The sequence below is a fragment of the Electrophorus electricus genome, chromosome 17 (genome assembly GCF_041902795.1).
Source record: "Electrophorus electricus isolate QZ-2024a chromosome 17, ASM4190279v1, whole genome shotgun sequence".
In the NCBI taxonomy this organism is placed as follows: Eukaryota; Metazoa; Chordata; class Actinopteri; order Gymnotiformes; family Gymnotidae; genus Electrophorus; species Electrophorus electricus.
Window position 1 is genome coordinate 20,350,971 of NC_137513.1, and position 68,366 is coordinate 20,419,336.

General features: G+C 41.9%; 8 protein-coding genes across 24 annotated transcripts in view; 3 read left to right on the forward strand and 5 right to left on the reverse strand.

Annotated features, from left to right (window-relative positions):
- Positions 1-1,137: 1,137 nt before the first annotated feature.
- On the reverse strand, positions 1,138-3,411 carry arl4aa (ADP-ribosylation factor-like 4aa). Its single transcript, XM_027025637.3, has 2 exons — positions 3,281-3,411; positions 1,138-2,790 (listed from the first exon to the last, which is right to left on the reverse strand). The coding sequence occupies exon 2, from the start codon at positions 2,701-2,703 to the stop codon at positions 2,104-2,106; it is 600 nt and encodes a 199-aa protein (XP_026881438.3). The 5' UTR covers positions 2,704-2,790; positions 3,281-3,411; the 3' UTR covers positions 1,138-2,103.
- Positions 3,412-3,767: 356 nt separating this feature from the next.
- On the reverse strand, positions 3,768-6,023 carry c17h7orf78 (chromosome 17 C7orf78 homolog). 2 transcript variants are annotated; one of them, XM_081700343.1, is made up of 5 exons: positions 5,848-6,023; positions 4,850-5,305; positions 4,670-4,754; positions 4,300-4,442; positions 3,768-4,129 (listed from the first exon to the last, which is right to left on the reverse strand). In XM_081700343.1, exons 2-5 carry the CDS (start codon positions 5,285-5,287, stop codon positions 4,043-4,045), a joined length of 753 nt encoding a protein of 250 aa, XP_081556469.1. In that variant the 5' UTR covers positions 5,288-5,305; positions 5,848-6,023; the 3' UTR covers positions 3,768-4,042. The 2 variants fall into 2 exon arrangements, with proteins under 2 accessions (XP_081556469.1, XP_081556468.1); XM_081700342.1 differs by having other exon boundaries at positions 4,850-5,356; positions 5,848-6,022.
- A 3,525-nt stretch (positions 6,024-9,548) lies between these two features.
- On the forward strand, positions 9,549-27,184 carry vwde (von Willebrand factor D and EGF domains). 3 transcript variants are annotated; one of them, XM_081700408.1, is made up of 32 exons: positions 9,549-10,190; positions 12,462-12,655; positions 13,343-13,574; positions 13,683-13,808; positions 14,423-14,664; positions 15,403-15,492; positions 15,639-15,768; positions 16,241-16,461; positions 16,608-16,681; positions 16,809-17,085; positions 17,422-17,618; positions 17,953-18,737; positions 19,191-19,327; positions 19,775-19,921; positions 20,012-20,116; positions 20,879-20,993; positions 21,293-21,543; positions 21,885-22,104; positions 22,245-22,376; positions 22,745-22,834; positions 23,126-23,269; positions 23,433-23,789; positions 23,944-24,039; positions 24,161-24,256; positions 24,347-24,442; positions 24,604-24,699; positions 24,835-24,930; positions 25,168-25,263; positions 25,441-25,536; positions 25,793-25,888; positions 26,270-26,367; positions 26,490-27,184. In XM_081700408.1, exons 1-32 carry the CDS (start codon positions 10,118-10,120, stop codon positions 26,499-26,501), a joined length of 5,217 nt encoding a protein of 1,738 aa, XP_081556534.1. In that variant the 5' UTR covers positions 9,549-10,117; the 3' UTR covers positions 26,502-27,184. The 3 variants fall into 3 exon arrangements, with proteins under 3 accessions (XP_081556534.1, XP_081556535.1, XP_026881427.3); XM_081700409.1 differs by lacking the exon at positions 23,944-24,039; XM_027025626.3 differs by lacking the exon at positions 9,549-10,190 and having other exon boundaries at positions 12,470-12,600.
- Positions 27,185-27,212: 28 nt separating this feature from the next.
- seraf (Schwann cell-specific EGF-like repeat autocrine factor) lies at positions 27,213-29,779 on the reverse strand. 2 transcript variants are annotated; one of them, XM_027025627.3, is made up of 5 exons: positions 29,502-29,775; positions 29,074-29,169; positions 28,310-28,414; positions 27,955-28,050; positions 27,213-27,581 (listed from the first exon to the last, which is right to left on the reverse strand). In XM_027025627.3, exons 1-5 carry the CDS (start codon positions 29,725-29,727, stop codon positions 27,469-27,471), a joined length of 636 nt encoding a protein of 211 aa, XP_026881428.2. In that variant the 5' UTR covers positions 29,728-29,775; the 3' UTR covers positions 27,213-27,468. The 2 variants fall into 2 exon arrangements, with proteins under 2 accessions (XP_026881428.2, XP_081556537.1); XM_081700411.1 differs by lacking the exon at positions 28,310-28,414 and having other exon boundaries at positions 29,502-29,779.
- A 1,328-nt stretch (positions 29,780-31,107) lies between these two features.
- On the reverse strand, positions 31,108-37,260 carry tmem106ba (transmembrane protein 106Ba). 2 transcript variants are annotated; one of them, XM_027025647.3, is made up of 8 exons: positions 36,720-37,260; positions 35,606-35,797; positions 35,366-35,429; positions 34,765-34,924; positions 34,418-34,558; positions 33,082-33,128; positions 32,585-32,638; positions 31,108-32,373 (listed from the first exon to the last, which is right to left on the reverse strand). In XM_027025647.3, the coding sequence occupies exons 2-8, from the start codon at positions 35,793-35,795 to the stop codon at positions 32,253-32,255; spliced, it is 777 nt and encodes a 258-aa protein (XP_026881448.1). In that variant the 5' UTR covers positions 35,796-35,797; positions 36,720-37,260; the 3' UTR covers positions 31,108-32,252. The 2 variants fall into 2 exon arrangements, with proteins under 2 accessions (XP_026881448.1, XP_081556584.1); XM_081700458.1 differs by lacking the exon at positions 36,720-37,260 and adding an exon at positions 36,460-36,678.
- A 1,492-nt stretch (positions 37,261-38,752) lies between these two features.
- lsr (lipolysis stimulated lipoprotein receptor) lies at positions 38,753-47,588 on the forward strand. 5 transcript variants are annotated; one of them, XM_081700500.1, is made up of 11 exons: positions 38,753-38,973; positions 41,746-42,072; positions 42,538-42,657; positions 43,066-43,122; positions 43,913-44,059; positions 44,431-44,634; positions 44,881-44,937; positions 45,141-45,254; positions 45,623-45,896; positions 46,091-46,556; positions 46,840-47,588. In XM_081700500.1, exons 1-11 carry the CDS (start codon positions 38,934-38,936, stop codon positions 46,873-46,875), a joined length of 1,842 nt encoding a protein of 613 aa, XP_081556626.1. In that variant the 5' UTR covers positions 38,753-38,933; the 3' UTR covers positions 46,876-47,588. The 5 variants fall into 5 exon arrangements, with proteins under 5 accessions (XP_081556626.1, XP_026881440.1, XP_081556628.1 ...); XM_027025639.3 differs by having other exon boundaries at positions 38,754-38,973; positions 45,141-45,269; XM_081700502.1 differs by lacking the exon at positions 43,066-43,122 and having other exon boundaries at positions 38,754-38,973.
- A 2,905-nt stretch (positions 47,589-50,493) lies between these two features.
- On the forward strand, positions 50,494-66,460 carry mag (myelin associated glycoprotein). Of its 8 annotated transcripts, none has more exons than XM_027025654.3 (13): positions 50,505-50,588; positions 57,205-57,306; positions 58,416-58,586; positions 59,116-59,189; positions 59,316-59,684; positions 59,916-60,212; positions 60,782-61,039; positions 61,217-61,477; positions 62,188-62,496; positions 62,640-62,739; positions 63,297-63,399; positions 64,069-64,122; positions 64,461-66,460. In XM_027025654.3, the coding sequence occupies exons 4-13, from the start codon at positions 59,144-59,146 to the stop codon at positions 64,617-64,619; spliced, it is 1,956 nt and encodes a 651-aa protein (XP_026881455.1). In that variant the 5' UTR covers positions 50,505-50,588; positions 57,205-57,306; positions 58,416-58,586; positions 59,116-59,143; the 3' UTR covers positions 64,620-66,460. The 8 variants fall into 8 exon arrangements, with proteins under 8 accessions (XP_026881458.1, XP_026881455.1, XP_026881461.1 ...); XM_027025660.3 differs by lacking the exon at positions 50,505-50,588 and adding an exon at positions 53,379-53,533 and having other exon boundaries at positions 59,071-59,189; XM_027025653.3 differs by lacking the exon at positions 50,505-50,588 and adding an exon at positions 53,380-53,533.
- LOC113587132 (uncharacterized) overlaps positions 66,264-68,366 on the reverse strand; it is a 14,584-nt gene continuing 12,481 nt past the window's right edge. The window contains exon 5 of the mRNA XM_081699708.1: positions 66,264-67,147. Within this exon, the coding sequence (XP_081555834.1) occupies positions 67,113-67,147 (35 nt within the window). The 3' untranslated portion in view covers positions 66,264-67,112. The remainder of the gene's footprint in view (positions 67,148-68,366) is intronic.

The following is a 68,366-nucleotide window of genomic DNA, read 5'->3' on the forward strand; positions in this document are numbered from 1 at the left end:
GGTTTGTGTGATATTTAACAAAGATTTATGGGACCAGTTACCATTGAACGTCAAACTGTCCAATCAATGTTTCTCGTGCGCTGCAACACAGCATCTTGTTCAGGTATTACTGTGTTAGAAGCAAAGCATGAATCTGAGGAGGAAATCATATCTAAAATGACAAGACACCATGGGAGAAGGTAATGTATGGGTTTGAAAACTCTCCCTTTAACAAAAACTGATTCCCAGCTGTGTATGAGGTCTGCTCTGTAGCCTGTCTTTTGAGAAGAGAGGGGACCTAATTAAGCACTGTGAGAAAATGTAAATTTTATACCACCCACATGGTAATGCTCAAGATGATACTGAGGTCTTATGACATTAAAACTAACAAACACAAATTAAATTCCAAGCAGCTTGAATGCAGCACAGAAACACGGAAGCTTCATCCTCTACTATTGCACAGGGCAGTTCTCATAGCTCAAGTTTCACAGGCTGCCAGAGCACGGATTCACATGGAAATGTACTTCTGCCCCACACAAAGGAACATGAATGTGCCAAAAAAAAAAAAAAAGCATGCACAATGAAGTGAGGGCACAATGTGAGCACAGTGCTCTCTATTCAGATGAAAATCTACACAATGGCAAGGAAAAGTCCCTCGGCCCTAGCATAAAGGAATGCAGCTCTGTAGTCCATTTACCTGTCAGTGCTTCGAAAGAGCACTGTCTACATGCATTTGTTTATACTGCAGATATATTCAATTAAAGAAAAGCATGCCAAATTCACATTACAATTCAAATTCTAGATCCCATACTTTCAAATACATAAACATGTAAATGGAATTATGCACAGGACGAGGTGTCAAATATACTGTGTCAAATCATTAAGCCTCACACAGGGTCAAGCCCACTCACCTTATGCATAATACACCTCTAACCACTACCTTGCAAGCTATTCACAAGTGTCATTATGTAGACACCATCTTTCTTGCATTTGGCCATCCCGAAACGTGCTCAAGTCAGGTCAGTGGAACAGAAGGAGGAGACCTTGACACTGTGGATTTACGAGCTACAGCTGGAATAAAGGGAGACGTGCTCCACAAACACCTCTCACTACACTCAGCACTTTTTTTCCGCCCTCCAGAAAAAAAACACCACAGAATGAGATTTCTATTTACATGTTAGCAGATGTACTCAGACAAAACAAAAGAAGAAGTCAACATTCTACAACACACCCTACTGTATTAATTACTGGATTAATACACCCTACAGAGCATAGGTCAATATGAACAATATGGTAAAACACTGTTATTGTATTTTGAACATGGAGCCAAAGTTGAAAACAGGTTTTACAGAAGTAATTAGGCTTATACCTGTTACAACATAAACCAGTGTGCAAGTCTTAGAATATATATTAAATTTTAAATTGACAGACTTTTTTTTCTCTTAGAGCATATTACAAACTCAAGCTTAAATGGAAAAAAAAAACAAAAAAAACCCAACACTTTTACATTAAAATGAAACCCAACAACATTTTAGTATAGATAATGACATCTAAAGTGCATGTAAAGAACGATTTACAAAAAGGCTGAAAATGAGATCATAAAAAGGCAGACAGAAAAGCAGGGTGAATGGGGAAAAATGTAGAAGCATTTTTGCCATGAAAAGTCAAAAATCTTTCAAACTAAATGTGAAATGAAATAGGTTGCACTGTGTGGTAAACATGTTACAGGGCAAAAATCAAGTAAACAAGCACACTGGAACCCCCATTGTTTTGGGGTTAAACAGTAGCTGATCTGTAATAATCTGCACTTTCACAACCTTCACATTACATTTCATCCAGCAGGTTTAAGACTGATCTTTTTTTAAGGATATATATGTGCATGTTGGCATGCACCTTTCACACCTTAACATATCAAGTAAAGAAGCACTCAATTTGCAATCTTCAGAGCCATTTTTAGACTGTTTCTTTCCAGTATTCCTTCATAAATGTATGGTCTCCTCCTACGGACAAAGCTGATTAAAGCCATAGGCTTAAAGATGACAAAATAGCCTGTCAAACTGATAAAACTCAGTCAAATGACAAGAAGGGGGTGGTGATGACTACTTCATAACACCACAATTTCATTCATTTCTTTTTCTGCTGTCTTAGCATCTTTCTCCGTTTGAGGATCATGTCATAGAGCTTTTCAAGCCCTTCTGTTAGACCATCACCGATTATAGCACAGGTTGGTTGCAGATGCCATGGAGTTGTTGGTCCTAGCTCACCAAGTGCCAGCATACTCATCATTTCTGACAGGGAGAGGGAGTTTCTCAAGTCCTGCTTGTTAGCTAAAATAAGCACAGGCACACCTTGGTTCTCTGAGGATCGTATCGTTTTGTGAAGTTCTGTTTTCGCCTCCTCCAACCTCTCCACATCCACAGAGTCGACCACAAACACAATACCGTCCGTGCAGCGAGTGTACGACTTCCAGAGTGGACGCAGTCTCTCCTGACCGCCAACATCCCAGAAGTGAAACACCACCTTCCCAGAGCTCCCAAGTAAGAGCTCTACTCTCTCTGAATTGAATCCTTTAGTGGGAACTGTGTTCACAAATTCGTTGAGCTGTAGTCTATACAGTACTGTGGTTTTCCCTGCAGAGTCCAGACCCAAAATCGCGATGTGGAGACATTTGCAGAACGGAAGATTGGAAAATAAACTGGATTGATCTGATAATCCGTTTCCCATTTTCTTTTAACGTGGTAAATTATCAGAATAAAAAGTGTCGAAAATAAAGATCCATCGTTGTACTTTTGATGTGGACTCCGAATTACTCTTAAGAAAGAGAAAATTTTTTTTAAATGAATTTTAAGCTGTCAACATAATTAACACATTAAGAGAACATGTTAACCTGTAGAAATAGGTAGCTAACGTTACCTTACGCCATCTATCGCTCTATGGAACAACAGGTGTTAAACAGAAAGCACAACACAACAGTTTTGGACTGTTGCAACACGATAGTATTTTTTTTTATCTAGCAGCAGATTAGCTGGCTAGCAAAATGTTAAAGCTATTAGCCAACAACCTGTGAAGTAAGGCTACACTGATTTAGCTAAGCTAAACTAAGCTAAGCTAGTTGAATTTCCTCAGTTCTACCTTTTCACACCTTGGTCACCTAACATAGGACTGCCAACAAGCGTAAACTACAGAGCGAGCACAGCCAAACGAAACTGTTGTCTTCCTTTCACTTTCCACTAAAATCCTTTTAAACCTAATAGTCTGTTAAACGAAATGCGACCGACAGAAAGCTCAACATTTCACTCACCACACGCAGATTCGTTAGCTAGGTTAGCTAATGAACCGTTGCTCAGAACTTTGACTTCATTCCAACGACCAACTTCCACATCACACTGCTGACTGAACCAAGCCCACTGTTACGCAAGTCAAGCGTTTATTTACCTTTAAAATGATTGGTCACTGAGGACCACGCCTTGGGATTTGTGACGCAACAATGATTGGTGACTGAGAACCACGCCTGAAGAGCCGTGACTCACCGTGGGGGTCCGGTGACTTGCAACAATCTAGAGAAAGTCTAAAGATGTGAACTTTCATACATGCATTCATTCTTTCATTCACCTAGTTATAAATTATGCGTTAACATTTTTTAAAACTCTTACAGATGTTGTGCTTACATAGTTACATTTTTTTTGTATATTCTTCAATCAAATATTGTTTTTATGTCCTACTTTACTTGGTGTGGTATCTTAGAAAATAGAGATAATTAAAATATCATAGTCACGTTCAGGGACAATTGACAAAAGACGTAGCCCGCTTTCACCAGGTGTAGGTAATTTTTTTATTTATAAAACGTAAATTACGTAAATGTCCACAAGCGCTTTGTACTTTATAACACTTGCCCACCCCATTCCAATAATAGCCCAATCAGATTCACATTCCCCATCTTGGAAAAGTTTTATTTTTCTGATAAAGCCTTCAGGACCAGTGAATACAATGTAGGCAACAGAATAAAAGTAAATGTTAAAACTGTTTTCTTTGCTTTAACCCAGTTTTCCCTCATGATTCGAAACTATTGTTCTTTTATGCATGTGCTGGAGAGCTTCTCCTCTACACGGTCCATCAAAGCACTGTACACTCCTCTTCTACGCTGATGCCTCTGGAAAAATATATTATTAGAGCATTTTAGCCAAATCATACTTCTTAAATGATTAGAGAAGTTAGGCCTCATGGTCAGAAAACTAGTAAAGAAGCTTATATATAAGCTATATAAGCAACATATAACCACTAATAATTGTACTATGGCCAGTGGATTCAAACCACACTCACTGTATAAGAAGCTGACTTGGGTGGCCAAGGAGACCTCGGCAGCATGAGGCTAGCATCCCATTTGGGTTCTGCTGGTTTAAAGGTATTCAGTTTCCTCAGTGTCTCTCTCTGGAAAAGGTTTGGCTCAGACTGGATGCCTGTAACTGTTTAAACATCTTTATAAAATAGCTGTGAAGCACAATTACCTGGGGGCTATTTCCAACCCATATATGGACCAAAAGTGGTACAAACCTTTCAGTTTAGATTTTACCTTTATACGTGTCTATTTTAGAATAAATAAAGCACAATACTATTATCCTCAATGTATTGGTGGCCTTTAATCATCATATGTTGACTCTGCTAACATAGGCTAAAAGGATATAAAGCTTACTTGCTCCTAATAACTGAGTCTTGAAGTTCACATTTCCAGGATCTTTTTCTATGGAGAACACCATATCTGGCAGTTTTTCATCAACCTAGAGTTCAGTGCAAATAAGTGAAGGGTCAATTCTCATAAAGAAAAGTGCCATCTAGTGTTTAAAAAAGAAAAACAACTTCACTGTAAACTTACAGGTCTGAAATTGTGAGGCTTTGGATCTTTATAAGGAATGCTGGGATGTTTTCCTGACTTCACAAACAGTAGCTTTAATTCTAATGAACCAGGGGATCTGTATGATGCCATTAATGGTGGTTCAGTCCTCTTCTGTTCTGGTTTCGATGATATGATTTGATACATTTTATCAGTCCTTTGAGACATTTCTGCCCAGTCATCTGTGAGTTTAGCCAGGTTCAAGTTTTTTTTTTTAATCCGTGGTAAGTTTAGGGACCGGTACAGTTTTGGACTGAAGTCAGGTGGTTTGATTTTCCAGAAGTCGGTGTAGCTTGAAGATTTATTTGGTAGTATGGGTTTATGCCCACGAGATAAGATAAAATTTTGATGAGCAGAGAAGAGAAGTTTGGTGTTGAAGTAGAATGATGTTCCTGAATTCAATATATCTGCAGAACCCATTGCTGCATTTATGCTGTGCTGAATTTAAATTGCAAATGTGAGGTAGTATAAGAAATTGTAATCCTTTGACTGAAACATAGACATGGTGTTAGTAGTAGAGCTGGTGTTAGTAAACGGCACATAATTACATATGAGCTCAGAACATTTTTCTAAAAACTATAGTTCAGTAATGCTTAGTGAATGCTCACTATTAAAGTCATGGGAACAAGCTAAAAACAAATAATATATAATGTAATTCTGAACTCTATGACTAAGTACTGATGATGTTTACACTATAATCACTGTATAATACTAAAATTATCAAGTGATATCAATTTCATATAGTAGTAATGATATTTATTCAATATACAACTTCCTAGTCAAAAGACACTCTGTAAATCTAAATAATATAAAAACTGACAGGTGCAACAAAAATTAAAAATTACTCTTTCAGAGAAAAGTTATAGAATGATAGGCTCAGGTTCAGGTTTTGAACAAAGCTGGCCACAAGTGCACTTTAAAAGCCAAATGGCAAAACACTAGTCACACATAAGGTATATTCAAAAGCAAAGTTTACCTACCCTTGTCTGTCAGTCATGTATGAGCTAGGCGTTAGGGAGCTTACGTTGCTGTGTTTGAGGTATTTATTTTAAGGTGGCACAGCTTGTGGGTGGAGTACAATAAAAAGAGGTTGCTAGGAAGTTTGGGTTTGGAGACCTTAACCAGAGAATAAGACTTTTAGGAATATGAAGAAAAGCCCTAGCAACCCTCCAACCATGCACAAAGGCACGCTTAACTGCTAGGGCGTGAAACCTTTTTTAAAAATCACTATGGACACTTCTAATACGTTACACTCAGCTCAAAAACACAAACAAATTTCACGTTAAAACCAGTAGAGGGCAGCAAATGATTGAATTACTGTAAGACGTTTTTGAGTTTTTGTTGTCTTGTTTTCACTCTTCTCTGTTCGAAATTGTTTAATGTTTTGTTGGTCCTTTATAAACATATCTTTAAATATTGCGCATATATTTATTGTGTGCAGGTGAGTCAGATACAGGCATTCTAACAGACATATCTTCTCTGGTTTTATTCTAGATTTGGTGGAATATATGCTGAATTAAAAGCATGCTTTTGTAGGTGTTTAAAAGCATGGGTTTGTAGGTGTCTTTTTGCTTACGGCTTACATGTCCAATTGGAATATGAGGTATAAAATAAATGAGGAAAAAGAGTTTGGAACAGCGTATAATCAGGTTATCAGATTATCAGATGACCTGGGGGAGGAGGGTATGATTGCATGAAGGTGATTTAATGATCTCATCATTCCTTTGTATGTGCTGTGAGCAATGTATCAGACACTGTCACTCAATTTCACCATGAAATTGTGTCAAATTAAAATGCTATAGCCAGGCTTACAACCCCTAGACTCCTGTTCACATGCACACAAAAATTGATTACAGTCAGTAATTAACATATAGTACACTAAACTACTATTTAGTGTACTATATGTTAATATTATAGGTCCATGGATAAAATTGACATGTACATTGAGAAACACAGCCAGAAGACAAGAAGTCCCTTTCCAGTTCAAAAGGCCAAGGATCACACCTGGGTTTTATTGGGGTTAAGCTTTACATGGGGGAGGAGAAGCCTTGCACAAGCACTATTCTACTGGCCACATCAGACACAAAGTTGTTAAGACAATCAGCTTGTTTAGAGCTTCAGAAAGAGCCAAGTGAAGGTAAACTGAAGCTTTATCTGGAGGAACACTTTCCTTGGAGACATCCCCTCCACCCCCATGATCTTCCTAATACTTTAGTTTTTGTTAGAGTAGGAAGAGCCGCTTTCAATAGCTGAGGTAAACGTGTAACACTTTTATGTCTTTGTGTTGGTGTCTGGACACTAAATGATGGCACACAGTTTCCTGCATACCCTCTCACTAAAGGGAAACATTTCACTAACAGACATAAAAGAAGTTTACTTACTATAATGGCTTGTCTTATTCAACACCTGGATTTTCACTGTAATAATCAAACCTTGGAAAGTGTACTTTTGTTGTTAGGATAAGCCAGATAACCGGACAGATATTTTATTACTATTTCTTATGTTGTGAAAATATTTATCTAAAGGGATACATCTAAGGTATTTTACCAAAAAATGAAAATGTGTGGATATATTTAATGTTGTAGAGACCGATGATATTTAAAACTTCAGCTGATAATGAGCTGAAAAAGTATTTAAAAAGTTAGTAGGTACAGGATCAATGGGTCAATGTACAAGTCAGAATCAGTATACACAAATGCACACTTTGAAGAAAGGTACGCCATATGTGGGTTGCAGAAATGTGTCTGCCAGGTTTGCACAGGCTGCTGTTGTCTGTTTTCAAAACGTATCGTGAGGTAGGCTGCTCATCTAAGTTTGTGTTGACTCTCCGTTAGTGCAATTGTCATGATAGTTTTGCATTATGTTAACTGCATATTCATTCTGTTGCCTAGGAGACCAACAAAAGCTGTGTGGTTTTGCATTCAGTTATGCCTTGAATTCAAGAAGAAAGTGACTGGGAATCACAGTCTTTTGGAAAATACAGTTTATGAATTGTCTCTAGTGTCATACTACTTCGGCAATAGCGTTTTATATATTTGAAACAGTAATTATACAACAGTATGAAGGTGTTTACAATGATTCAGGCATGCCATTCAGAAAAAAAGGTTTCTTGGCAACAAGAGCAGATCAGTACAGGCAAGGCATTGTCTAACCCTGCTTGCACACACACACACAAACACAAGCTAGGTCATCTCCTAGGTGATAGTGAATGAACATTCTATGCTATGACTATTCCCTACATCCTCTCCTTGTGGATATCTGGGTGTGGCAGGTGACTTTCCCTTTGCCTGTGAAGTGGCTTATCAAAATATCAGTAATTAAGAAGTGAACTGGGAAGAGATCAGTCAATGTATTACTGTCCAGTGCTCAGTTTATAATCTCTATTTTCCCTTGCGGTAAATTATCCCTGCCTGTTTAATATGTTTGTGTGTACTCCAGTTTAATCAATTAAAAAAATACTAAGGCTGTGCTAGTTAAGAGAAGGTTTGCTGGTCCTCATGAAAATCAATGCAGCTTTTAACTAAAAACCTAACCGAGCTTAAAGATGTGTGTGTCTGTGTGTGTGTGTGTGAGAGAGAGACAGAGAGAGAGAGAGGTGTTGCTCTGTTTGCTCTGAGTTTCCACTATAGGTTTACATATTGATCCCCCATCTTTGTCATGGCTCCACCTACTGATCAGCAGCTACACCTGCCACGGTGATGGACTTATTGGGACTTGTTCAAATACTCATCCATCTGCAGCCTAGTCTTTGCAAAGTCTTGCAGTTGCATCTGTGATCCTTCTATGCATTTCTGAGCATAGTCTCATTTTATTCTTGTATTCTACTGCATCCAGTTTTGAACCTGATTATGGGGTTCTTTTCTGCTTCTTTGCCTGTGTTACCTGTTTTGATGTTTCTTGGATTGCCCCAGAAAAGATGTTCAGATCATGCACCCTGCTGCCTACGACACAGGTTCCATGCAGGCTGGGTATGAGGCATTAGAATTGGACCTCTGAACACCTAATTATGTCAGATCAGTGAACGTTTATTTTAATAATATGGTTCTTTAATCTTTAAACCTTGGGCAAGTGTCTTTAAAATAATGTTAAGTATGTTGTAGCCCTTTCATTGGTTTCATATGTTTTTTTGCAGTGTTCATACTCCCCATGGTTCCAGAGCAGATGGCTATTCACATCTTTGAAAGGGACTGGGGCAGCCTTGATAAAAACAGTTTAACAGATGTATTATTCTGGTTATCTGACTCCTTCAAATGGTCTCATAGGCAACTTTAGCAGACTAAAGCTTGAGCTGGTAACTGGTGTTGATATGTGTTGTCAAACAACCAAGTGATCAATTAGGAAAATGTCTTATTAAGCTTGAAAGAATGACTGTCTTTAGAGGGTTTTAAATTTTTTTATTTTATTTTTTTTGCCACAAGGAAAATGTACAACTCATAAGGAAAGTATCCAAATAAACTCTAAATCGTTGTTTATCATTTTTTACATATTTCTCATTTCTCATGTGTGCTTCTGCAACCAAAATTTCACAATGCAATCTTCAATATTTCCTGTGGGCATAAAATAAAAATAGCTGAGAAAATAATTTTTGCTATGCCAAAGTTCTTTTATTTAGCAGAGTCATATTCTACAAAAACACACGGTTTTCTTTTCAGATCGTTACCTAAAATGTCCCTAGCTCGTTTCAAGAAAATATCCGTGATAGATTACTTGCCTGTCGTGTCACTAGATTACTATACAATGACTAATTTGTATAGTATCTTAATAAATCCTATAAATAGCATGGCTTCTAGTGTAATTAGATAGTGATTTTTTTTTCTACCTTTAAATGGATGAGTAGCCATAGGGTTTCTTTAGTCAGTGGTGTGTGTGTGTGTTAATGTCTATCGACTTTAGCGAAATATCGATAGGCCCATTCGGCATTGTCAATTTTTTTTATTAAATAGTTATATTACGAAGATTTATACTGTACTGGTTGAATGTGATACAGCTATTAACAACTCAGCAACGGTGATTTGAGGGCGCCTGCAGCTCGGATGCTCAAGAACTGTGAATGTCTCCGAACGAACGTCTGTCCTACAGAGCTGTGTTGGACTTCATTAAAGACTTTGCATTAGAATTTACTATTTATAACACTTTTTCCCATTTCTTTTTCTTATTCGTTCCCTATAGTTGGTTAATAGTATTTGAGTTCTTTGAAAACCACATTTAGCCACGCGTTAAACATTTTGCAGAACCTAAGGACGAAGAACAATGAATCTGAATTTTGGTCTGGAATGTCTTTACCTGACTGCCATACTTTACACCGCCGACAAATCCGAAGCAGGTAAGCATGATGGTTACTTTTATCGTTAAATAATAAACTGAAACCATGTGCACTTTTCACATTTTGACAAGGGCTTTCATTGTAGGCTAAAGCTAATCATATCAAAATCGTCAGTTGTTTGCACAAACAGGTCATGCGCTCGTACTCCACTTGGTACATTACTAATTTTCTTAGCTGTAAGATATGAACCTGAACTTGTTATTAAAGTCTACTTTCTATTCACACTTTCATCGACATAAGTACTGAAATAAATGTTCTGTATCATCCTCTGTGAAAACAGGGCTCTTGCATTACTTACATTTACAGCCTTTCTATGGGTCTTACTTTAAGATGCAGATTCGCTCAGGTCAAAGGTGTAAATAGTCAATATGTTGTCCTGGATTTTCGAGGGTTTTTCTCCCTCAGATCTTCTAATGAAGAGCATGCTTCAGTGTTGTCATTTGAACTCAGAGGGCAACAGAAGATAACAGTGCTTGTTTTTATTTTATCTTGTTTTTAAATATTGTGGGTTCCTTTCTGTCCCTCGTCACTGTAGTGAGGTAATTCTCCAGGGAATACTGGTCTCAGACGTTCTGGTCCAGTCCGTGCTTAGTGACCCGAGATGCCTACTCCTGCCCGTGTTGAGCATTCCTCATTATCTCCTTTCTCCTCCCGCTTCCAAATTGTGATCGGTGTGGAGATCTCATTAGGACATGGGAAAATTCTGATTTCACCTTGATTTCACCTGGCTGTGCCTTCCTTGGAATTTCTGGACCCTTTTTATGGAATGTTTTGTTTACTCACAGTCACACGTTTTAGCAGCTGGTACCTGAAGGGACACTTTGCAGCCTGAATAACTTGCTGACCAATCTCTAGGTTCTATTTGAGGTTCAGCCCTGCTTTGGGTAGTGGAGATTGAAGGGCCCGATATGTCCCTGGAGGTTGAGGCTGAGGTGTTGGGCTCATTATGTGTTATCAGAGTAGCTTTTATGAGGTGGAGTCTCTTTGAGCTTGTCAGCTTGTATCTGAGCTTTGACCTGGCTGGATTGGCGTGGAGTATTCAAAACAGTTGTCTCTAATTTAGGGGAACATGTGCCTTCAACCATGTTTAAATATTTTTCTAAATTCATGGTCTCAGGATCTGTTAAAACTGTTTTCCCATGACCCTGCACAGAGTGGCAACGCACAGTTTTTTGATGAATCTGTAGAGAACCCTCTTAAATGCCAACTTGCTCAATGTGAGTCTTTTCATCCTCGTAAAAGAATGTTGTTTGATTGTTTGCTCTCTTCTGTGCCTCTTTGAGTTGGATCATCCGTTGCCTTTCTCAGGGACATATCCCATAGACTAACTGACTCAGGAATTCCTGATACATCACGCTGTGGTGTGTCAGAAAAATAAGTGCTTCTGGTTTGTGTTAACATTTCTGTAGCCATTGCAACATTAGGCACCTCCACATATGTAGATTACGTATATCCAAGTAACCACTCCACAGGTTGATGGGCTGTTGAAAATGGGTATTAGAAATGGGTACCCAGTTGATGACGATGGTGAAAGTGATGAAGGTTTTAGGGGTAAATGGCATGATGTTGACGACGGTTTACTGTGAAGATCATGCCAGAGATGACATCTCTCAGAAAAGGGGTCAGTGGTGACATAGTATTCTCTGAAACGACACAACGGTTCACAGGTAAAATGCTCAATATATAATACTTAACATATTGTACACTACCAACTCCATAGTACTCACTTTGAAAAGAGTAGCTTTAGCTGTACATTCTCATGTTCTACCAACATGCTTTTAGAACTAAGTCGCATTCACAGATTGAATTCACTTTACCTTTTTAAAACTTATTTAGACACTTTGTGCAGTATTCCTTTTTCCACATAACTTGCCTTGTGGTGAACCTGAAGACGCACTGCTGACCTGTTCAGACTTTTGAGTACTCATCTCGAAGAGGCAGGTTAATGTGTTTAAACATGTTCAAGGGTGTTTTGTTGTCTTAAATATTTGATTAATGCAAAACCTCTGATGTCACCGTTTCAGAGCTATGGAATCCACTTTGATGGATAGAGTCCACCTGTTGAGAACCTACTAGGCAAAGCAATAGATCATTACCATTACAACTGATCACACGTTGACACATGTACACTTGCATAACTGATGAAGGACCTCTGTCCAAAACGTTTTGTTAGTCTGGAACCTTATATATATATATTTTTTTTTATTTTTTTTTTTTATTTTCTGGTGTGTGTGTGTGTGTGTGTGTGTGTGTGTGTGTGTATACGCTCAGTGGAACCTCCTGAGTGTAGTCCAGGGGGTCATACTGTTCTGCAGGACCCATACCGGAGCACCAGCTTCAGTTCCCAGCTGCTCTCCACGTCTGCCCTGCAGGAGAGACTCATCTGTGACCACTCACTGACACCTGGCTGGTACCAGTTCCAGATCTTTGATAAACCAGCTCGCATGCCTACAGAATGTGTGGAGGTACTGCAAATATGCCCTGTTCACCCCTGCTGAGATCAGAAGCAAGTGTCTAGTACTTTAACCCATATTTTGCCATCTGGTCCAGCAGGGATGTATGGTAAACTGAGTACATGGTAAATGCATTTAATAGCTTAGGTACATATAAAAAAGATTAAAAGGTTATAGTGCATTGTAGCTATTTAGGTCAGGTTTCACGTTTCTTGTTTAAAAAAAAAAGTATCAGAATTGAAAAGCTTATTTTGTCAGTACAGCTTATGTTTGTCTCTTTCTTAATTCCGCTTAAATTCAGAACCATCATGTCTCATTTATGTGCCTCTGTTAGGTCAAGAGGGAAAATACATTTAATGTTTCTGGTGTGTCATGGTCATAAACTTGCATTACACTGGGCAGAGGGTCAGACTGCACTGTGCTTTGAAGTTGACTCTGAACCTAGAGTCCATGACAATTCCAGCAGGCACAGAGGATGGTATAGGATGCTATATTTAACCCCAGAGGGTGTTGGCAGCCTGAACTCTGAGTGTCCGTGCTACTGTATTGCCTCTTTTACACGGCAATTTTGTAGATATATGCTCAGACATGTCATTGCTGTAACATTCACAGGAAAGTTTCAGAGGCCCCTGTAACAGTGTACCAATAGTATCAAAGCATGGCTTGCCTTGAAAGAAAACATTTCTGTGATCTTACTAGATGAATCACTGTGGAACTCAAGCTCCAGTTTGGCTCTCTCTGGCTGAGGGTGAGACTCTCCCACTCCCCCTGGAGGTTAAGCAGCTAACGGCTTGTGCCACCTGGCAGTTCTTCGACGGGCCCAGCAAGGACTGCTGCCTCTTTCGGCTGCCCGTGTCTGTGCGCAACTGCGGAGGGTTCTATGTGTACTTGCTGCAGCCAACGCAGGGCTGTATGGCATACTGCGCTGAGGGCAAGTTCACGCGCACTCTTCACAGCCATGAGCAGAAACATGCCTGTCTTGGTATCATGAATACTGTGGTCAAGGTTGTGAACACATTTATTTCTTTTTATCCAACAGAAATGTCAGACGCCACTGACATACAAACAGAAATATCGGACACCACTGACATACATAAAGAAATGTCAGACACCACACCACAAAGCTGTGATCCAGGAATCAGCAACAGAGATGGAACTTGCAAGGGTAAACAAACCAAACAACATGGTCGCTGTGGTCATTTTATCATAGTCACAATAATCGCCTTCCAGTGTCACTTCCACACTATATTATCATTGCCTCAGTGCATTCACTTTACACATTTAATGTCTTTTGGAAACACTTTTTGAAGTATGCCTGCTTTACATTTGAGGTATCATTTGTCCCTGGATGTCTCGGTCATACCGGCACCAAAATAATTAGGTACGCAGCTGTAGAATGAGACTGAGGAATGTTCCTTTCCTTAATGAAATCAGCATGTGTGTTTGTGTGTTGGCGAGGGCAACGTGAGATGGGCCCAGTGGAATCTTTACTTCACCTCCACCCTCGCATGGACCAAATCTCCCCGATTCCACCATCACCTTTGAGGGCCATGGTCACAGAGAGTGGTTCTTTACTGCTTTATCTAACTAGATATACCCTGATATATCCCAAAACAATCTTTTCTACTCTCGCTCTTCATGGCCTTCATCCAAACCTGGGAAGCATGCCTCAAATTTGCAGCACTATTAAATATATCTGCTTTAATTGACACACTGTATAATTGCCAAACTACATAAACCTATAATTATAGAAATATATAACTGCATAATCTTTCTAAGTTCTAGCACATAAGCAGGCCCCTCCCCCTTCCATGCCTGAGATCACGGCAGAGGTGTCTGGCGGCAACGTGTACCTGAAGTGCGTGTTTGACGGCAACAGTGGGAACAGCTCCCTGGGCTTTGTTGTGACCTGGTACCGATTGGCCCCAGACGACAGCAGGGAGGAGCTCAGACGTGAGACCACCTTACAGAGCTCCGCCCTCATCGAGCTGGATGGGATCAATCTGCGTCTTGGAGACAGGGTAACCACTTCATGCAGTCAGTTTTCAAAAGTCAAAAGACTTGTTTTGTATTAATGGGCTACATATGAGTATGCAAAAACAGTTTGTAGCATAAATGCACTCTATGTGCCATATGATGTGAAAACATTAATAACATTCATTTATATATGTGGACCCATATGAGACTCATTGCAAACTTATTGAAGCTGCCAGTTTACATAAAAAATAATCTACAAATTGCACTTGTGTTATTTAAGCAAATTTCTCATATATGAACATAGTCACTGTGATGGCCCGAGTGCCGCAGGGCATGGAACAGGACGCACAGACTCCCTTGACTTTGCAAAACATTTAATGGCACAACACGTAATAGACAATGGTGGCAGTCACACATAACATTAACAGTGAACATAAACACACTTAACACTAACGATAAAGATTGTGACATAAACACAGGCTAGACAAACATGGATACTAACATATGCTCTGACTCTGAGAAACAATGAACAACAGTGAGGGGACACACAGACAGGGGTTTAAATAGCCTAACAAACACTAACAATTAACCCCGTACAGGTGTGTGCCCTCACGGGGTTGTGGCCACAAACAAGAGTGAACCCCCCCTGCATGCGGCAGGCCATACTTGGGGGGGTCCCGTGACAGTCACCCATCTTTCTCTCTCTTCTTCTCACTCTCTCTTTCTCTTTCTCTCTCTCTCTCTCTCTCTCTCTCTCTCTCTCTCTCTCTCTGTCTCTCCAGATCTACTGCAGTTGCTCCAGTTTCTTTCTAGATGTTCCAGACCTGCAAAGTGTCACAGTGGAGAGCAGCGACTTCTTTGCAGGGATTCGAGTATGTTCATGGCCATCCTGCCTTGACATGATCCCTTGTGCAGTTGGACTATAAATCCCACCATGCAATGTCCTCGCTTTGTTGTCTGGTTGGACTACAAATCCCAGCATGTAACATCCTAACTTTGTTGTGTGCTTGGACCATAGCTACGGCCTGAGCTCGCCTCTGTCTCAGAGGATGGGAAGCAGTATGAGCTGCTGGTGGAGAGCACTGTTCCCTTGCCCTGCCTTCTACACACATGCTCCCTTCAGTTACAGCTCAGCACCAGGAGCCAAGGTACAGATATACACTGGTCTACCGTCATCTACTGTAACTGACACAGATACACACTGGTCTACCGTCATCTACTGTAACTGACACAGATACACACTGGTCTACCGTCATCTACTGTAACTGACACAGATACACACTGGTCTACCGTCATCTACTGTAACTGCAGTGTTTTTCTGTTCTATTCCTAGTGATCTTTTTGAAAGAACTCTTATGTCAGAATTCTTATTAAATCAGTTTCTATGTACTGCAGATATGGGCATCTTCCAGGAAACTATAGTAAATTTACTTTGTAGTTGGTCATTCATGCAATTATCCATTCATTCATTCATCAGTGTATGACTTCTTATAAGTGTTTCTCTCTGAGTCTTATCATCATTCATACAGTTTTTAACAAGTAAATAATTCATATGGCTGGTCAGCACTAGGACATCGTCCTCCATAGCCATGTGTTGCTAAAAGGCTTCTCTGTGCTCAGGTGAGGAGACTTTGGGTCCTGACCTGCTTCTGTCAGCCTGTGAGGTGGCACTGTTTCAGGTGTCATCTCCTTGCCGTGACGGAGTGTGTAGCCGAGTGATGCTTCGTTACCGCCCAGTGACCGACATCATCACCGATGGAGACAGAAGCACTGAGATTTATGTCCAACCTATAGTCAGCAGCAACTTCCTCTGGAATGGATACACACCCCAAAGTGTGCAGGTAGACAAAAAGCAATCATTACTGCTTTGTGTGTGTGTGTGTGTGTGTGTGTGTGTGTGTGTGTGTGTAATATATACTGTATATAGAAGTGCCTCTCTTTCTTTGTTTACTTGCTGTGCATTTTTGTGTGCTTCTTTTTTCACCAGATAACCGTAAAGGACATCCCAGCTGGTTACTGTTATTCCTTCACTGATCCACACATCATCACGTTTGACGGCAGGTGCGGTAAAATCCATCTTTGCAATGACTAGCTTGTTCCTTTTCATGCATCATCACAGTAGCGTCAGAGTAGAAGAAGGTGCAGGAAGCACAGACCACATGCCTTTCCCTCATGTCCTTGTTCCCAGGAGGTACGATAATCTCCAGATCGGCACCTTCGTGCTATACCGGAGCCAGGCCTGGCCGCTCGAGGTGCACGTGCGCCAGCGGGAGTGTGCCAGCACGACCCCTCACCCCACGTCCTGCGCTTGCGGCTTCGCAGCCAGAGACGCCGGCCACGTCATCACCTTTGACATGTGCGACGGGTTGGCCGGAGAGACGAAGCCTCGCCTCTCGGTCAGGAGCAGAGGTCAGGAGAAGAGCAACATGCGCATCACAGAGTCCTATCAGGGCCGCAAAGTCACGGTGAGTCGGAAAAAAAAGACCTAGGCTGCGTTCTACGACGAGGACTTACCTTCAGACCGGATGTTAGCACCAACTCTGCTGTCTTCAATCTTAGGTCTGCCATTTGGCTAGAGTGTATGCAAAGATATGAGGGGGCGACTAGTTCTCTTCTAACTGTTACATTGCATGAAGAAATATAACATGTGGGTTGTGTCTGGTGGAAAAAGCAGACACTTGCTCACTTTACTGGTTTGTTTAAAGAGCCAGACTTGAACAATGGCTTGTTACCTTTGTGGAAACAGGGTTCTCGTTGCTGAGTTCCCATCGGTCAGAGGGCACGTGCTCTGTTCTTTGCAGGTGAGCTTCTCCTCAGGGGCATTTGTGAGGGCAGATGTAGCGGAGTGGGGCATGAGTCTGAGCATGACGGCCCCTGGTTCAGATTGGGGCCACACTGAGGGCCTGTGTGGAACTTTCGATGGTCAGCCGCTCAATGACTACCATAGAGAGGGTGGCAAAGCTGTGCAGGACAGTGCTTCTTTCATTAACGCCTGGAGGTAGGACTTTTCATTAACCATGAAGCCAGCTCCCCTTATTCCATTATGTTAATTGAATGATAAAAACTCAGCCGAAAGTGTAGGAGCAGTGCATCTTATACAATGTGTAAGACATAGTACCACATTAAAATATTGCACGTATATATATATATATATATGTGTATATGTGCGTGTGTGTGTGTATGTGTATATATGTATGCATGTATGTTAATAATACATATATTTTCAAACAAGTAGCTTAAAATTGTACTTTACCACATCATGAATGATTAATTTTTTATCCCATTCAGGGCCAAATGTATATAAATGACAAAATTTTTTTCTCCTTTGCTAGATTAGCACCAAGCAGCAGTATTTTTGACAAACTCCCAGCCTATGAGAGCACGGCAAGCATGCCCCCTTACTGCCACTGTGGTCAGGAGCCAGGCCTATCAAGACCTAGAGCCCGCCCTCCCTCTAGCTCCTCCTCCTGCTCGCACACGGCCTGCCTTCGCGCTCCTTCCATCATCCCCTCTCTGGACGTCACAGCAGATTACATCAGCTTCCCAGACTCTTCTCTCCATCCAGACAGGCCCAGCCAGTCCGCTTGGGGAGCAGACACCGACACCCGGATTGTCCACTCTGTAAGCAGGCACCAGGGGCATGGACAATCCCCTGCCTTCCAGAGTCTAAGCCACTCAGACCTGGAGAGCTTTGCCTATTACTTCCCAGAGGACCACGCTGTGTCCAGCAAGCCCGAGGCACCGGCACCGACCTGGCCCACTGAGTCCGGCCTGACGGAGGCGGCCGCCCAGCAGCTCTGCGAGGGGGCCCTGCGGAACTCCACGGTCGGGCTGGCCTGCCGGCGTCTGCTGGGTGAGGTGCTGGAGCACGCGCTTGACATGTGCGTGGCGGACCAGCAGCTAAAGGACGAGGCGGCATGGCTGGGTGCCACCCTGCCCCTCCTGGAGAACGAGTGTGAGAGGAGGCTGGCAGAGGAGGTGGGGAGCAGGAAGGAGACCCGGGAAACGCTGGCTTTCCTCAGGTGCCCGAGCTCCTGCAGTGGTAACGGCCAGTGCACCGAGAGCGGATGCATGTGCTTCCCTGGGTTCAGCACATATGACTGCAGCCAAGCGTCTGGTGAGCATCTGGAGCCATAAAACGAGGTCACAACCATAGTGTAATGTTGTGTATTAAAGGAAAGTCAGCCAGTCATTTCAAACAGTATAATTTCCTACAGTAAACAGTATATTGTACATTGTTATGATTAGAAATGCTAAATATTAATACCACATTATATATTTTCAGACTCATAGCAGTTAACTGAGACAGCATGTACGGCATTTAGTTGATGCTTTTATCCAAAGCAACTTACAATTATGGCTGAGTACAACTTTGAGCAGTTGAGGGTTAAAGGTTATGCTCAGGGGCTCAAGAGCAGTAACTTGGCAGCAATGGGACTTGAACTGGCAACCTTCCGTTTCCAAGTGAATTACCGTAACCACTGAGCTACCACTGCCCACTGTCGTTGCCTATTTCAGGGAGGCCCTAATGTGCTCTGTAGAATGTGTCTGCTGCATTTTGACTGTTCAGATCAGACCCCAGAGATCAGCGCTTTGGAACCTGGAGAGCTGTGTGACGTTCGACAGAGCCTCTGCACCAACATCCGTGTCCTCGGACAGGCTTTCACCAACTCCAGGGAGCTGAAATGTGAATTTATGAAGGAGAAGGTGAAGACCTCCACTCTCTGTATCCAGTCTACCTGTACACAGTCTATCTGTGTCCACTCTGTCTGTATCCAGTCTACCTGTACACAGTCTGTCTGTATCCAGTCTGTCTGTATCCAGTCTACCTGTACACACTCTGTCTGTATCCACTCTGTCTGTATCCAGTCTACCTGTACACAGTCTGTCTGTATCCAGTCTGTCTGCATCCTCGCTGATGATGTCTAGCATGACTATATCAAGTCTGTCTGTATCCACACTCTGTTTAGTCTGTCAAATGTGCTCTTGTAACATCCCAGTCAGCTCATCCTTTAAAATCTTTCCAAAAATTAATGCAAAGTACAGCAAAAACAGCCAGATATTTTGAAATCAATTTGAAGACACTGCTTCAGAAAATGTGTGTGTACCCTTATGCGTGTGTGTGCTCTTATCGTGGGCTGTTTCCTTGCACAGATAGTGGACGGTGAGTGGTCGCTGGGAGCGTCTGTGATGAGCCCTGCCTTGTTCCTCAGCTCCTCTGTGTTAGATTGTCAGCTGCCAGCAGAAGACATTCAGTCTGCTCAAGCCTCACCCCCTCCAGTCACTCGATGGCAAATCAAGGTGAGGCAGTGTTGCAAGCGTGTTCGGGGGCCGGGCTTCTGTTCTCGTTGCCGTCAGCCAATCAGGTCCTGGTCCGTCTGTTCCGTGCAGGTGTCCAACGATGGCTACAGCTTCAGCAATGCCAAGGTGTTCACACTGTTCGACGGAGCGTGTCAGGAGTGTGTGCTCAGCACTGCTGTTCGCTGCGCTCTGAAGGTGTGTGCCGTGCACCGCGGCCCTTCTTCTCGCTTGCTTCCTGTTCGAAGCTGAGTTAAATTCCAGTGCTGGAAATGTGCCACAGAATGATGGTACTTACAGTCGAATGACTATATAATTAAGTCTTTACAGACAGATTAGAACATGATTTATATTAATAATGTTCAGACGGATAACACGCAGAGAAAAGGACAGAAATTCCTGTTATGACTAACAGGAACTTTTACAACAGACAGCATGTTTAGCAAGGTTATGCAGACATCATCAAAGGGGCAATGTTCACCTGCACAAACACTCGTAAACACACTTTAGGTCCTGAACACCCTGATCAGAGATCGCCTACAAGCTTCAAACGCTTTTTAAACGCTTCAAACGCTCTTTAGCAAGACTATGGGCTTCACTCCCATTCATCTTGACGTGTGAGATAATGAAGCATTCGGACAGAATGGCTCCTTCGCCAACAGGGCCTGATGGTTGCATTTTTGAGGAACCCACTGGAAACAATTTAGCCCTTTGTACTTCTGCTGCCATCCAGACCCCAGTCCTGCTGGGATCAGTCTGACAGCACTCTGATTGTTCTCACTCCTCATCACTTTTATTGCTGAAGTCCAGCATCACCAACATTGCAGCTGCAATATGCCTGTAAAGTGGTTTTCAGTAAGTGAAGACAAATGATTTCTTTGCTGAGCCATTACTTGATTGTATTTGCAGACTCTGCAGTAATTTGTGTGTGCTTGGGTTATGTATGCTCCGACACCTCAGAACGGCAGCTGTGAGATCGATGGCCAGTGTTACGTTAAGGACGAGCGAAGTCCCAGCAGTCCCTGCCTCACCTGTCGCCCTGCTCTGTCTACGCACACCTGGTCCGTCGCTGAGAGTAAGCCCTCCACATGCTCTGTCCCAACGGACACATAGTTCTGCTTCTTTATGTGTGGAGGGACCACCCATGAGTAAAGCCTAGTGATGGTAGCGATGATGCCTGTGGATTCATCTGTTGAGTGAACACACATCCCCAAAGCCCCCCCCCGTGAAAGAATTCATGTAAATATTTACACCAATTTAAGAAGGGAAGTTTGCGCATTAAGCCCTTTGGCCTGGTCTGTGTCTAGTAGTGTAAGCAAAATCACGGATGTACACGCTAATGTTTTGCTTTCTGATCGTATCCCGATGTTCCAGAAAACAAGCCTCCAGTGTTCCATTCAGAGCAAACCAAACTGCAGACGTTTTATGGGGAAAACTTCGTGTACCAGTTTGTAGCTGCTGACCCAGAAGGCTCTACAGTTCTGTTCACGCTGCTGTCTGGTCCCAGAGAGGCGTTTCTCTCACCTGCTGGCCTGCTCATCTGGAAGGCCCTGTCGTCCTCGCCGGTGAGCTTCGGACTGGCTGTGGCGGATGACTGTAATGCAGAGAGGCGGGCTGTCGTGGAGGTGAGCGATGCTCAGCTGTGTAGGCGAACATAAGAATGGCTGAGGGAAGCCGTTTGGTTTTTCAGAAATTCAGATATTACAAATATCGTGTCCTTTTTGTTAGTGTTTATCTCAAGATATTGGCATGTCTGACGCATATTTTTGTGTCTGTCATGACCACTAGAGGGTGCCAATTTGCTTCCTAAAATGTGAACGTACTGATACTTACCTAACATGCTAACATATAGCTCATCTTATGTTTCTATCATTCTAATGTTTTTACATCTAATGTTTCTCTGATATCTAGCTTTAAACATATGTCTTTATAGTGCATGTAAATACTTTCACCACGCGTTTTCCAGGTCTCAGTTCGTCAATGTGACTGCCAGCACGGGGCCTCTTGTGTTACCAATATTAACTTCCCCCCGGGCAGCGGTGAGTACTTGTGTTCCTGCCCCGACGGTTTTGAGGGTGAGAGGTGTGAGGTTGACGTGGATGACTGCAGACCAAACCCCTGCCGGAAGGGGGCCTGCGTGGACGGGCTAAACTCCTTCACCTGTCGCTGTGCAGCCGGCTGGACTGGTAAATTGTTGCTTTGCCTACATGACTATTAACCGCAGTATTTTTTTTATGTCTTTATGTAGCTGTTAGTTGCAGCTCTCAGCTCTCTATTATCATTTATGAATAACGTTTTAGTCCATTTGATGTCGTGTGCCCTGCAGGTGCGAGATGCGAGGAGGACATTGACGAGTGCCTGCTGTCTCCATGTTTTCCTGGAGTGGCCTGTAAAAACACACCAGGGTCATTTGAATGTGCGCCCTGCCCCGCCCACCTTAGTGGGGATGGGAGGAGCTGTGAGTCCACGCCTCCTTTCAGCGCCCCCTCTCCTAATGAGTAGATTAAGCTCACTGAAGCCTGCTGATACAGAATGAAAAAGGACCGTGTATGTGTCAAAACATTAGTTTAGCAAAATGATGTCTTGTGTCCTGAAACTACTGATGTTATTATTGGCATTATTACTAAAGCAATATTAGGTGGAAAGATGGACATAGAATTTACAAGCCAGTAAGGCAAGGCTTTTTGATTTTTGCAGTAGAGCCATGAGTGTAACAAGTAACAGATGTTTATGACCACCAACTCACATTGTTCAAACTCTAGATTTGCATGCATTTTCATTTAAAAGAGTGTGAACTAACAGTGCCCACTCATCACGTGTTGAAAGGCAAAGCATTGCTCGATGTGGGTGAAGACTCGGCAGTCGAGTGGCGTGGGAGAGTTAAGCTCACACCCACCAAACCCAGCCGTGCTCCAGGTAGACTTGTTACTCTACACTACAGATAAAAGAATGGAAGCAGGAGATTGCAGCTCAATACTAGAAGGAATGTTGTAATTAGTTTGTAGAAAGTAATGCATTTTGTCATGTTGTGTGTAAAAATATACTGTTGCAAATTTGCCAATTCATTTAAAATGATGGGTCGTTTTAGTACAACCAGAAATCAAGATCTTTAGTAGATTAAGGCTCACCAAGTCTTTCTGTATTCATTCTGACATTAGTTTTCTTGCCCTGCATTGTTAGTTTCTCCTGTGTCTGCTTCCTTGGTAGCTCAGAGTCCATGCTCCAGACGCCCATGCTATCCAGGCGTCCAGTGTTTTGAGAGCAGGTTCATATCTGTTGGGTACATCTGCGGTCCCTGCCCTGCAGGTCTCCATGGCAATGGCCAAACCTGCGCTTCAAGATCAGCATCCAGTGAGTGGAGATGGTTTGACAGTAACTGATGATGTGGTGGTGGAAAGTAGCATGTGCCGTATCATCAGCGTGTCATCAACTTCAACGTTCAGAAAGCAGGAAGATGATGCCAGCATTTGTTCAATTCCTCAAGCTCGGCCCTCTGACCTTCAGTCTTTTACAGGGCAGACACCAGGCACCAGGGAAAGGGATAGCCCTGATGTCATTTCCTCTTCCTCCCGGAAACCCGCTGAGCCCCCTGCTCGAGCCGAGAGGCTTCCATCCAGCAGGATGAGATCATCAGTTCTCGACAGAAAGGCCTCTGTCTCCAGTGTTGACCAAACCGCTGAGCCTGTAGCTCCTCTGGGTGCCGACCTGCAGCCACATGAGCATGACCCGGAGGATGTGGTCGTCGGGGGCAACAGGACCTGCGCAGGCTCCATCTGCTTCTACGGGGTGCCTTGTGAGCTCACTCCCACAGGACACTTCAAGTGTGGTCCCTGTCCCTATGGTTACCAGGGCAATGGCATCACCTGTAAAGGTGAGCTCCTCCCTCTAATGCTATCGCTTCATCAGTGATGGTCTGTACTGTTTTAATGCTATAGGCTATGGGTCAACTAGTTTTCGGTGTTATTCAGTGTGAGGCTTTTAGGCTCACTTTGTTGTTTTAAGTGGTAGTTGTGTTGTGTGTACAGCGCTGTGTCGTTATCCATGTGGTCAGAACATGGAGTGCACGCTGCCTAACACCTGCACCTGCAAAGAAGGATACACTGGCTATAACTGCCACATAGGTGACATGCACATTCCACCCACTAACCTATGTATAGGAGCTTTTACCCTAAACGTCTACACTTCCCATGCACCCCCCACCACCACCCTGGAACCATGATCTGAGTCTTTTTGTTCTATCAGCCGTCTGTCGTCCTGACTGCAAGAACAGAGGGAAGTGTGTGAAGCCCAACGTGTGCAAGTGCCCTGTAGGATACAGCGGGCCAACCTGTGAGGAAGGTGAGCTCCACACTTTCTCCCCTTCCTCCTCAAGTTGGTGGGACCTGAGCTTAATCTGGGTTAAAATGTGTCCTCTGCCTTGTCTTTCAGCTAACTGTAATCCTCCATGTCAAAACGCTGGCAGCTGTTTGGCCAGAAACCTGTGTACCTGCCCCTATGGTTATGTGGGCCCACGGTGTGAAATTAGTGAGCATGCTCTTTAAACCCACAACACAAGATTCAGGTTAATTTTTATTGGGGGTAACAGTCAGTAATTACTGAGCAAGTCATGTTGCCACGTCATCCTCTCTTCACTTTCTCGGGTGTTGGTAATGTATATTGACTGCATTTATTGCTTGTGTCTGCAGTGGTGTGTAACAGGCACTGTGAGAATGGCGGTGTGTGTGTGTCCCCGGATGTGTGCGAGTGCAAACCTGGCTGGTTTGGACCAACGTGTAACTCAGGTGCCTGCTTTATGTCTTCAGGCTGGGTTTGCGATTGTGGCTTTTTCTTTATGCTAAGATGTGTTGACCTTTTCATTTTGACCCTCTCTCTGTCCCTATCCTATATTTGTTTGGGATTCTCTGTTCCCCTTTTAGCGGACTGTAAGCCTGTGTGTCTAAACGGCGGCACCTGCATCAAACCCGGCGTCTGTGCCTGCCCCACTGGCTTCTATGGGTCACAGTGTCAGATAGGTGCAGTACTGACACCTTTTTGCAAGCCTTGATTGTCAGTAATTGCGACTGAGATAAGGTCTAAACTTTCTATAATAGTTAACATTTTAAAAAATATTTCATAATTCATACTTTAGCAGGCTTGTGGGAGCATTGCTGTTCAGAGAGCATCATGGACTAGATGGAGTGTTCTGGGTTCTGAGGGGGCTTTAGGGCAGTGTGAGTAGACTGATGTGCCCTATGTTCTGTGTGTTGTAGCTGTCTGCAGCCCTCCCTGCAAAAACCGTGGACAGTGCATGAGAAATAACGTGTGTTCCTGTCCAGAAGGCTATACTGGAAAGAGATGTCAAAAGAGTGGGTTTCATATTTACTTAGTGGCTTCAATTAACATTAAATGTCAAACTCTGCACTGGCTTTTTTTTTCTGGAGTGTGGTTGTCTGCAAGCCAAAGGAATTGTATACTTTCTTTTACAGTTTTTAATGTTACATATGTCATATTGGAACTACTTGTAAAAGCCTATGTTTGTTTAGGTGTGTGTGATCCCATGTGCATGAACAAAGGAAAGTGTGTGGGACCCAGCACTTGTTCGTGTGTCTCTGGTTGGCATGGGAAGATTTGCAACATCCGTGAGTGAACTTGCGCTTTCCTGACTGTACCCAGGATATGACAGTACTTAAATTTACATAAATTAGCATACTCCTGTTTTATTATGCTTGGGTCTTTTTTATAAAATGGTTGATGTTTGAAAAATGTAATACTTACAATTCAGGATTCAGTTACTTGGAGCAATATTTAAAAAATCTTGTGTCTGTGTTTGATGATGTTTGATGATGAAGGTTTACTAAGAAACGTGTAATGTTGTAATGTGTGTTCCATGTGTAGCGGTGTGTTTGCAAAAGTGTAAAAATGGAGGCGAGTGTTTGGGTCCCAACACCTGCCAGTGTCCTGCAGGCTGGGAGGGCTTCCAGTGCCAGACTCGTGAGTCCAAACAATATCGGCCTTAGTCACTGTGCAGCTGCCCTGCACCACATGCTGCCCTGCAATACACGTATATACACCACACACAGATAAAAACTGCTAAAATTGCTCTGCCATTTGTTGTTGTGTTGGTTTTGTTAATCCCAGGATGAGAATATTTGACCTCTTTTATTTTCCTTTTAAGATTGATTAAGTAAACACAAAGCTCATTGTATTCATGTATTGGTGCAACAAAGTGTCTTGCCCCGCCACTTGTAAACTCCTCTCACTCCACCCACATTGTCCCGATTGACATGTTTCCGTCTTCATTGATCTAGTATAGTAGTGAGCACAGTGGTATTGTTACTGTGGTGTTACTAATGTGTTACGTAACTGGCACAGCCATCTGCAAGTCCAGGTGTCTCCATGGTGGAAGGTGTGTGCTGCCTAACTTCTGCCACTGTGGTCCAGGGTACAGCGGCCCTACCTGTGCCATCAGAGTAAGCCCACCTTCCCCTCTCCACCTGTGTGACCTTGCTACTTACCTGCTGGCTTATTCACTCTGACTGTGATTACTCTGTGGCTACTGAATGTAATTTAGCTGCAAAATCTGCATTAACAGACCAGAAGATGAAAGAAAAACCAGGATCCCCCAAAGCTCCAGTGAGGCTGGTTCTGTAGACTTCGTCTGTTCCCAACATAAAGAAAGTACAGAGAACTTGTGTATGTGCCTGAGCATGTGTGTGTGTGTGTGTGTGTTGTGTTATGTGTGTATGTTTGCACATTTGCATGTGTGCATGAGTGAAACTCATCAGCAGCTGGAAGAAGAATGACTCTCCCTCTGGAGCTTTTCCGCTGGTGTAGCCTGCACCTCATCCGGCTTGGCTGTGGAGTGGCCTGCAGCCAGAGCAGAGCAGAGCCTCCGTGCTGGATGTCCTCTGCAAACTCTCTGCAAACATGTTCTATTTCTCTTTCCAGCTGGTTAAGTCCACTCATTTCCTGACTCTTTGAATGCTGTACATTGAAGAAAAGTGTGTTTTAGTGGCATATGTTTCTTTTATTTTGTAAAATTAGTTATAGAAAAATATTTTGATTATTGTATTTTAGATTGAGTGAGTAATGTATATGTACTTTATATTTGAAATAGAATTATCTGAAACTTCTCACGGCTTATTATTTAGTAAATGTTTTATTTTTATTTCAAAATATACTGGTGACACTGGGTACAAGTATAAACTCCTGCATCAGTGTATGTAACTCATATTTGGAATTCAACTGATACTTGCTAATTGAAATAAAGTACAGAATGGTGAGTAACAGGCTTGTAATAAAACTTGTAGTTGATTTTGCATTTGAATGGAATTTTATATATTTAACGTGTTTGTACAGTATATTCACCAGTGAACCTTCATTCTTTGTCTTTTGTATTTACCACGTAAATAATCCATTACACAGCATATTTTGTGTCATTGCATATAATAAATGCATGTTGAATATCTAAACATGTATAAAGTAAAACATCAAATGAACAAACACTAAGGAATAGCACCATTCTGAAAAGGCCCCAGTTGTGCACAGGGCGGCCGTGGCGCGAGCTTTGGCTAGAAGAGCTTTCTCCTCTCCTCACACTGGGGCCCTGAGAAAGGAGCACGGCAGCGGCAGGAGTCTGGAGACACACACTTTCCTCCATTCACACAGGGCTTCTTACACACAGCTGCAGGGGCAGAGAGATGAACATGTTAGCATGTATGAACATGTCGAACTGTGTCGCTATGTATGCAGCTGGTGTGAATGCAGTATTTCAGCTGGTTTTAATGGCAGCACAGACACCCAGTGTAGTCATAGCGTGATCAACTGGTCTAATAGTATTACGCCATAATAGCTGCCATAATATTATTTAATGCAATTACACACTTTATTTATGGTACTTTATTATTGGCATCATAATAGTATTTTAGTTTTGTTTCAATAAGTTAGCTTACGTTAACATATGATACACTAACAAAACATATCATTCATAGTATTTATGTAATTCAAAGTATCGGAGGTAGTTCTGTTGTGTTGATGTGGTGTGTGTGCTAGCTCACCTGTGTGACAGGCACCCCCTACCCATCCTTCCGGGCAAGTGCAGATTCCTGGAGCCACGCAGCTGCCCCCATTCCTGCAGCCCTGTGGACAGGTTGCTATGGAAACAACAGCAGAGCACATGCTCAGAATGTCATGCAGTTACCAATCAGCTGTCTGGACATGTGCAGTAGGCCCCCTGAACGTCTCCAGCTGCATGTTTCATTAACAACTGAGGGGCACTGAGTGGAAAAAGACCAGATGAGAAAAGCTGGAACTCTGCCCCCAAGAGCTCTGGAGATCCATTTACTGCTTAAACTTTCACAAGTTAATAATTGGGATTAAGTTCAGATATTTTAATCGATTAAGTCAACAAACCTTCTTGGCATTTGGTGCCAGTCCAGCTGGAGGGACAGATGCACTTTGCCTCTCCATTCACTGCAGTGCACTCACCACCATTCCAGCACCCACCATCGCACACCACTATTAAATGCAAACACCCCATTAAAGAACTCATCAGGCCATTCTTCTCTCTCTCTCTGCCTCTCTCTCTCTCTCTCTCTCTCCCCGCCTCTCTCTCCCTCTTTCTCTCTCTCTCCCTCTCTCTCTCTGCCTCTCTCTCTCTCTCTCTCCCCGCCTCTCTCTCCCTCTTTCTCTCTCTCTCCCTCTCTCTCTCTGCCTCTCTCTCTCTCTCCCCGCCTCTCTCTCCCTCTTTCTCTCTCTCTCCCTCTCTCTCTCTGCCTCTCTCTCTCTCTCTCTCCCCGCCTCTCTCTCCCTCTTTCTCTCTCTCTCTCTCTCTCTCTCCCTCTCTCTCTCTGCCTCTCTCTCTCTCTCTCTCCCCGCCTCTCTCTCCCTCTTTCTCTCTCTCTCTCTCTCTCTCCCTCTCTGCCTCTCTCTCTCTCTCTCTGCCTCTCTCTCTCTCTCTCTCTCTCTCTCCCTCTCTGCCTCTCTCTCTCTCCCTCTGCCTCTCTCTCTCTCTCTGCTTCCATGTCAGTAAATGTTTTCTTTGTCTCTGTTTTCTCATGAAAATGTGACCTTCATGGCTTCAAGCATCTTGCTAAAAAGGGCTAAAATGACAAAAGTGAGAGTGTGTTTAAGAAATAGCAGAGTGACGGAGGCTTTGGTAGAGTGCACTCAAATACCTCGGTGACAATATCTTCCTCCAAACCCTGAAGGACATCTGCATTTTCCAGGTCGAAGACATTCACCCCCATTTTTACATTTTGGGTTGCAATTTGCTGAAATCAAAAATCACCCTGTAAAATTTAGTCTTATAAGACATTGTTCTGTAAGTTCAATTGCATTGTAGTAGAAATGTAAGACCTTCAGTCTTACAGACCTTAGAGCATCATGTGTGTTCATTAAGAAGAGGCACAATAAAAATGTTATACACACATTCACTAGAGTTACAATAACAATGTTATATAAACACACACCTTTACTAGAGTTACAATAACAATGTTACACACACACACACACACACACTCACTAGAGTTACAACAAATATGTTACTCGCACATGCAAACATTACCACAGTCCCTCAACAGGTAAAACTAAAAGCAAACATCACCATACTGGCAGGTCTCTCCCTCATATCCATGTGAGCAGTAGCAGGTGTTGTTGCGTATGCAGATACCAGCGTGTTTACAGGGTGGGTCACATGTAGCTTTGGGGTCAAAGACGAACGGTAGGGAGACCCCACGCGGTGCGTCCGAGCTGGCCAGACACACGCCAGCCTGCAGGGCCAGCGCGAGCAGGAGCAGGGTGGACCTACTGCCGAGCACTCCCATTCTCATGTCCACTCTCACGCGCGGAGCTGAGAAGAGTGAAGCTCCACAGGCTGCTAGCTGCCCTCTGCATTGTTTGGGTGCCGCACCACAGCACCCCTATTGGACAGAAGCGGAATGGCAGAGGGCTGCAGCTGAACTAGCACAGGAGGAAAGAGTCTAGGAAATAGAGTGAGAGTCAGTGTGATGATTATCTTCAATAAAAGGCATGTTGTGATAAAGGGTCTCTAGAGTTTTGCTTTTGTACTGTTATTATAGAATGCATTTCCATCAGAATTTGAATAATGAAAAACACTAGTACTGATTTGGAATTTTAGTGATGATTAAGAGAAGCAATGTAAACCCAATCATTACTACACAGGCAGTAGTTATTGGTGGTATATCTCCATGAGGTCTAGTCCACAAAAATGAGTATGACTTCCTATGAAACTTCCATGGCCTATTTGAAAAGTATCACATTCCCAGTTGCAGGGAAATGGTTTCTCCAGATGTGCACCACATTATCCCCCCGCGCAGTCGAAGCACAGCGCTGTATTCTCAGACCAGATGTAGTGACAATCCTTTCCCTTCTCTGGCCTGCATCCTTTTTGCATTGAAGATTTAATTTCAGGGTAATACTCATGCGTCTTAGCAACTCTGCTGGACTCTTCCTCCTTAATGATCAGAACATATAAGTTGTGATATAACTATTTACCATACATAAGTAACCATACATTTTTACATTAGATGACTTACTTATTCACTAATGCTTTGAATGATTTTTAATGGCAGTAAACTAGCTAGACCAGTGCACATTATATAGCTGTCAAACATTTTGTCACTGCAGACAGAATAATTGTCTGTCTATACACAAGCAATTATCCATCATAAAATAGGTTTATAGCCTATAGCCATGGAATGATGTTTCAAAGGGTTCATTAAAGTGGAAGAGAACAGGCATCTCTCCTGAAACTGGGACAGGAAGCAAAAACCATTTCCAATGGCATCAACAGATGTGCGTGGTTGTTTTGTTGAGAGACACCCAGGGCGCTGCATCGGGGCATTTAAACCCTTTCAACGGTAGTCCAGCCGAGGAAGCACCCTACCACAGCCACGGTCAGTCACAGTACAGTGACGGCTCCTTTCCCTTCCTCCCGCTCTTCCTCAGTCACAGGACCAGTTTAATATGATAAACAGCCCTACTAGATCTTTAAAGTAGGACTTCACACTCTACATTTTAAGATTCTTTATTTCCAAGCGTCTGGATGAAAATGGTTTGTAATGATGCATCATAAAATCTCAAAATGGCACGTTCACATGTGTTGCGTATACATTCTGGGACTCGTTTTCCAAAAGTATCGTGGTGTTAAGATCATCTTAAATGAAAAAGAGAGAAACTTCACTATGAAACTCGCTCTACCATTTAATGATTTCTAAATCACGTTTCTCTAAAAAAAAAAAAAATCAAGAGAAAAATTGTTAAAATGGCACCACCTTGTGAGCATATGGTATACTCACACCATACTTCTGAATCACATGCTAACACGATGCACTTTTTTAAATACATCTTTCTGGAGATTGTAAGTAAATGATATACAGTAAATGCATCTTGCATTGCTCTTGCAATATAACACTTTTTAGACTGCTAAACGTAAGCTGGAACTGGACAAGGATTTTAAAAAACAGTCTGAGAGTGATTAATGTACGGTGGCCACATCACTATTTAAATCACAATATTACAACCCATAAACAATAACAAAAAGGCAACAACACTAAGCAGAGCACATTGCAGCAATATTAATATCGCTTTTTGAAAGGTTTTCATCTTATGAAATTAATTTCTTTCGAATGTTTCATTTTCAGACTCTGGCCTAAAATAAACAGCATGTCAATTATTCGGTTCGGTTGATTAATTGTCTTCTGATTGTGTGGTTATCCACGATGACGCTACCTAAAACTAAAAAAAATTAAAAACCTAAAACCCCTACCTAAAACTAAAAATGTATACATTAGAAATCTATTAAAATATATCGCCAAATCATTATTTAAAAATAGATTTTAACTTTAATAATTTGGAGAAGTGTGTTAAATGAAGCTGTGGTGGTTCTTAACACAGTAATGCACATTCTTTTCCTCACATAGCTCATCACTCTTCATATGGAAAATTTTGTGGTTCATGAGTAAAGTCTAACCTTTTTGACTGCATTGCATATTTTTTTAATAGACAATATATTATTGTACACTTTTCTGCATAAACAAGCCTCTTCCTTTAACTCTCTTGGTCACTGAAACTGGAACTGAAAGTTTAAGATAACAATGCAATGCAAAGCCAAAGCAATCACTCTACTTCACCCACTCAGTCACTAAAAGTTATTCAAAAGTTGTTCCATCTCCCAAATCCAACTCTGGTGAGACAACAATAATGAGATCATTCTGACTGGAACTGCGGCCTTTCTGAGTTCACCAAACACAGGCACCAGGGGACATTCAGGGCACAGTTCTCTGATACGCATTGTTGAATAGAAGCTTAGTGTCCTCTGGGTCAAGGTCAGGGGTCACTCAATCACCATCATATGTCCACTGGGGCTGGTGGAGTTCGCGCCACAGTCCAAGTACAGGTATCGCTCCTGGGAAACCTGTTCAGCATGGCCAAGGTACATGGTGGTCAAAGTTATCCTGAGGAAAGACAATCAGACCAGACGGGAAGGTGAACCCAACCCCAACACACATGCGTGGGTTCCATTCAACAACATAGTAAAACAACTATCCCCAACACAAAGGAGTTATTGATTGTTAATAACCTGTAAGAATAAGAATCACATAGATGTTCCCATTGGTCTAACAATATATTCAAAATATGGTTAACAGTCAAATATTATGTACTTACTGCATCAACACCACAATGTTGTGCACTTTTATGTACTCCAATGTACAGAAATCACTGAAAAATAGACAAAATGTTTAAGCGGATGTAAACAATTTAACACTCAACTGTGTCTACACCCTGATAGCTCTCACTAAAACAGCCACTCTGAAAAAGAAAGTGTCTATGACTGTCCTGGAATGTTTAATCAGCAGCAAAAACATTTAAACATGATTGAGTTGTATTAACCAGTCAGGAAACTTCTCTACTAGGAGGTGATCCTCCCACTCTGCCAATAACTTTGTGAATGCATCCAGCAGAGAGAAGGGTAGAATACGGACTTAGCATGCCATGTCTAGAGAGAAACACTTGGGAGAAAAATGAGGATTGAGGGGATGGGGCTCCTTCTTTGATGAAGTGTGGCAGAACCCTACAAATGTTTTAGCACACGCAATAAAGTTTAATGAAAATGTGCCTGGCAATTCCAGGTTCAGATAAGAAAGAACTGTAAGAGTACTTACAAAATGCTTATCTCGTTGGCCATTACTGTGAGAACAGAAAAGTCCATCTGCACAGGAGCAGAGCTTCAGAGCTGATAGCGGATGTTAGCATTACACACAGTATTCACAAAGCACTAAAGGTGCCTGATTAGAAAATCATGTGTAACAGAGAAAAGGGCACACTGGACGTCCAAAGCTGATTTGCTCACTGTAACAACTAATACATTTCTAATTACATTTTCTCAACACTTCAATAGAAAAAAAACACAGCATAAATTCATATAATAGGGATAATATACAGGATCTAAAAAAATTGCATGCTTCTTTAACATCTGGCCCTGATTGCAAACAATATTTTTTCTAGAGCATGTATTTACAAAGCTAAATTAAGAAACGCTTGCTTAAATCTGAATTCCCATTATTCTAGTCTAGGGATCATGTCTGGATTATCCACCTCCTCCAATGTGTTGTACACAATGGCAGACTCATTGTGAGGTCTCCAGTGTACACCCTGCCGCTGTTATCTCCACTTCAGGTTGATTAGGAGTTCATGACTCATTCTGAACGGGACCTCAAAAACAACAGCATTCAGAGCCACTCCCTAAACTAACCTAACATTTTCCGGAGAAACGGCAGAGGTTGTGTAGTTGCGGTTGTGGCCAAACATCCAGAAGAAGCAAATTACACTGAGTCTGATATGTGAATCCATTAAAGGCTCAAGCTTATGGTTCAGTGGCCTGTGAGGGTATTCATCAGGTACTGCAGACCTGCAATATCCTGAACGTTAGACTAGCAGCAGCATTCCACTACTGGGAATGAGGTCAGGCCAGTAAAATCTGACTAGGTGTGGTAAACAACATTACCAGATACCTTTGCTTTGTTCTGGCTTGTTCTAACATCAAGATAACTGTTGAACATAAACTGCTGAATGGAGTTATGAAATAACTGAAGCCGATGCCTAAAGCTCCTCCTTCCCTAGTCCATATTTAAACCCACAGTCTCCACCATCCTCTGTGGCGAAACATTTGTCACCTCCTCTCCTCCCTCTGGTGGAGTAACTCAGCTGTGCTAGCGGGGTCTGCCCAGAGATGAGGCCCAAGTTCTGCCTCTCCTAAGGTTTCATAATTGCACCCAACCATCGCTGAAGGTGTAGCCTGCTCTCGTAGAAAAGTAAACAGCCGAGAGGCTCTATGTTTTTAATGTTACTTTTTTTTTTTGAAAAGCATACAACTACAGGACTACTAAGATCAGTGGTCCTGTGTTAAGATCAGATATGCACAGATATGTGAAACAGGACCTGCTATGAAAGCAGTGATAACTGAAACTTGACAATAACACACCATTGTTCAGAATGTACCTGTTGCATGTCCAGGGGCATAACAGTTGTCACATTGCTCATAAGTGACTTTCCAATCACCGTGTTATAGAACTGCACCTGTGCTGTGATGTTTGCCACTTTTACAGGATAGTAGTTGTTGTTAGTAATGTTGAGAGTATTCTAACAAACGAAAGGAAAAAGGAAAAAAAAACAGATTAATTCAAATTTAATTCCACCAACATCAAACAGCTCAAAATGCCTACACCCATCTTGAGTGTAGCTCAAAGTGTATCTGTAATCTGATTAGCCCTCTTTAAGCTTTAAAACAGGGCTTCATTCACACAAGGTGCCAATCCACCAAAGATGGAAGAAACATAAGCTCTTACTGTGATGTTGATATACATGATTCGTTGTTCTGTATCAAAAGTGACATACGAAGACTTCACACCGATATAGTGAACGTCTATGGCACGTGGGAACAGGAAGAACCCAGCCAGCACGAAGAGCAGTATGCACAACAGCACTGACAAAAGGACGTACAGCTTTCTGGAAATGTACAGACATTCATATTACAGTCACACAAAGGTTTCCATCTGATAGAGTATATATGTAAAATATGAGCGATAATGCCATATAATATGGCTGCTGGAATAAACCAGCAATGCATATGCAGAACAGCACTCTCAATATGTTAACGTTTTTCATGTAGGTAAGTTTGCATGTCTACCAGTGCATGTCTTCCTTTTCGTATTTAACAGAATGGTAAATGACAACACAAGTATTTTCTTATGTAACATTTCAGCTGCCTGGTATTAGCCTCCATCGGGGGTGAATTAAACTTCTTCAATCAGATCATAAAGCTCATAGGTAACCCTGCTGGATAATGACAATGGCCACATATCTCCATAGCAACACATTCAGAAGAGCTGGAATGTATCACAGCTGTAGTGTGTGTGAGACACGATGAAACCGTACTGTGAGACTTACGTTCGTCTTGGCCTCAGTCTTTGGTCGCTGTATGGAATTAAAGCAACAAGCTGATTTTCTTGTTCTGGACAAGAGGTAAAGCACACCATAAGTACCATAACATATTGACTTAATACATTTCATAGCAGTTCTGTAGTGCTCCAAATTTGTTAAAGAATATCACTAGAGAAATAAGTGGAGCCAGTGAACCAGTTAAAAGTGTTAAAAGTGAACAGGTGCAATTGACAGCCATGCCTTTACCTCTTGGTATTCGTCCTGTGCCTTGACAACTGGGACAAGTGACACTGTCCCTGCCTGTGAACTCAACGTAAGGGAACTGCAAAATGTCACTCTTCTCATCCTGTTCTGGTTCAGAGTCAGGCTCCTTTGGGCTTAGGTGTTCATGAGCCGGACTCTTGGGTTTTGGCAAGGAGAACGCGGACTTCCCCATGGCTGGATTTATCAGGGAGAGAGAAAAGTGAAACCACTGAACATTCCTATATTTAAGTGACTGTGTGAAATGACTAACTCAGAAGAAACAAGCAAACAAACAAAAACAAATGTGGATTTTGTGAATTTCACACACACACACAAAAAAAAAAAAAAATAAAAAATAAAAAAAAAAATATATATATATATATATTCAGGTTTCATACAAAATTAAGATACTGAAAAACTATGTGAAATTGCACAATGTTTACATCATTTTAAGGGTATATTTGTTTTGATCTTTTTGATGTGTCATTGTTCAACTAATTCATCTGTTAAAATGCACTTCACCAGGGGCTCGGACTGCCTGGTTCACAAAGACACTATTCACCCCTGCGTTTTATCATTTCAAAGACTCATTTCACTAATTAAAATCGCAAGTGTACAGGAGCATTTTAATTTGTTTCCTAGTAATAGAAACATTCATAATAATCATAATAAGCGTATAATGCAGATAAGCTTTGCGTGCACAAGCGTTATATGCAGCAATGAGCAGATAAGCCTGTCTGGAAATCTACATCCAGCAGACTCAATACATGGCCTGTATCCAACAACAAGACGCTCGATATTATTAAGAAGAAAGGATTACACGTCAAGGCTTTCTCTTGCCAGCTCGACTAACCTACATTCAAACAATTATCACCAAACCCGCCGAGGGCCGAATGGCAGCCTGTCAGCAAGGACGAGGTGTAATTGTGCGTCGTTACTCCCTCAGGACATCGGTGTTCAAGGCTGGAGCCTGTTTGTGCGTTCAGACTTTCCTAATCACGATGCTGTCATGCTTTTAAATGGCTCTGAAACATCACGGCGACATAAAAGTCACACGGCGGACGTTAAATCGTGTGGGATAAGGATGAATGCTAAACAACTGTTACCCAGTTCTTACCTCTGTTTTAATACGGGATTCAATGTTTCCTCTGCAACGCAAAAGTAGGAATTTCTCTCTAGGGCTCCTGGCAGATCCTCGCTAGGCCACGCCCACGCCTCTTCTTATTGGTTGTTGTTGGACGGGAGCGCTAGCGATAACTCGTTGGACCACGCCCACACCTCTTCTTATTGGTTTCCGCTGGACGGGAGTGTGCGCGATAACTCGTTGGGCCACGCCCATGCCTTTTCTTATTGGTTGCTGCTGGACTGAACTGTGAACGTCACACTGTTTCTGTAGCGTTTGCTTGTTTTTTTCCGTATGAAATCAAGGTTCTTCTCATAGTTACAGTGGCCGGGAAGACCCATCGAGTTACCAAACGCTCTGCAACGGCTCAAAACATATTAATCAGAATGATTTAACGTCATTCTTCAGTTTCTGAAGTTGAACACATTTTTATTTTATTTTTTTGCACCACAAAAAATGTAGCGCACGTGTTCTCATTTTGATTAATGTACTTTGTGTAATTGCAGGGCATTTTTCATTTGTAGCGCGATGGGTCTTCATGGCCCATAGTACTGTTACAAATATTATTTTACAATTATGACTTGGTTAAACATAGCATATTTGTCTTGATATATATATAAATTTTGGGGTTATTTCCTAACTGCTTTACATTCGTGACAAAAAATAGAATTAGTCTTGGTTCAAGGACCATGGTATTCTCGTTTTCTAATATTTAATGTTAACATGTTACAATAAAGATTTTTTATTCGTTATTTACTTATTTTATTCTTTCAGTCTTTATAACATGGAAAGTGGATTCCCATGTTTCTTTAAAATTAGTCTGTGAATTCTTTAAAGTGGTGATTTATAGTTACACACCTGAATTGCCACCATTTTTTTGTCGAGCAGAGAATATAATTTTATTTAAAAAAACATCCAAATATCAAAATATCCATAATTTCTAAGACTCACTAGTGTCACTACAGTACATTTATATAACATTTAGAAATGACTGGACAAACTGTTATTCAAGTTCAGATTTTTAGTTAAAAGCAAAGTCTACAAGCTGAAACTTTGGCTCACATTTGATAACCACTGGAGGCAGACGGTTTGATTATGTGATCTCAATATTCAGACACTTACTTTTTTTTTTCTCTTTTTTTTTTTGCATTTATTTAGTTGAGATTACAGAATCAGTGAGTTTCGTAGCATGTTCGCCAACTGTTAATGAAGATCAGAAATTATAGTTTCATTTCAACCTACTATACATATCCTCATTAAATTTAAATAAAAGTATTGAATCAAAACAGTTTCTCTTTTGTTTAAATCATCACATCCGTGTTTGAGTAATCCCATCAGCAAAGTCTGCTAAAGCCGACTCAAGATGAAGTGTTCAGATCAGATCCAGGTCCTACAGATTTCCCATCCTCCCTTTACCTGGGAGTCAGGTGTGATGACAGAGTGGACCAACAATTACATGAACCAGTGGACCAACAATTACATGAACCATTTCATCAACATTCAGAACCGGATCTGATGTCCAGATTTGAATATCACTCAGATGAACGGCAGAATTAGTCAGGGCTCCGGCCTTCTGGACTGCAAGTACGGAGAAGCCTGGAGATTCAGACTGGGCTATTTTTCCATTAGAGAAAAACCCTTCAGACCCAGAGTTCCTAATATAGCCATGACTACAGTGTGATGTGCGACTTTAGTGGCGTGTGCGCGTAACCCACTGTGCTGTGTCTGTAATCATTAACCTTTTCGTGTGCGTAAGAGGACCAAACCATTTTCTCACTGCGCTTGAGGGACAGTGGGTGTAGCCCGTTAAATATAAAACGTAAAACATACTACATTTATACTCAAACAAGAGAAGGTAATCCATATCAGCCCGTTTTGGTATTTTTAAAGACTCACTAGAATAATTTCCCTTCATAATACATAGTTATATAGAGATTATTATCAACCGAACCCCTGCTGGATCAGGTAAAGCAGCTTTCGTGAGGTGCTGTCTGCCTTCCTACTTCACCTGTGGAGTTTCACGTTACTGTCTCAGACCAACACACAAAATGGAGGGTATACCTGCGTGAGGAAAATACTGCGAGAAAGCTGCGGATCCTTTTTTCCCCCCCAAATGTGTGATCGAATTTTCCATTCGCACCTTGGTATTTAACGCTGGATATATATTTTTTTCTTTTTTGTCATTAATTTAGGGGACCATATCTCAAAATGAGACTAACTTTAATCCTTTTCATCTGCTTAGTAACAGGTACGGGAGTTTTAAGTATTTTCAGTTGTTGTTACATGTCTATAGTGAGTTCATCTTGTCTTTTTAGAAATCTTTAGCCTATTAAAGTTATTTGGATAGACGTGCCGTTTAGCGGTTTTGTAAGCGAAGGCAAATTTGGCGAATAAAATACAAAAACAGCGTAGTCAAGGCCTAACGTTATGCTGTCAGATGCCTGGCACTAATGTCTTATAAGTGATATCCTAACATATATTTGTAAATGACTAACCTTTTATAAAGTTATTAGGCATGTTTGCTGTGCTATTGTTCCTTATTTTTTCCGGTCTATGATCATTAACCTACTTGGAAAGTTATGTTTTAATTCCACATGACCCCTTTTAACATAAGGCAGTAGGTGAGGTGCGCGTTCCCGTGAAGAGCGTGGGGAGGTGGTCACGGCGTGTCCGACAACGGTGTGGCTCAAGCCTGAGTCATCGACACCGGACAGTCCCATAGCTGTCCGCTTTCGTCTAGCGCAGCATTTCAGTGTGATGTCACGTAGATATAATGACGCTAGTCTGCTTTCTTGTAGGGTAAAACTAACCCTAACCCCCGCATCTCGCATTTACTTAGTTCTTTTATCGAGCCTTTTTTTTCCTGATAGAAAATCTCGCTCTCTTGAATATGCGTTGCTCCAAGAAACACGATTACCACTTCGTTTTTAACCACATCTTGTTTTCTTTCACTCGTAGTGTTTGAGCTTGCAGGAATTCAGATGTTCATTGGTGAAGATGTTCACTAATGTGTAGTTAGGCTTTTTGTCTTTTAAAAGTTTCAGGACGCTTGCAGCAAGAAGTTGCCTGGTGAGCTCTCAGGAACAGTAATATATATTCCCTTGTAACTGGATACAGTGAGCATTGACCTCCTTGTCTTTCGTGAACATGGGAAGAGTAGTGCAGTAGAAGATGAAGAACTGAATTGACTAGGGTGGTATTGGGTGGAGAGATCCTTATATTACAGCTGCAGTGACTGAAAACTCTCTAAGTGAGACGATGCCAAACCACATGGATGTGCACCAGTTGTTCAGGAATAATCTCTGGGTCTAAACAGGCTTTCAGTTGAAGCTGAATTGCATTCCATGTGATTTAACAGTGACAATCATTAACAACCTGTGATGAATCTTACTAAATGAATTTTGTACATAGCAAGGTGACCCAACAGCCAGAGATTATTCCTGCTGTATGTTTCCTGAAGCTGAATCAGGTCTACTGTAGCTTGCCTTAACCATGGAAGTGCTTTTCCTGATTGTTTACTTTCATTGTTTTGCATGAAAGTTCCTTATCAAGAAGTGGCGGGATATGACTACTGCATCATGATAATTGCATTACATTTGCTAAAGGCATGTTTAACCCCTGTAGTACTTTCTTTTCACAACAATGCTGAATAATTGTTAAATGCTTAAATACTCAGTAGCAAGATGTCAAAATAAGAGCTTCAACACAAAAGTTATGGTTTAACCAGGGTCATGGAAATGATCAGATACTGCATATGAAAAGGAAAAAAAAACTTTTAACTTACCACAGCCACCAGTAATAAATATCAGGAAATATGTCACCATTTTGTCACCAATGGCATTTGAAAAGGATACCTTGTTGAAGTACTGATTGCCATCCATTAACATTTGGTTTGTCGTCAAAAATCATGGCGTAAATCAAACCAAAACTCACACGTGTGTGTGTGTGTGTGTGTGTGTGTGTGTGTGTATGTACATAATTCTTGTGCTACGCTATTGTATAAATTATATTAATTTGCTTAAGTTTACTAATTACTAAATTCTACAAATATTTTCTTTAGTACTACTAATGAAATAACCCTTACTGGAAAGTCAAAGCTTTCAGTCTATTGGCCTTACTCACTTTACCTGTCGAACAGTGCTACACCAAAGGCTATGCTAAGATAAACCACACCATGGAGGCATTTCATGGTTTCTTCTGTATAGTGTAATGTGTCTTGCAGTGTCTCCACCAGAAGAACACAAATGTGTAAAGTCTGGCTCACATAGTGATATTATTCACGCTTGTTTGACGGGTTTTTGCTACAGTGTGGTAAAATAGTCAGGTGAAATATGAAAATCATACGCATGAGCAGAGTGTTGAAAAGGTAAGGCAAGATGGAGCATGCCTGTTTATGTCTATAAGGCCAAAACTGGTACAGTTCTAGGTTACATAAAGGGGGAAATAACTCACACCATTCATGTTGTCAAGTGAGGATATGTCTATCACCAAGATATTAAGCAGTGTCAACTAGGTGCACACCTGGAAAAATAAATCGGATTTTTTAAAATCGGATCATCCAGACAGTGACCCTTTATGGTTAAATGATTTATAACATTTTCACACTGATCATCGCAGATGGAAGGTATCCACAGTGTTTGGAATCCCCAGAATCCCTGTTGGAATGAATCGCCTCCCGTTTCCCAGCCCACGCACTGTTTCAATTGGTGGTTGGCGTCTTAATCCACCCTCTTTGGAATTGCTTACAATGGCCGTTGAATACCATGAGCTAACAGAACCTTTTTGAACATGTCACCAAATACCAGTGCACAACATGATGGAAGCAATATTTCCATTTTTTTATGGCAATTTAAATTTCTTTTGAATGTTATATTTTGACAGGATATTAATCTTATTAGTCTTATTTAATCTTGCTGCCATTTTGTGGTAAAAATGTCAGTTTGTCCATACTCTTGGTAGCTGTCAGTTTGGAAATGGTGGTTAACTAATCATCACTAACTAATCTCATCTTTTCTTACAGGCTTCACGACAGCGGTCAACGTCATTTGTCCAGTGAAGCGTTATGTGGTCATCCTTTTTCAGCCTGTCACTCTTAGGTGTGATTACACAACCACTGCCACAGTTGCCCCTCTGATCACCTGGAAGTACAAATCGTTCTGCCGAGACCCAATCCAGGCTGCCTTGAATCCAAGCAGTATTGAGAACACCTTGGTGCAGGCCAACCCCAACTACAACCCCAACATCGAGTGTGCGGACAATACGAGGACCATAAGCATTGTGGCCTCGAAACAGACCTCTGTCACGCTGGGAAACAACTACCAGGGCCGCAAGATCAGCATAATCAACAGTAAGAAACAGTGATGCTACAACGCAAACGGCTGCAAATGTTCAAATTGGAAGTGGCTTTTTTCCTTCTACCGTCGAACTACTTCCAAATGTTAATTTCTCTGATTGAAAAAAAAAAACCCTTGAATTTAGGTACATCTACTGACGTACAGTTGCAGGAATTGTGAGGTGACCTGAAATTGCAAGAGGGTTAAGTTTGGGCATGCAGCTAGCTAGGAGTGGCAGAGACCGGTAATTAAGATACTAGTAAAACTTGTAACCATTGTCAGAGTAGATCAAAATACTGCCTTCCCAACAGCTGTGCTGATAGGTAGCAATGATACCATATTATTGTTAGAATAAATAGTCAAGTACTTCTTGACCATTAGTTTAATATCAGTTTATGCAGAGCCTTAAAAGGAGCAAGGATAATAATGTGGGTTGGGTGTGTCCCACTGAAGCCACTGCCTTTCTTGCTCCTACCCAGATGCCGACCTCAACATCGCCCAGACGGCATGGGGTGACAGCGGCGTATATGTCTGTAGTGTTGCTTCCTCACAGGACCTCTCAGGAAATGGCGAGGACTACACCGAGCTCATTGTATTGGGTATTGTGTTGTATTGAATTATATTTTGCCCCCACACACCCCCCGCGAACACGCACACTTTGTGAATGTGTACAAACCTTAGTAAATCCTTTTTCTTTTCTTTTTTTTTGCTGCCACATTTTTAATGTCACCACTATAGACATTTCTGACTGTGTTTCTTTCCTTTGGTAAGTGATGCATTTTGCTAGCATACTGTAGTAGAGCTGAAGGGGTGAAATGCCGTATGGAGCGTTTCTTTTGGTTTGTGTTGACTTACCAAGTGCCGTTGGCCCGACGTGAGCCCCTTTGTCGTCACCAGTGAATCTGAGCTGTAGACTAGAGCAGTTTAAGAGCAGATAACGTTTCTGCTGGGGCAGATGCAGCAGAGCCTCTTTCAATAATTATGGCTTTGTCCTCCTTCTTTCACAGAGAGAAAGTCAAATACTACAGACCTTCTGCCTGGCATTGACTTACTGATCATGGAAGGTACACTATGTGCACCTCTAGTACTAGAATGCCGCTCAAGCTATGCACTTTTATCTCCACTCAAACCTTCAGAAGGGAAGCTACTGTGTAAAAGATGAAAATAAAGAGGAGATCATTTGGGGAGGTGGTGGGAGGGGTGTTCCTCAAGCACGTTATGCCAGAGTGGCACTTCTAAATCGGGTGCGTATTATTATTATTATTATTAGAAGCTAGTGGATGATTAAGATAATTGGGCCGTATGAGCAAGGTGTCTCGTGCATCATTTGAAAACTCCAAGGGATAGCTCAGCCCTTGGTTGTAGTTGTGGATGGTGCTCAATCTCTGGGATGGTGACACAAAATATCCAGGCTCAAGTCCACTCCTAACTTTTGTCGTGTCTGTGTGGAGAGAATGGTTATGATCTTTGTGGGCAGATTTGTTTGGCTGTGTTTAGAAGTCAACCAGTTGGGCTGATGTCTCTCTTTCTCTAGAACTCTGTAGTCTTTCTGGGCTGGTATGCAGAACTGTGTAGTGGTGTGTTGTATTCCCTGTGTTAATCATACAGTTATGCCAGTACTGCTGTGACATCCAGTTGCAGTTTGCATAGTTAAGCACACACACACTCATGCATTCTGTAACCAATTTTTCAGAATTTCAAAATGTCCTTAACCCAAGTATGTTCTTGCAAATTTGTATGCAGTTCTGAAAAATTGTTGAGCGTCTCTTTTGAGTGTTGAGTATTTGGCAGTAGTTGCTGAAGCTGTGGTACTGGTTAGATGTGATCCAACCAGTTTCTCTCTTCCTCTCTCAGACTGGTTGCTTGTAGTGCTGGTGGTGCTTGGTTTCCTGCTGCTGTTACTCTTTATTGGGATCTGTTGGTGTCAATGTTGTCCTCACACATGCTGTTGCTACATCAGCTGCCCCTGCTGCCCAGAGCGCTGTTGCTGCCCGCGAGCACGTGAGTGCACACGTTCATTCATTCACCCATCCATTCACCCATCCATTCACCCATTCATTCACCCATTCATTCACAGCGAACCCATGACTTCATACACCCAGTTACTCACCTAGGCGTTGTTCCTGTCTGCAGTTACCATGGTGGCTGCATAATGAAGTAAATGTAGTTTCTCTTCTAAACTCAAAATTTATTGCCGCAATTGCCAGTAGGCACAGCTGAATGGCTGTTGAGTTGCAGATTTACCAACTTGGTTCACTTGCTCTTATTATTTAATGGCTTATTTGTAGTTTATTTATTGCATTCTGTGTACAGTATTATGCGGGTGAAAGATGATGTAGACACTAACCCCTGGGTTTTTTTTTTGCTCACAGTGTATGAGGCTGGTAAGGCAGTGAAAGCAGGCCTCGCCAGTCAGTATGCCCCAACCATCTACGCCTCCAGCACATATGGGCAGCCAGTCTACGCCCTGGGGATGCAGACACCAACACCCCCCATTCCGCTGTTGCCCATCACACAGAGCGGTGCTGGCCATGCCCCCAATGGCTTCAGCAGGGATATGGATGCCCTCAGCTCGGGTGGGTAGCTCTTCCGCACCCAACGATTTTCTTTTCTGGAAAGCAATGCATTCAGTAAAGCTCGGGTAGCTAGTTTAATAAAATGTTGGCTTTGTTTGCCAAAGTAATGAGAATAAAGTAGGTTCTCAAGCCTGCACTGAGTGCTTGAGGTATAAGACATCATGGTTGAGCCCCGGGAGATGAAGGTTTTTACAAACGTCAGGTCGGCTGCAGCTGGCTCACTGATGTTTTCTCCTCCTGTTGTAGTTGGCCATGGATCTCAGGTACCTTTGCTGCTTGACCATGAAGGTGCACCAACCCAAAGTAAGTGAAGAGGGAAAACTTGTCGCAGAAACTCTAGGTTCTGCCTGCTATACATCCGTGAAGCCACCTGCAAACCTCTACTTTAATAAACTGCTGTACAAGGCCTGAGATCTACCAGCAAGAAGCTGAACAAATAATGTTTAAATGCCTTCACTGACTTTTCTGATTCAAGTGTATGAGGGCTGAACTTGGTTGTGTTTTAGCTCGAAGTGGATACCGTATCCAGGCCAACCAGGACGGGAATCCCACGCGTGTACTGTACTACATGGAAAGAGAGCTGGGGAACCTCGATCCCAGCCGCCCGGGAGACTCAGCAGGCAAATACACCCGCCGTGAGTGTCCTTGAGCTGGGGTCTGTCCCTGCAATCTCTCCCCATTTCTGGGATTTCTCATTTCTGAGGAGTGATTTATAGTGAATCCAAAAGGCCAATCTGGGTGAGACTGTGTTAAGTATCTCCTGGATTCTTCTTTTGTCTTGCCAAAAGTTTTGGTGATTTGTGTTGTGGAATAACTAATACAACCCAATATTTTTCCTTCTCTTTGGTATCATAATCCTTTTCTTGCTTCCACTCACTCACTCACTGACACCTACTCACACCTACCCTTCCTTCCTCATCCTGTGATCCTGCAATCTCTTTTCTTTCCACTTTATTTTCCTTTTTCTTGTGCTCATTTTCTCTGACAGTGGAAAGCGTGAGCGAGATCAGCTCACTGCACGATCCCGCGGATGTACGCAACCGTGTCCGTGCCAGACCTCCACAGCTGAACACTGTGTATGACGACGAGAACATGAGCACCATCAGCAGTGTATCTCAGCACAGATACAGAGACGATCCCAGGAGAGGGGGCGGGCCTGGGGGCTACCGCAGCCGCACTCGTTCCATGGAGGACCTTGAAGACGTCGGGCGGCGTTACAGAGATGATGAATGCTCTGCTAGAGACCGAGGACCCAGGAGAGGGTGAGTAGAGTGAAGAGGTTCAGGGGTCAGAGGTCTTATGATGACCTTATACATTTCAGACACCTGCCTCTTTCATTTAGTCTTAATTGAAGCATATCCTAAACCTTCGAAGGTTGGTGAACTGTTCTCAGTTACAAACGCTGCACTTAATCTTAAAACCGTAAATCCATGATGATTATTTCCTTGCCTTGCAGCTCTGAGAGTGAATGGAGCAATGGCACACGTGAGTACGGCCGCGACTTTGATGACCGACGGCGGCGCGACTACTCCCCAGATGACCGTGGCCGTGTCGGGCCCAGCGATCCCCGCGGGCCCGGCTTGCAAGGCCGGCGCACCCGTAGCCGTGAGGACCTGATAGAGCTGAATCGTGAGCGGGACCGCGAGCGGAGTCGCGCAGGCAGTCGTGGCGCGTATGATGACACTCTGCTGCTGGAGGCCATGGAGAGGAAGAGGCTGGGCGAACAGCAGCGAGCACGGAGCCAAGAACGACTGGACACCACCGCCGACAACTCGGAGCGGCTCCGGGGTGCACACGGGGGAGTGCCCATGCTGCCCCTCACCCGGCCTGTAGGAAACCCCGATCGCTTGCCAGCCTCCCCCCTACCCTATGCAGACGATACAGGCAGCTTACCCTCGTCCAAGAAGACCAACCTTCGCAAGGTGAGAACCAGACAGTTATGACGGACTTTTATACATCATCTTATATTGCGCCATTTAAAGATGTTTTGTCCTGATGGGGAAATAACAAATTGTTAACTCAAAAGTTTCTTTTGTTTCCTTAAGCAATGGGTAAAACAAAAAAGAGCAAAATAAGGCCAACAAATGTCTGACAATGGTCATATTTACACTGTAAGAGTGTGGACCAAAGGTGCTGGAATTGTGTGTGTTAAACCCACCCGCTGCAGTGCTGTGTTATTGATTTAAATATGTCTCTCTTCTGCAGAATGGAGCAGTGAGTCGTGAGAGTTTGGTGGTGTGACGCATCAGTGAGCTCTTCTAGAATGTTACACGTGACATTTGAGCTTTTGTAAGTTTGTAATATTTTTTTTGTCAGTTATGAGCTGTATATCATAGGGTAGGCGGGTATGTTGACATGCAATTGTGTCTGCGAAGCACAATGTCCTGATTTATTGAATTTTTACTGTTGAAATAATTTCTTAAATTTTTATGTAAATGTTCAAAGAATAAAACTTCCTCCTTTTTATTTAAAAAAAGACCTCAGACATGCATACCTTGAAAGACTGTTCCAATGATTGGTGAAGATTTTTCATTGTTTTGTTTTTTTTTGTTTACCATAATTTAACATCAATATTTACATCTCATAATAAAAACATGTACACACAACAAATTTTCACATGTTTCCAGCCTGCTGGATTCTTTCATGCTGTATTTGTTTTTAAAATCTAGGGATGGCAACAGTGATACCAGTGTATTGCTATATTTAAAGATGGTCTTACAAAAAGGTGCTGTCTGTTAATTTTAGAAATGTACTAATATTGTTTGTACCTTCTGTGTATTTTGTGGGTTATCATTGAAATAGCCAAAATTATGTAAATTACTTTAATACATTTTCATACATGTATTTTAAATAATTTGCGATGCTTTTATATTTGTATATTTTTTTTATAACAATCATGTCATAACTACTTTAATGGATGACAAATCACATTACAATAAATATGTTCTATGTGAGAGGTTTGATTTGTTTTTATTTTTTATTCTCCCCTCATGCTTTCCCTAGTTTTGGCCATTTTCCATGGTCTCTCATATATAGCCACTGGGTGGTGTAAGTCTTTCCCTCTGACCTATTTCACAGTCTTTGAGAACAAGAAAACCATGTTTAATCCCTCACTTGTAGTGTAACTTCATTTTACAGTATATGATTATGGTGAGGTTAGATGGGCGATCAGTGAATTGAACTGCACTTGGTTTGTTATATCTAGTTTTTATCTCGTACATAAATAAGCCACAAGTGTGTACCCCATTCTGAATTCAGAGATGTGTTTATATGCTGGAAAATTGATGAACTGCATTTCAGATGATTGTGTTTGATATAAGTTGCCAGTAAAAAGTTTAGATGCACCTACTCTGTTTAGTATTTTCCACATTTTTAGAATAAAACAATATCAAAAGAATGAAATAACATCACGACAAATATCATTATATATAAGTAGCCACCCTTTGATGACAGCTTTGTAGGGGCTTGGTGTTCTCTTAACCAGCTTGGAAGAAGTTCTTGTATACACTGAACACTTCCATGGTGAATAACTAAAATTCTGAATGCAGCAGTGCTGAAGGGGCTTTTAAAATTGTTTTATTATTTTATTTATTTTTATAGTTTCAAATATATATTTTTTTTGTTTTGGAAATCAACTCATTTGTAGACAGTCAATTTTCACTATTTATGTTTTTACAACTTTGAGAAGAAACTATTTAATTAAAATGCCTTGAAGACTATGAAAAACACATTCAGTCAGGTGTGTCCCAACGCTTGACATGTATAAGAAACTTATCAGGGCCATGGCTTCTCACATTTTCTTTGAAAGCTTGTTTGGTTTGGTAGAAATATCTGGCAGGATCTTGTTGGGCCTTGTTTCTCTGGTATGGCCTACTTTAGCTGCCAGCTGATGAAATGCAGCACAGAGGCAAGAATACCAGCACCTGTTGTGCCCAAGGGTCACATTTAGCCTTTTCTTTTTTTTTTTAATCATTATTACTATTTTATAGTTTGTTTTTTTTCTTTAACAGAAAAAAATGTTTTACTGCTCACTCTGAAAAACAGTTGAAGTGAAGATGCAAGCTTTGTCTCTGGTTGCCGCTTTAGTTCAAAAAGCAGAAAGTGGTTGCTGGCCAATAAAAGCATATCCCTTTTCTCCATCTGTTACATTAAAGAAGGCGAAAATCCAGTTTGGCTGTCTCTTGACTCTCTCGGCTATGAGCCTTAGTCATGGAGGGAGAACACAGGCTCGGCACACCCGAGGCCACCTGCTGCTCACTCCACCTCAGTACACCCGAGGCCACCTGCTGCTCACTCAAGCTCAGCACACCCGAGGCTACCTGCTGCTCACTCCACCTCAGCACACCTGAGGCCACCTGCTGCTCACTCCACCTCAGCACACCTGAGGCCACCTGCTGCTCACTCCACCTCAGTACACCCGAGGCCACCTGCTGCTCACTCAAGCTCAGCACACCCGAGGCTACCTGCTGCTCACTCCACCTCAGCACACCTGAGGCCACCTGCTGCTCACTCCACCTCAGCACACCTGAGGCCACCTGCTGCTCACTCCACCTCAGTACACCCGAGGCCACCTGCTGCTCACTCAAGCTCAGCACACCCGAGGCTACCTGCTGCTCGCTCCACCTCAACACACCTGAGGCCACCTGCTGCTCACTCCACCTCAGTACACCCGAGGCCACCTGCTGCTCACTCAAGCTCAGCACACCCGAGGCTACCTGCTGCTCACTCCACCTCAGTATACCCGAGGCCACCTGCTGCTCACTCCACCTCAGTACACCCGAGGCCACCTGCTGCTCACTCAACTTCAGCACACCTGACGACACCTGCCACTTACTCAACTTCAGCAAGCAAACAAGATGGATGTCAGCCTTCAATCGTTGATGTCTGCCTAAGCTTGGTGCAGTGTGGAGAGCCCTGCCTCCTGCTCTGGTTTTGACCCTTTGAGGTGGATGATACAATAACTACACTCCACTTGATGTGGAGCTATATGGAAGGCCAGAAGTAGATGGGTTGTTAGAGGAGAGATTGAGCAGCAGAATAAGAGAAGAAAGAGTTAGCATGTGTTCCTTATGGTTGGTGTTGCATGGTAGTGTTAGAGCTAATATCAAGAGACATCAGAAAATTAATCCATGTTGACATTTTGGATTGATTTACAGGGGAACACTCTTAGTGGTATAATGTAAAACACACACACACACACACACACACACACACACACACACACACGTGTATGTATAGATATTTACAATTGTTGTAAAGTGCACAGAGTTTCCAGAGAAACTGAACGCTTTGGACGGAGGTCCTTCAAAGCACTTTGCTTGCACAGCTGATGAAGGACCCCTGTCTAAAATGTCCTGTCTCTCTGGAAACTGTAGACTTTACTACAATATTCTATAATCTTTTGAATATCTCTAAACCTCTTACCACAGTACATTGCAGTTACCTACAATCTTTTTCATATATATGAAAAAGATTGTAGGTAACTGCAATGTACTGTGATAAGAGGTTACTGTGGTAAGAGGTGTATATATATATATATATATATATATATATATATATATATATATATATATATATATATATATATAAATACACACACACTAAACATGTTCAATGACATGAAATAGCTTGCTTGCTGAATAGCAAAGAATTTTATTGAAATACTAGTGTGTGAACTTTCTCAACACTTGCTTCTAATTATTATGGAATCATAATGATTAATGCACTCCATATTGCACACAGTAAATGGAAAAAATGATGGATTCCAAGGTCCTAACTACCAAAGTGAGTGTGTGAATGTGAGAGTGCGTGTTGGTGGGGTGGGGGGTTGGACATTGGAGGACTGAGCAGGGAGGCACTGAGAACACAGATGCCAGAGGGAACGAGATTGGCATCATACTGACGTTTCTGGCATATCGGTCTGGCTGTCTATGGCGTGAAGATCATTCGTTAGGGTAAGTCATCTTTCCCTGACGCATCACCTGTGCAAGATTATATGGTTTGAGACGTCCGTGATCTCCACCGAGAAGTCCTCAGTACTGACTTAATGTCCTGCAGTTTTAATTTTAGTTTGGCTGCGAGTGAATGGCATGTGTGTGCATGTGTGGTCTAGTTTACTGTGCAATTTTCTTGTGAAGTATAGCTGTTTTTAATTAGAGGGCATTGCTGCAAATTGAAGAGTAAGGCATAGTTCATAAGTGGCAAGAATGAAAATAAATTCCTTAAAAGGCTTCTAATGAGGTAACAATATCAAGTGACATGAAAATGGAAGGTACCCAAGGTTTTGTTTCTTTACAGATTTTATTTTTTAGAACTAGCAGCCTTATGAGGTGTTTTATATTTAATTTTAACATTAATCTGTAGACCACTCTCTAGAGATACTGGGAGCAAAAATGTAATAGAAACAGCTTTCACTCAGACCTACAGATAGCTGTTTTTTCCAACTATGACCATGAGGTCAATTCTAAATTTGTGAGATGTATCTGAAGATATACAGTTTCATCACAGAGATGCTCAACCACACAACCTTTATCTGTTTAAATACTTGCTTATTTCATCTTTGAGGTGCAGCCTATAGACTTTAATCTCATGATGGCTTGTTTAAGTCAGCACCTAGTTAAAGTTATGATTTATTTTGACATTTCAACAATATGATGTATACTATGGCATTGTTAAGTACATTAATCCAAGGATTATGGATTACAGTATAGTTCACGTGTGCTTAGTATATAAATTATATTGTTAAAAAAGACTCATGTATGTGTGAATGATGAAACCTGTGGTCTGGTCCAGTGGTTGCTCTCTGAGATGCAGACTGAAAAGTGCGCACTGGGACATGGGGTTCAACAACAGTTTAAGTACATTTGAAATTCTTTAAAAAGTCTTGCTATTTCTAGTTACACATGACTCAGACTCCAGATCATCATGGTCAGTTATAGCACACCTACACAGAGGAACACTTTTCTCATGTGTGGATAAGAGAATAGTGGAACTTTTGGGAGTTTTCAGGAAAAAAAACCATCATGTGGTTATTGTCATGGCTGAAGAAACAAATCAAATGGCCTGTGTCTGACTACTCTTTGATCTTTGTGCAATATCGTGCTCATTTGTCCAGTGTTTCAAGAGATAATGTGATGACGCTTTGCGCGAGCAGTAGCCTGTGTTCTTTTATATACGGTTCTGCTGTGTGGGCACCTCAGGTTCTTGAAGGTGGTCTTATTTCAGATCATCTGAGTCAGTGTGTTCTTACACTGGACATAGTTCCGGACACAGCAGAGAGACAAAGGCTTCTTTCTGTATTAGGGAGTGTCCGGGAGCATGCTATATAGGCCTGATCTGCTTCGTCCTGACACTCAGTGACATCATGGCCTGCACCAGTGAACTGATGGGGGTATGTGATGGGGTAGAGGGGTTTGAGCTGTTGGGGGTCTGGGGGTGTCTGTAGAGGTGGGGTGAGGTGAGGTGTGCAATATGATGTCACCATGACTGTGATCAGTGAAGGCGTAAAAACCTGATTCATCTATGCTATACCAAACCAACCAATGAATGTAAGGCGAATAAGAGAAGGAAAAGCCAATATATTCCAGAAAGAAAGAGATGAATTGTTGTCATTTAAAGACAATAAGTAGACCACGTTGACTTCCCTGTATTGCTTGGTGACAGGCTCGAACTGGCCTGCTCTGTTCTGCTCTGTTCTGCTCTCAGGGCGTTCAGTACAATAACCTCTGTGTGTAGAGGCCTAAGGGGTGTGTGTGCGCGGGGTGGAGTGGTGTTTGCGTGTCTGCAGGCTGGATAGTGGGCGTTTGAGGGTGTAGCAAATGGATTGTCATTTCACTACTGAGAAGTGTGTAACTATTGTCAGATAACAGAGCACATGAATCCCATGAATAAATACTGTATTATCTTAGGCCTCGCTCACATCACTATGACATCACATCTGTATCCCAGTGCCATGGAAAATATACATCCAAAAAAACAAACAAAAAAAACCTACTGAACAAAACAATGATATAAACTATATGCCCTCTTGGTTATGCATCACAACTCTTATATCACCTTTTCAGTTCCTATCATTTTAGTTGAACAAGATATAGTTCTGGACTTCTATGTTGACAGTTTATGGAGACAGCATGAGAAATGTTTAGAGAATTATACATTTCTGCATAAATGTTTAAATTTGTAAAATTTCAATATGAAAACAAAATTGTGTAAAATGACAGAAATGTAAAAAAAGAATGACACATTTTAAAGCTATTTTGAAATTATTAGTATAGCTGTGAGGAACTCTGTGTTAATTTTCCTCCTGAGTCACTACAGTATGGAAGAGAAGGGCCATCTAAGGTCTGATCTAAGACATATCTTTTCCCTTTTAATGTAATTGTATTTTCTCTTTCTCTCTCCATATACACTCCATGCATACATGTATATGTATGGATGTATACACTGAATACAGCCACCTTTCCAGCAACTAGTTTACAATCTTCCCATTCCTTCCAGTTCAAAAGATGAAAATCATTTGCTTTTCATCTCCATCCAGTCTTTTGTCCTGCCCTTGTTCGAGTAGCCCCAGCTCCTCTCTGCCTGACCCATAGTTTGTAGTGCCAACAGTGCCAACAGTGTTGCCCTTTGTGCTAAGGGGCAGCGTGGGGGCCAGTTTATGAATGGCCTTCGGGGCAGAACAATGCTCTGTACACCAGGGTCCCAACATTTCCATACAGAAAAGGGGGAGTGGTGCAAGTGTTGGGTCGTGCCACATAGGTCCGCCCGGCGAGATCCTCACCCCTGACAGGCGGCGCAGAGGGTGTGGGAGGGTGTAGTGCGTATCAGGGTACAGCAGCTCGTGCTACTGATTTAACGCTCACCATTCGATGAGAAGAGGAGACCTGGGCCAATCGGCTGGGTGAGTCTTAATGACTTTAGGAACTGTAGTTCCAGCTCTGGCAAATCTCCTAGTTGCAAGATCTACAGTGCTACCTTTCTCTACTTATATATGATGTATGTATTGTTTATATGCTGGATGTTATCTAATATATATTATATTTTATTAGATTAAGTATATTTAATTTAAGGCATTAATATGATTCTATTCCCTTCGTATTTAGCTGGGTCTGAGAAGACTATGAAGGGTAAAATGTAGTTGTTATTTGCTGGCTGTGCTGTGCTGTTTTGGAGATTAGTGTGGGTTTCTTGGGAAAGGTTACATTTGCTGGCAGGATGTTACTGGGGTAAACCCAACATGCACATGGAGAAGGAGAGAGAGAGAGAGAGAGAGAGAGAGAGAGAGAGAGAGAGAGAGAGAGAGAGAGAGAGAGAGAGAGAGAGAGAGAGAGAGAGAGAGACACGTGTAAAGGAGGGAATGGAAGGGGTGGGGAGTACGCTTCAGGCTCCTCAGTCATGCAGTAATAAATAAGCAGATTTACCTGTGTCACACAGTGAAAAGACAGTGCAGCCACTGTGTACGCTGGGACTTTAAACACGCCTACACTTCATTTCGTTCTGCTGATAAAAACACCCATGTCATTGAGCACTACATAATAAAAGACAAGACACATCTGCTTTCGCACGTGTCCAAAGACCAAAGAACAAAAGATTCCTTAGTGGATTATTACACCAGTAACAGTGCATTAAAGAGCAAATGTATCAGAAAGGGGGTTGAATAGCCCTGCTTACAAGTGTTCAGTGCTGGTGTGTCATTGTGAAATTAGCTATGCTGAACTTCATATAATAGGCTAAGCAATGTCCATGAAGCATATTGTTTCACCCTATAATCAATTTTAAGATATCATGGTATCACTCTTCCTGTCTGGTCTGGTTTCAGCAGAGGCAGAGATGAATGATGCCACTTGTTTTTGGCTTTCTAACCAAGCTCATTGTACTCAACATCTAGCTATTAGCGATATCGCTTACACTCCTTGATGTTTGCAGCTATGAGATCTTTTTTGATTATATTTCCAGAAAAACTGTAATGTTTTTTAGCATTGGTCTGATTTTTTTAATGTCTGGAACATACCAGGGGTACTCAGCCCTGAGGTATTTGAAACTCAGTTGTAATGTAATCAAAGATAATATGAAATGACTGATTTTTTGTCTTTTACTAAGAATAAGCCCCATATACCCAGTAGTCATGATTCTCCCAGGCATAAGGGGGGGGGGGGGGGGGTGCTGGTAAGTTCTGCTGAATTGGACCTGGGCCTCTTTCTCTCCACCCCGAGGTGTGGGCAGGAAGTTACTGCGTAGCACAGAGAGACTACTGAGTCCACCATCTGTCCATATCTGACAGCACGTCAGTATACAACAGAAAAACAAGACTGCTAGCCCACATGGCCGAGCTGAATGTATGCATCAGTGAGAGAACGTCTGCCAACGGGCATGGTTATTTTAGTGGATGACCAATTGCTCATAACAGCAAAAAAAACCACATACAGATGTATAAGACTATAGATGAGCAATTGCTCAATTGTTTGAAATAATTGAATATGTATAGGAAAGGATGTGTGGTGTGTGTTCGTTAGTCTTTTGAGAGGAGCTTCTCACTGACCAGCCCCTGTTGCTAAGCTCACAGAAGGTAGAGGTTGTTCTGCCATAGGACTGTGATATTCTCACATTTACCTGATCTGTGGGATTTCTGTACTGCTCGACATACGCTACTTGGTTCAGACTCCTTAATTTAGTGGGGAAAATGAGATGGCTTACAGCATAGGTCAGCATATCTGTTATTTCAAGTGCAAATACGTGGATTTTACATCTTCAGACAAAACAAACTGATTATAGGAGTAGTTGTGTTCTAACATGGGGGTAGTTAAGACTTCCTCTGGTGGGATTTTTAAGTTGAATTGTCATGGAAAATAAGCATCCCTGTTTAGTCCGCAGTAAGCTCTAAAGGCACTACCTACAGAGCATGCATGCACATACACACACCCACGCAAGGGAGCAGTCACGGCCATCTGCTTCTCTGGTAATTTTAGTGAGCACCTGTGTTGGCATGCCTGTTGCATGTCCCAGGCAAGCTGCATGTAGACTAGGAAAAATCCTCCAGTTCTTTTAATCACAGACTATTTAATCACAACATTAAATACTAAATTTGGCCCTTTTAAATATATAGGTTGTATCCGGAAGGAGATTTTTAGTAAAAGTAAAAAAGAATGTTTCTGTTTTGAAAGGCATGAGGTCTGAGCTCCTCTTCATAGCTGGAGCAGCCATGAGTGATCTGGACCAAAACCCACAGGAGACTGATGCTAATCTACAGAGAGGTCATGCCCATTACTGATTAGTTCATCACATGTCACATTTGGTCAAGGTTATGGGTTCCTACCCAAATCTCTCTCTGTCTCACTATGTAATTTACATCACATTTACCTGACACTTTTATCCAAAATAACTTACAATTATATCAGAGTACAGCTTGAGGGTTAAGGGTCCTGCTCAGGGGCCCAACAGTGGGAAGTTGGCAGTGGCAGGGCTTGAACCTGCAACCTTCCAATTACAAGTCAAGTACCTTAACCACTGAGCTACCACTGCCCATGTTCTGCACCAAATGACAGATAAGAGGTTGTTGAAGAAGGTCACATAACTGGTATGTTGTACTGACAGCCTCATAGCAGAGTGTGGTGCATGGTGTGTGGGACTTTTCCATATGTGTGGGATACTGTGGCATATTGCACTCCACGAGTCTTCCACAGGCTTGCCGTTGTACTTTCACTCCACTGCTCTCCTTTCAACTTTACCACGTGGGTCCGTATGGCAGTGGTCCACTGCCTGGCCTTTCCTCGACACGCCCTATGCCTTGTATAAAATTTTGAGAAATTTCTGGGCAATGCACTACTGCAAATAAACTGGAGGTCTAATTCCCAAAGAGAATGGCTTCCCCAAGAATCCTGACCGGATCTATAAACTTCCATTAATCCATACAGAGCTAAGGTGATAGTGATCAGATTTTAATTTAATCTGATATTTTCTATTGCAATATCAAAGAAATAATGACAAGCAACATGATTTACCCAAAAATCATGAATATTGTATAATTAATATTAATGCATGTGGATATTATAGCATGAATATTAAGACATATTACAAAAATACATGCCAGGAAATCAGGCAGGATTTTTTTTCACTGATATCCAGTGGGGAAAAAAGGTCAAGAAAAAATTGTACCTTCAACATCTAGCATATTTGAATATCATCAAACAGCAAATCACTTTAGTTCTCATACCTTATTAAACTTCCCAGTGATAAATACATTTGGGTTCATTCCATTTTAAGTTGTAATGCCTTTTAGATTAAATTGTAATTACAATGGTGGCATACTTTCCAGTGTCAAGTAGAGATGAGTGAAGCAGTGCAGAGTCTGACCCAGTCCTGGTGCTTTGAGCAGGCACAGATGGAACAGATGATTGATGAATCCCCACATGAGGAATGTTTGGTGTGGGCTTGGAGCACGGAGAGAAATGTCTGCATATTCATGACTGCCCACGGCCAGCATGCACACAGGGCTAACGCACCCTCTAATCTTCCCTTTTCCCTACGTGTGTCCCTGTCCCTCTTCCGCTCCTTATCTGTCCCTCGCCATCTCAGACGTCTGAGGTAAGCGGAGCAGCCAGGTGCTCGGAGAAGTCGGCCAGCCAGAGCTGCGCTTCAGCTGTCGGGAGGTCAGAGCAGAGCCAGGAGTTGAAGCTGGTATGACACAAGCGCTTCACAGACATTGTGAGAGCTTCGTTTGTCTCCAGTGAATGGCCTGTTTGTGTGGCTGGTACATTGTCTCACTGCTTGTGCTGCATCGGTGTGTTCTCCTAGTGGTGGTTGTGTCATTGCCTTGGTCTTCATGGGTAGGACGATTGGATTTTTGCACAGCCTAGATGAAAAACCATAAGTGTGGCATAATAACCCCAGTAAAATCACTTCATAGAGCAACACTTAGATTTAGGTGGTCTTTAACTGTCTAAAAACTGGTTTTGTCATATACATTTGCTTTTGTTTGTAAGCTCTTTCAAAAGCCCAGGACTTTTAACTCAGGTTTAGAATTGATGCCAGGGAAGCATATTGAAATATCTAGACATATCTGGATATATGAACTTCTGTCACTTTGTCTCTAGTAAAGGCCTGTTTCTTCCTTTCAGTGTAGCAGCTGGTTGTTTATAAGAGCAGTGACTGAGATGCATGCTCTTCTCTCACTCACAGAAATGAACAAAAGTTTTCAATTGTTCCTCAGTGTATGAGGCTTATGCTCATGAAGGGGTTTTAGAGATGGTAATCACTAAAGATTTCTTTAACAATCCTTTGCAAGGCTGACCATCTGTGGTTCCCGTCTGCTCTTAAGGGCGCTTTAAAGTGTGTGTGTGTGTGTGTGTGTGTGTGTGTGTGTGTGTCTGAGAGAGAGCGTGTGAGAAATAATGCAAAGAAAACAGGCAAAAAAAGGAGAGAAAAGAGAACAGTCATGGGTGTGTGCATGATTAAACACGAATAAATAACCCATAAATAAAGTAAACAGATGCCCATGAAGTAAAGTAAACAGTCCACACTAGCTAATGACCTCTGAATGATGTGTCATCTTATAAAACAGAGCTTCCAGTATCTGTATCTAAGAAGCTCCAGAAGCTGATGTCATGCTGTCAGAATGAGTAATTCTGTTCTCCCACACACTGAAGCACTGTGGCACGCAGGTGCTGAGTATCTGATGTGTATATATATATGAGTGTGTGTGTGTGTGTGTGTGTGTGTGTGTGTGTGGCTAGTGAGTAAGGCTAATGTCATTGGTTGATCCTTAACGCTGTCTCTGGTTATTTCAGGGGAGCACTCGAAGTCAGCTGAGCTCACTTACAGTGAGGGAGCACTGCAGTGTGTGTGACAGAGACGAGGAAGAGACCAGGGAAAGACCAGAGAGATACCAGAGAGAGACCAGAGAGCTGGTGCCTGTCTGACTCGGCTAACCAGCAGTTCAGCATCAGAACCAGAATCAGGTGGTTCTGGTTCTTGAAATTATCATTATAAATACATGCACATACAGTGAATGCAGGAAACATTAAACAGGAAAGTGGAAAGGTAGTTTTAAAAAAACTGGCTAATGTGAAAATGTTACATAACACTTCACACAACAACAAGAATGACTAGTTAACCCTTTGTCAAGATAATATGAAGTGAATTTGGCAGAAAAAAAGTGCCTCATAAGATCCTACAAGGTAGAGTTCTGTTTAGCTTTTATCCATGTCACAGCTTTATTACAGACTTTAAAAAAAATTGCCTTTACATTTGTATTCAGTTAATTGCCTAAGATATCTGACAGTGTACAAATACCTGTGAACAAACTGTAGAAATATTTGTGAAAATATATGAAAGATTACCTATAAAAAAAAATCCATGAGAAAATGTTATCATTTCGGAATTATTTTTACCAAGAACGCTATCCGTATTCAAATCTATATCAAATATTCATGTACATTTTAGGTTCAGTCACAGTTACAATGGCCATTTGTGGTAAATGCTTTTAAGGTTGATGGTCCCGAGCTGAACTGAGATCATGAAGTGTTTGGAACTGCTGCTCTTCTTACTGCTGTTTGTAAGAGGTAATAAATGTCAATTTCAAGTTTTTCTTTCTCTTCTCAAGTCAATTTTCAGCACTTTGCTTTAGTTTTCTCTGTCACTCTTTTTCTTTATGTACCCACTCCTGTTGTTGTCTCTTTTTCAAACAGATATAGGTGCTCAGTGGAATGTATGGATGCCCAGGGACATCTCTGCTATGACTAACTCCTGCGTGGTTATCCCATGCACGTTCATGTACCCCGCCAGCATCAGGCCTTACCGGGGCATCCACGGGATCTGGTATTTTGGCCAGCCTTACCCTCAGCTCTTCCCTCCGGTGGTGTACAAGTCCCGCACGGAAATCGTGCACGAAAGTTACAAGGGCCGCACCAGGCTCCTGGGTGACTTACTGCAGAAGAACTGCACCCTGCAGATCAGTAATATAGGAGCTGAGCATTCGGGAAGGTATTACTTCAGAGCAGACCTAGGAGGAGCAAATATATACACCTACCCTGATTTCACCGAGCTCAAGGTCTTGGGTAAGTGCTGTAATGTAGAACCTGACAGCCTTAAATGTCTGCATAGGCTAGAACTGTTAATATAGGTTAAGCATGGACTTCTTAGAAATAAGTATGGACTTCTGGCCAGCTAAATTTTAGTGTTTTTTTGTTGATGTTTTTTTTTCTTTTAAAAGGAAAATGAGAAGCAATGACTCTTGCGCTAGTGTTATAAAATTGCTGTAGAATTTGAGACATCTGCTTCTTTCTCAGATCAGCCAAACATTGACGTCCCAGAGGAAATAGTCACTGATGAGAGCTTGGACTTGACATGCTATGCGCCAGACAACTGTCCAGAAATGAGCCCTGAAATCCACTGGATGTACACAGACTACCTGCCCGACCCACTCTTCACTACGGACTTTGTGGAGGAAGGCAACACAGCGGTGATGTCCAGCACTCTCACTTTCACTCCCAGGCCTATGCACAATGGGCAACTGCTGGGCTGCAGGGTTCATTACCCCAACACCACTTTCTTCTATGAGCGCCTCATCTCCCTGGATGTCAAATGTGAGCTACATCCTATATTAATTTGTGTTCTCCAGCTAAAACAAATAGCTTTTAAAGCAGACCAGTTGCAGATGCGGTTCCGTGTCTCTATCTGGGTCTCTGCACATACTTAAGCAGACCACACACACCAGCCTGCCAAAGTTTTGGCCATGCACACACTAAACTACTAAGCAACTGCTGATTCAGCAGTTGGTGGACTGAATCCCATGCTGTGTTCTGACTCAGGCTAGCAGTCCAGGGTAATCTAATTGGCTTTATTCCCAAAAACTGGATGGCATTGATATTTTGTTGTTGCTGATTCAATGAGTGTATCTATAGTTTGTGGTTGACATGGTTGTCTTCTCCTCTAAGTATATTTAAGACTATTTGCAGTTTTGGAGATGAAAACCATGTGGTAAAAGGCTTCATCTGCCACCTAAGGAATCTGAGGAATCTCATCCCCACAAGTCTTACAAAACTTACAAAACAGAGTCTTACAGCACAGGAGAACAATGTTTTGGGTGAAATACATCCAATGAACCCTGCCCATTTACATATATTCTGTACTTTCTCCCCCTCCACCCTCTTAGACGCCCCTCGCAAGGTGTGGGTTAACGTATCTCAAGAGGTAATGGAGGGCAACTCAGTGGTTCTGCACTGCGATGTGGACAGCAATCCCCCACCACGAATATCCTGGCACTTCAAAGACGAGGAGCTGATGTCAGACATAGCCTCAAATGCTTCACTTTATCTGGAGTCCCTTACTCCAGAGCAGGAGGGGGTTTACACCTGTGTAGGTGATAATGGCTATGGAGTGATGAACACCTCCTTGTACCTGGCTGTCAGGTGTAAGTGTGCCAGTTGAGCTTGTTTTTTTGTTTTGTTTTTTTTTTCTCATTGTTTGATTCCTTTATATTCCTTTTGTTTACAGAAAATCCTATGCATCCTATCTGATGCATCTATTTCCAACATATTTCTGCTTTTTCTTACTTTCTTCACTTTGTCTGGCCGGCTGGCGTCCGCAGACCCTCCAAGGGAGCCATGGGTAAACGGCTCCCTGACAGTGCTGGAAGGCACCTCGCTGGCTCTCCACTGTGGCACTCAAGGTAACCCCGCCCCCACACTCACCTGGCTGAAGGATGGAGAGCTGGTGGGGACCATAACAGCCGATGAAGTGTCCGTACTGGAGCTGCTAGAGATCAGACCTCAGGCTGATGGGACGTACCGCTGCCTGGCTGAGAATGAGCATGGCCGTGCCAGCACCTCGCTCAACATCACTGTGGAGTGTGAGTTAGGAAGGTTTCTTTACCTCAACATCATCGTGGAGTGTGAGTTGGGAAGGTTTCTTTACCTCAACATCATCGTGGAGTGTGAGTTAGGAAGGTTTCTTTATCTCAACATCACTGTGGAGTGTGAGTTAGGAAGGTTTCTTTACCTCAACATCATCGTGGAGTGTGAGTTGGGAAGGTTTCTTTACCTCAACATCATCGTGGAGTGTGAGTTGGGAAGGTTTCTTTACCTCAACATCATCGTGGAGTGTGAGTTGGGAAGGTTTCTTTACCTCAACATCATCGTGGAGTGTGAGTTGGGAAGGTTTCTTTACCTCAACATCATCGTGGAGTGTGAGTTAGGAAGGTTTCTTTATCTCAACATCACTGTGGAGTGTGAGTTAGGAAGGTTTCTTTACCTCAACATCATCGTGGAGTGTGAGTTGGGAAGGTTTCTTTACCTCAACATCATCGTGGAGTGTGAGTTAGGAAGGTTTCTTTACCTCAACATCACCGTGGAGTATGAGTTAGGAAGGTTACTTTACCTCAACATCACCGTGCAGTGTGAGTTAGGAAGGTTTTTTTTTACCTCAACATCTGCGTGGTGTGAGTTGGGAAGGTTTCTTTTCCTGATGTATGATGGGTAGTGAGTGGTTCACAGTGGTATGATCAGAGTGAAGGTAATATAAATACAAGCAAATCACCAATTTGTCTTTGTCTCTCCATAGTTGCCCCAATTCTCCTCGACGACTCCAAGTGCACCATAGTGCGAGAGGGTGTGCAGTGTGTCTGCATCGCCTCAGGGAATCCTGAGCCCTCCATCGAGTTCTACCTGCCCGACCTCAATATCACTATTAATGAGACGAACGGCCGTTTCAACTACTACACGCATTCGGACGGCTACACGTCCACCGGCATGATCAAACTGCGTGACAAAGGTGAAAGGGGTAATAACGGTGGCACAGCTGTTCACGTTCACTGCAGCATCACCAATATGTACGGCACCGAGACCATCCGGCTGGAGCTACAGCAAGAAAGTGAGTTCACCACCCAGCCTGGTCAGGTCTTCTCCAATTCCATCAAATTCTTAAGCTTTGCTCGTGACTATATCTCTACAAAAGGCTGAAACCGTTTCATTTTAATATTCATATATTTCACGGTACTTCATGTCATGTTTCAGAAAAGTACATGATGGCAGTGATCGTGGGAACCATTGGAGGAGTGGCTGTCATTGCTTTTATCATCGCAGCTGTAAGATATGTGGGACAGAACAACAAAAAGTAAGTAACCTACCATAGAGGGGAACTGGTGGAAGAACAAGGAAACACCCAAGCCTAGTCATCCATTCTCCAATGTTTCTTTTGGCATTTGCTATATAAGCCATAACCCATTCACAAATTAAACGATTTGATAAAACGGTAAGCTGGGACACATGCAATGAGAAGGCAAACAAAGTGACAGTGTCGGCCATGATGTGGATTCTAGATGACAAGACTAACAAGACAAGTTCTATTGTCCCTCCAGTGCTTCCCATCCTCAAACCACTAAGCTAAGCTAAGATAAGCTAAGCTAAGGCACTTAACCTCAAGTGCTTCAGCAAACATCCATCCACCATTTTGTTCTGGGAAAAAACAAACAAACAGTCACTTAAAAAATAGTTGGACAAAACAAAAACAAACAAACAAACAAAATAATTATATCGCAAAGCCTCTTGGTTAGGGAGGCGAAAGCAATCCCTTTATTAAAATGGATGCCCAGGCTTACAGTGTTGCCCTAAGCCAGCCAATAGCATCATTGCGTGTGAGACAGAGTCTGATCCTCTGACTCCACCCTCCAGAGAGAATAGCAACCCTGGGCAGGACGTGGGATCTAAAGTGGAGAATCCCTCCATGTTCTACAGCGCAGTCAAGAAGGACAAACAAAGTCTCAGGAAAAAAGTGGTGAGATATTACCATGATGAATTATGACTTATGAATTATTTTTCCATGTGCAGCTGTTTAGAGTGGTTTTTGCTGATGTCTTGAGGTTGGTACAAGCACATTCTGCCAAAACTAGACAAATTACCACTTTTTAATATCATTTACAGACACACACACACACACACACACACACACACACACATAGTAGATTCTGTGGTGGTCCAACTCCAATTGTAAAATGTTTTTCACACTTAAACATGATTATGAGTACTATACACTATCTACATTTGAAATCTACAAATCTACAAATATATCAGTTCCTTAACTGAATGAGTTCAGAATCTCGTGAAGAGACTCAAAGCTCTTGACTTGCGGTTGTAGTGGTTGTACACTTAGAAGCACTTTGAATATAACCAAGACAAGGGCATACAAATTTTGCTGCAAAGAAAGAAAGGAATTATGCCTATATGTAGGCTGTTTCCCAGTTTTACATGCTACGCCATACAGCCCATGAAAGGTCAGCACGCGCTGAGTGCTATAGGCCTGATGTAACACCTGCTTGCATGCCAAGCATGGGTGGTGGTTTATGATGGAGGCTCGTAGTGTGGCCGTAGAGTCTCTTGAGTGTTCTCTCCTCCCTCATCGCTTTACTGCGTTCTCTGTCTCTCTTTCTCCCCCCTAACTTAACAGCTTAAGACTGAGCTGCTGGGCTCTAAGTTTAATTCCATCCTAGAGGAGAGCACGGTAAGGCTGCAATTTGAGATGGGTTTATAAGTCAGTGGTTGGAGTACAAGCAGTGTCCTTAAGCATTACCAAAAACAACCTGTAGTGCAATGGGAATCCAGTTCCATAAAACAGCACCTTCTTGGGTTTTTGTTATGTAACCCATCATGCTATCATGAGAATGCCCATTGCCTTTGCTAACTACCATGCTTGTTTTCTTTTGTTTTGCTACAATTAGCTAACGACCTGCTTGCTCACCTATCATCTTACCTCGTTGTTTTTCATCATTTTGAGGGTACACACTAGATGGCGTGTCTGTTTAAGACTAAAGGCAGTGTTCTCTTGCTCTGTTTGCGCAGGGAGACGACAGTGATTACCAGCCTGTTGGCTCAATGGCAGGCCTGGAGAGGCAGGAGCTGAACTACGCTGCCCTGGAGTTTATGCGAGGGCGGCCTCGAGAGGGAGGTTTAGGGAGGGGGGATGATGGCAGTGACTACACAGAAATCAAAGCCAAATGAATCGCAATCCTTCCCTGAAGCCTCGACCGAAAGGGATACAGTGGCCACTAAGGCCCAGAGCCTTCCTTTGGTAATCAGTCTTTCCCAGTCAACTACACTTCTCCATAATTCACTATGAGCATCATCCCCTGGGTTGGAGCTGCTTTTACATCTTGCAGTGTCAAATTCATGTGAATTTTCCATGTATATTGTTTTGACGTTTTGGCTAAAACCTCATCGGTTTTCTGCTGCAGCCCCACTGCCCTGCTGTTTGTATTTAGAAGGGATGCATACTAGTTTTCTAATACATATTGAAATAGCATGTGGATGGATTGCAGCCCAGTCCTGTTTCACTAGTGGTCCTTCACACTGTGTCCACAGCAAGCCGAAGCATCAGGGAATGAGACATGTGGCATGTCTCGATGTTCTAGCACTGGCATCTCCAATTATACGTTTGCAGACAGAATATTTCTTCAAATCCAGAGATGTTCTCGGCCACTCCCTGAGCATACCAGAATCCATGCTCAGTGCAGTGCGCATTCAGTGATTCTCTTATGATGTGTCCTGAAGTGATTGTTTAAGTGTCTTTGGGTTTCTGTGACTCCACTGTAGGCATTAACTGATAAAGAGATTCTCCAATTTATAGCATCTGAAACAGATTTTTTGGAAGTTGGTACATGGCATGGCTGACTGTCATTTTGCTTTATATCTTTTTACAGTGATGATATTCAGATCAAACACTTTATTCTTTAGTTAATTCTGACATACTTCCTGCAAAGGTTCTTGTAGTCCCTGTGGTAAGAGAAACCATTTGACTTTGAAAAGAAAAACACAATGCATTTGTAATTTTTTTATTTTTTATTATTATTTTTTTATCTATTTGACATACTATTTTAAAAAGTGTTTCACGTGTTCAGTTTTTCTGAGATTTTATGTGTAAGACAAATGTCAGAATGAGTAACCATGCAATGACTGGACTGGTATACCCCTTCTTTCAATGACAGATCATTTTGTGTTATCCTATGTCCTTTCATAGGTTTAACTCAAATCTATTTTCCAGAGTTTTGTGCAAACAAACGACCAAAAAAAACCTTCACAGTTTTCTTTTTTTCTTATGGATTTAATGTCAGAGGACAACATCAGGTAAACTCTCAAAGACAGCAGAATGCAATCCAACAAGTCTGAAGCACACGGAAGTCATATGAGATCTATTAAATACACGTGGTTTGACAAAGGAGCAAAAGGTATCACTTTACCAAAGGTGCTTTGAATATATGTATTATTTATTATTCTTCAACATCCTCTATTGAGGTTGTACAAATTAAAATGTCATGTAGATGTGTACAGTGTGTACATATCTCAAATCTGAACTCATACAGCTTGATTTTACTAACAATATAATACATAAAAACAACTTACGTTAAGAAAGGCACCTGAATTGGTAAAGGGATACTGTAACATGTAAATATGTGTTTTCTATTGCAAATCCTTGAAAATACAACAGGACTATGCACTCACTATATAGCATTTTTCAGGATTTCCAACACAAAAATTATATTAAACATGGAACTAGTAACACAGATTTATTTGTGAACATAAGCAAAGTTTTGTTAGTCTAATTTTTCACTTTGTGCATTGTAAAGAATATTTGTAAGCATCTGACTGTGTGGTGATGATAACGATGAAAATATTTTTCCTCATTTACGTAATAATTCAGATGGAAACTCTGCAATCTTTATACAAAAGCATTGTTCAGAGCTGCTCATGTATTTGATGTTTGGCTTGTCATCTTTTTGTTTGAAACCCTTTCAGCCTCAATGCCACCCCACCTAAAGCAAAAAATAAAGTAATTGAGAAGGAAATTTTGTTTTTTGAAAGCTTGTGTGGTTTTGCTATGTGGAAAAATTATATGGTATGTTTGGAACATTTGAAAAGAAAAAGTAAAGTCCTCAAAAGTAAGAAAATGCAGGAATTAATACAAGAAAGTAAATATAAATGATCATAAAGAATTCTTTTTTTAAACATATGAACTTTATAATCAGGTATACTTTAATATGGGGGGGAAGATTCAGGGTTTCAGTACATGAAAGTGTTTTAGTTGGCTGACAAAATTATCTTTAGCATGAAATCTTCTACATGCTCAGTGTAAACCTGATGTGGATGCCGTTTTGTTTTGGTAAGTCTTGATTTGAACTGGTTTCAAATAGATTCTCTGTATGCACATGTAGACTTTGGGCATGTTTAAATTGTATATAGACAATGCAGAAAAGCTTCGGTCTTGACTTTGGTATGTGTTTCTTACATCCTGTCTTAACAGCAAACAAAAATGTATTAGATAAGTTATACAATTAGACATAATACATTAGATATAATAAGCTCCTGTGATGGTTGCGGCACAGAGGGAAAAAGAGTGCTCTTTATTATCCATTAATTACACAACTGCAAAGCAGCGACAACAGGAAAACAAAAAGGCGTTTTGATGTCGCGTTGCACTCTGCCTTGATATCTGACAGTCTAGTCCACTAACGTGCAGTGCTGTCCTCGGGAACCTGCAGGTTTAAATAGTGAGGGAAAGAAACAAGCAACAGGTGAGCAGGATTAATAGGTAGGTGGTTGGGAGTGGGGTAGGTGTGTGCCGTGATCCTGAGCAGGAGTGGGCGTGTCCCTCCTGCTGGATGACTGGCCAAATGTGCCAGCTCCCAACCATAATTAAAAGGTATTTTAATAATCACAACCCAAATTTCTAATTTCTCTAATACTTTGTGATTTTTAGGTGCTGGCAAAATGCAATATATTTGTAAATGTTAAAGTCAAGTGATTCCTTAAATTTACAATTATTTTATTTCTTTATACTGTGACATTTGTTTTCTTTTACTCATCTTTACCAGCTAGCTATCAAAGGAACGGCTATTTGATTGCTAGCTGTGGTGGTAGTTTCATATTCCTTTACATACATACACACAAAAATACCAAATAATAAGAAAATAAATATAGAAAATGAAAAAAATATACCACTGAGAAATCCAATTCCAGTTGCATATACATGTACAATGCAGTTACTGGAAATGTTAACTGACCTGAAAGAAGTGCATGATAGTAGAAACAAATGTAGGTGCTCTGATTAAAAGCATTGAAAGCAACTGCTAGCAGGTGACTGTAGCAGTGTAAGCTGAGAGAGTTCAACAAAACGAAGATTCATGATGTGGTCAACAGAAACATTTCAGCATGGTCTATGAAGAGCTGTTATTACATGTAAGCCAGACCTGTCATACTGGCATCCAACATGACACTCTGAGTGACTGACCGGCCTGACGTTGTCCAAGGCATGCATGCACATGGAATGTCTGAAAGAAAAATGGCTAGGATATCTAAACTTTGCGGTGATGTAGCAATAACGTCAATGAAAAACATGATAAAAAAAAGAAAGCTACAAAAAGTGTGACTACAATGGACTGATCATTCTGATTCAGATATAGAGTACATTATCAAATTATATTTGTAAAATAAATATTTTATGTTTACCTAACATTTCAGAAGTGGTATCTCATAAAACATATAAAAATGAAGAAACCTCCTTTGTAAATGATTGTCTACCAAAACTACATGTGAAAATTTCCTTCATAACATTCAGCTCAACCCATCATAACCCAACTTCTGTATCTAAGGGATTGAGTTGAGTAATAAAACATCTTTCTATGTCTCATGATGACATTATGACTGTCAACTAAGACCTCTAATAAATATGGCTGACCTTTTGCCCACCTTTGG

Coding starts and splice junctions, on each gene's coding strand:
- arl4aa (XM_027025637.3), bottom strand. CDS start 2,703: ATGGGAAACGGATTATCAGATCAATCCAGTTTATTTTCCAATCTTCCG.
- c17h7orf78 (XM_081700343.1), bottom strand. CDS start 5,287: ATGGGTTCTGCAGATATATTGAATTCAGGAACATCATTCTACTTCAAC. Junction 4,755..4,849: donor AGCCTCACAATTTCAGACCT/GTAAGTTTACAG, acceptor ACTGAACTCTAG/GTTGATGAAAAACTGCCAGA. Junction 4,443..4,669: donor GACTCAGTTATTAGGAGCAA/GTAAGCTTTATA, acceptor ATGTTTAAACAG/TTACAGGCATCCAGTCTGAG.
- vwde (XM_081700408.1), top strand. CDS start 10,118: ATGAATCTGAATTTTGGTCTGGAATGTCTTTACCTGACTGCCATACTT. Junction 17,619..17,952: donor TCTTTCATTAACGCCTGGAG/GTAGGACTTTTC, acceptor CTCCTTTGCTAG/ATTAGCACCAAGCAGCAGTA. Junction 23,790..23,943: donor CAATGGCATCACCTGTAAAG/GTGAGCTCCTCC, acceptor TTGTGTGTACAG/CGCTGTGTCGTTATCCATGT.
- seraf (XM_027025627.3), bottom strand. CDS start 29,727: ATGAGAATGGGAGTGCTCGGCAGTAGGTCCACCCTGCTCCTGCTCGCG. Junction 28,415..29,073: donor AGGAAGATATTGTCACCGAG/GTATTTGAGTGC, acceptor TGCATTTAATAG/TGGTGTGCGATGGTGGGTGC. Junction 28,051..28,309: donor TGGCACCAAATGCCAAGAAG/GTTTGTTGACTT, acceptor TTGTTTCCATAG/CAACCTGTCCACAGGGCTGC.
- tmem106ba (XM_027025647.3), bottom strand. CDS start 35,795: ATGGGGAAGTCCGCGTTCTCCTTGCCAAAACCCAAGAGTCCGGCTCAT. Junction 34,925..35,365: donor AGACTGAGGCCAAGACGAAC/GTAAGTCTCACA, acceptor GTACATTTCCAG/AAAGCTGTACGTCCTTTTGT. Junction 34,559..34,764: donor TCATGTATATCAACATCACA/GTAAGAGCTTAT, acceptor TTCGTTTGTTAG/AATACTCTCAACATTACTAA.
- lsr (XM_027025639.3), top strand. CDS start 38,934: ATGAGACTAACTTTAATCCTTTTCATCTGCTTAGTAACAG. Junction 44,060..44,430: donor CTGTTGCTGCCCGCGAGCAC/GTGAGTGCACAC, acceptor TTTTGCTCACAG/TGTATGAGGCTGGTAAGGCA. Junction 46,557..46,839: donor AGAAGACCAACCTTCGCAAG/GTGAGAACCAGA, acceptor TCTCTTCTGCAG/AATGGAGCAGTGAGTCGTGA.
- mag (XM_027025657.3), top strand. CDS start 59,144: ATGAAGTGTTTGGAACTGCTGCTCTTCTTACTGCTGTTTGTAAGAG. Junction 62,740..63,296: donor GTGGGACAGAACAACAAAAA/GTAAGTAACCTA, acceptor TCCACCCTCCAG/AGAGAATAGCAACCCTGGGC. Junction 64,123..64,460: donor CCATCCTAGAGGAGAGCACG/GTAAGGCTGCAA, acceptor CTGTTTGCGCAG/GGAGACGACAGTGATTACCA.